The sequence below is a fragment of the Pholcus phalangioides genome, unplaced genomic scaffold (genome assembly GCF_987345545.1).
Source record: "Pholcus phalangioides strain wild (caught in Gottingen) unplaced genomic scaffold, Ppha-v1.0 ptg000040l_1, whole genome shotgun sequence".
Lineage (NCBI taxonomy): Eukaryota > Metazoa > Arthropoda > Arachnida > Araneae > Pholcidae > Pholcus > Pholcus phalangioides.
In genome coordinates, this window is record NW_028301626.1 from 7816604 (window position 1) to 7888692 (window position 72089).

Consider the following 72089-nt stretch of genomic DNA (forward strand, 5'->3'; position numbering starts at 1 on the left):
CCGGGTTCGAATCCCGTAATGAATAATCACGCTTCTTCTGTACAAATACGGAACTCAAACTAGTTTCCAATATTCCAAATACCTTTACAGTCTTCCTAAACCCAGTTTTGAGATGTGCTGTGTAGTCGAGTGGTAAAGATACCTGACTCTCATCCTGACGACCCGGGTTCGAATCCCGTAATGAATAATCACGCTTCTTCTGTACAAATACGGAACTCAAACTAGTTTCCAATATTCCACATAACTTTACTGTCTTCCTAAACCCAGTTATAAGACGTGCTGTGTAGTCGAGTGGTTAAGATATCTGACTCTCGTCCTGACGACCCGGGTTCGAATCCCGTAATGAATAATCACGCTTCTTCTGTACAAATACGGAACTCAAACTAGTTTCCAATATTCCACATACCTTTACAGTCTTCCTAAACCCAGTTTTGAGATGTGCTGTGTAGTCGAGTGGTAAATATACCTGACTCTCATCCTGACGACCCGGGTTCGAATCCCGCAATGACCAATCACGCTTCTTCTGTACAAATACGGAACTCAAACTAGTTTCCAATATTCCACATACCTTTACTGTCCTCCTAAACCCAGTTTTGAGATGTGCTGTGTAGTCGAGTGGTAAAGATACCTAACACTCATCCTGACGACACGGGTTCAAATCCCGCAATGAATAATCACGCTTCTTCTTCACAAATACGGAACTCAAACTAGTTTCCAATATTCCAGTTACCTTTACAGTCTTCCTAAACCCAGTTTTAGGACGTGCTGTGTAGTCGAGTGGTTAAGATATCTGACTCTCGTCCTGACGACTCAGGTTCGAATCCCGGAATGACCAATCGAGCTACTTCTGTACAAATACGGAACTCAAACTAGATTCCAAATACCTTTACAGTCTTCCTAAACCCAGTTTTGAGATGTGCTGTGTAGTCGAGTGGTAAAGATACCTGACTCTCATCCTGACGACCCGGGTTCGAATCCCTTAATGAATAATCACGCTTCTTCTGTACAAATACGGAACTCAAACTAGTTTCCAATATTCCACATAACTTTACTGTCTTCCTAAACCCAGTTATAAGACGTGCTGTGTAGTCGAGTGGTTAAGATATCTGAATCTCGTCCTGACGACCCGGGTTCGAATCCCGTAATGAATAATCACGCTTCTTCTGTACAAATACGGAACTCAAACTAGTTTCCAATATTCCAAATACTTTTACAGTCTTCCTAAACCCAGTTATAAGACGTGCTGTGTAGTCGAGTGGTTAAGATATCTGACTCTCGTCCTGACGACCCGGGTTCGAATCCCGTAATGAATAATCACGCTTCTTCTGTACAAATACGGAACTCAAACTAGTTTCCAATATTCCACATACCTTTACAGTCTTCCTAAACCCAGTTTTGAGATGTGCTGTGTAGTCGAGTGGTAAATATACCTGACTCTCATCCTGACGACCCGGGTTCAAATCCCGCAATGAATAATCACGCTTCTTCTTCACAAATACGGAACTCAAACTAGTTTCCAATATTCCAGTTACCTTTACAGTCTTCCTAAACCCAGTTTTAGGACGTGCTGTGTAGTCGAGTGGTTAAGATATCTGACTCTCGTCCTGACGACTCAGGTTCGAATCCCGGAATGACCAATCGAGCTACTTCTGTACAAATACGGAACTCAAACTAGATTCCAAATACCTTTACAGTCTTCCTAAACCCAGTTTTGAGATGTGCTGTGTAGTCGAGTGGTAAAGATACCTGACTCTCATCCTGACGACCCGGGTTCGAATCCCTTAATGAATAATCACGCTTCTTCTGTACAAATACGGAACTCAAACTAGTTTCCAATATTCCACATAACTTTACTGTCTTCCTAAACCCAGTTATAAGACGTGCTGTGTAGTCGAGTGGTTAAGATATCTGAATCTCGTCCTGACGACCCGGGTTCGAATCCCGTAATGAATAATCACGCTTCTTCTGTACAAATACGGAACTCAAACTAGTTTCCAATATTCCAAATACTTTTACAGTCTTCCTAAACCCAGTTATAAGACGTGCTGTGTAGTCGAGTGGTTAAGATATCTGACTCTCGTCCTGACGACCCGGGTTCGAATCCCGTAATGAATAATCACGCTTCTTCTGTACAAATACGGAACTCAAACTAGTTTCCAATATTCCACATACCTTTACAGTCTTCCTAAACCCAGTTTTGAGATGTGCTGTGTAGTCGAGTGGTAAATATACCTGACTCTCATCCTGACGACCCGGGTTCGAATCCCGCAATGAATAATCACGCTTCTTCTTCACAAATACGGAACTCAAACTAGTTTCCAATATTCCAGTTACCTTTACAGTCTTCCTAAACCCAGTTTTAGGACGTGCTGTGTAGTCGAGTGGTTAAGATATCTGACTCTCGTCCTGACGACTCAGGTTCGAATCCCGGAATGACCAATCGAGCTACTTCTGTACAAATACGGAACTCAAACTAGATTCCAAATACCTTTACAGTCTTCCTAAACCCAGTTTTGAGATGTGCTGTGTAGTCGAGTGGTAAAGATACCTGACTCTCATCCTGACGACCCGGGTTCGAATCCCTTAATGAATAATCACGCTTCTTCTGTACAAATACGGAACTCAAACTAGTTTCCAATATTCCACATAACTTTACTGTCTTCCTAAACCCAGTTATAAGACGGGCTGTGTAGTCGAGTGGTTAAGATATCTGAATCTCGTCCTGACGACCCGGGTTCGAATCCCGTAATGAATAATCACGCTTCTTCTGTACAAATACGGAACTCAAACTAGTTTCCAATATTCCAAATACTTTTACAGTCTTCCTAAACCCAGTTATAAGACGTGCTGTGTAGTCGAGTGGTTAAGATATCTGACTCTCGTCCTGACGACTCAGGTTCAAATCCCGCAATGAATAATCACGCTTCTTCTTTACAAATACGGAACTCAAACTAGTTTCCAATATTCCAAATACCTTTACAGTCTTCCTAAACCCAGGTATAAGACGTGCTGTGTAGTCGAGTGGTTAAGATATCTGACTCTCGTCCTGACGACCCGGATTCGAATCCCGCAATGACCAATCAAGCTACTTCTGTACAAATACGGAACGCAAACTAGTTTCCAATATTCCAAATACCTTTACAGTCTTCCTAAACCCAGGTATAAGACGTGCTGTGTAGTCGAGTGGTTAAGATATCTGACTCTCGTCCTGACGACTCAGGTTCAAATCCCGCAATGAATAATCACGCTTCTTCTTTACAAATACGGAACTCAAACTAGTTTCGAATATTCCACTTACCTTTACAGTCTTCCTAAACCCAGTTATAAGACGTTCTGTGTAGTCGAGTGGTTAAGATATCTGGCTCTCGTCCTGACGACCCGGGTTCGAATCCCGGAATGACCAATCAAGCTACTTCTGTACAAATACGGAACGCAAACTAGTTTCCAATATTCCAAATACCTTTACAGTCTTCCTAAACCCAGTTATAAAACGTGATGTGTAGTCGAGTGGTAAAGATACCTCACTCTCAGCCTGACGACCCGGATTCGAATCCCGCAATGACCAATCAAGCTACTTCTGTACAAATAAGGGAACGCAAACTAGTTTCCAATATTCCACATACCTTTACTGTCTTCCTAAACCCAGTTATAAGACGTTCTGTGTAGTCGAGTAGTTAAGATATCTGACTCTCGTCCTGACGACCCGGGTTCGAATCCCGGAATGACCAATCACGCTTTTTCTGTACAAATACGGAACTCAAACTAGTTTCCAATATTCCACATAGCTTTACAGTCTTCCTAAACCAGTTTTGAGATGTGCTGTGTAGTCGAGTGGTAAAGATACCTGACGACCCTGGTTCGAATCCCGCAATGAATAATCACGCTTCTTCTGTACAAATACGGAACTCAAACTAGTTTCAATTATTCCACATACCTTTACAGTCTTCCTAAACCCAGTTTTGAGGTGTGCTGTGTAGTCGAGTAGTTAAGATATCTGGCTCTCATCCTGACCACACGGGTACGAATCCCGGAATAACCAATCAAGCTACTTCTGTACAAATACGGAACTCAAACTAGTTTCCAATATTCCACATAGCTTCACAGTCTTCCTAAACCCAGTTATAAAGCGTGCTGTGTAGTCGAGTGGTTAAGATATCTGACTCTCGTCCTGACGACTCAGGTTCGAATCCCGGAATGACCAATCGAGCTACTTCTGTACAAATACGGAACCCAAACTAGTTTCCAATATTCCAAATACCTTTACAGTCTTCCTAAATCAGTTTTCAGATGTGCTGTGTAGTCGAGTGGTAAAGATACCTAACACTCATCCTGACGACCCGGATTCGAAACCCGCAATGACCAATCAAGCTACTTCCGTACAAATACGGAACTCAAACTAGTTTCCAATATTCCACATACCTTTACTGTCTTCCTAAACCCAGTTATAAGACGTTCTGTGTAGTCGAGTGGTTAAGATATCTGACTCTCGTCCTGACGACCCGGGTTCGAATCCCGCAATGACCAATCAAGCTACTTCTGTACAAATACGGAACGCAAACTAGTTTCCAATATTCCACATAACTTTACTGTCTTCCTAAACCCAGTTATAAGACGTTCTGTGTAGTCGAGTGGTTAAGATATCTGGCTCTCGTCCTGACGACCTGGGTTCGAATCCCGCAATGACCAATCAAGCTACTTCCGTACAAATACGGAACTCAAACTAGTTTCCAATATTCCACATACCTTTACTGTCTTCCTAAACCCAGTTATAAGACGTTCTGTGTAGTCGAGTGGTTAAGATATCTGACTCTCGTCCTGACGATCCGGGTTCGAATCCCGCAATGACCAATCACGCTGCTTCAGTACATATACGGAACTCAAACTCGTTTCCAATATTCCACATAGCTTTACAGTCTTCCTAAACCCAGTTTTGAGATGTGCTGTGTAGTCGAGTAGTTAAGATATCTGACTCTCGTCCTGACGACCCGGGTTCGAATCCCGTAATGAATAATCACGCTTCTTCTGTACAAATACGGAACTCAAACTAGTTTCCAATATTCCAAATACCTTTACAGTCTTCCTAAACCCAGTTTTGAGATGTGCTGTGTAGTCGAGTGGTAAAGATACCTGACTCTCATCCTGACGACCCGGGTTCGAATCCCGTAATGAATAATCACGCTTCTTCTGTACAAATACGGAACTCAAACTAGTTTCCAATATTCCACATAACTTTACTGTCTTCCTAAACCCAGTTTTGAGATGTGCTGTGTAGTCGAGTGGTAAATATACCTGACTCTCATCCTGACGACCCGGGTTCGAATCCCGCAATGACCAATCACGCTTCTTCTGTACAAATACGGAACTCAAACTAGTTTCCAATATTCCACATACCTTTACTGTCCTCCTAAACCCAGTTTTGAGATGTGCTGTGTAGTCGAGTGGTAAAGATACCTAACACTCATCCTGACGACACGGGTTCAAATCCCGCAATGAATAATCACGCTTCTTCTTCACAAATACGGAACTCAAACTAGTTTCCAATATTCCAGTTACCTTTACAGTCTTCCTAAACCCAGTTTTAGGACGTGCTGTGTAGTCGAGTGGTTAAGATATCTGACTCTCGTCCTGACGACTCAGGTTCGAATCCCGGAATGACCAATCGAGCTACTTCTGTACAAATACGGAACTCAAACTAGATTCCAAATACCTTTACAGTCTTCCTAAACCCAGTTTTGAGATGTGCTGTGTAGTCGAGTGGTAAAGATACCTGACTCTCATCCTGACGACCCGGGTTCGAATCCCTTAATGAATAATCACGCTTCTTCTGTACAAATACGGAACTCAAACTAGTTTCCAATATTCCACATAACTTTACTGTCTTCCTAAACCCAGTTATAAGACGTGCTGTGTAGTCGAGTGGTTAAGATATCTGAATCTCGTCCTGACGACCCGGGTTCGAATCCCGTAATGAATAATCACGCTTCTTCTGTACAAATACGGAACTCAAACTAGTTTCCAATATTCCAAATACTTTTACAGTCTTCCTAAACCCAGTTATAAGACGTGCTGTGTAGTCGAGTGGTTAAGATATCTGACTCTCGTCCTGACGACCCGGGTTCGAATCCCGTAATGAATAATCACGCTTCTTCTGTACAAATACGGAACTCAAACTAGTTTCCAATATTCCACATACCTTTACAGTCTTCCTAAACCCAGTTTTGAGATGTGCTGTGTAGTCGAGTGGTAAATATACCTGACTCTCATCCTGACGACCCGGGTTCAAATCCCGCAATGAATAATCACGCTTCTTCTTCACAAATACGGAACTCAAACTAGTTTCCAATATTCCAGTTACCTTTACAGTCTTCCTAAACCCAGTTTTAGGACGTGCTGTGTAGTCGAGTGGTTAAGATATCTGACTCTCGTCCTGACGACTCAGGTTCGAATCCCGGAATGACCAATCGAGCTACTTCTGTACAAATACGGAACTCAAACTAGATTCCAAATACCTTTACAGTCTTCCTAAACCCAGTTTTGAGATGTGCTGTGTAGTCGAGTGGTAAAGATACCTGACTCTCATCCTGACGACCCGGGTTCGAATCCCTTAATGAATAATCACGCTTCTTCTGTACAAATACGGAACTCAAACTAGTTTCCAATATTCCACATAACTTTACTGTCTTCCTAAACCCAGTTATAAGACGTGCTGTGTAGTCGAGTGGTTAAGATATCTGAATCTCGTCCTGACGACCCGGGTTCGAATCCCGTAATGAATAATCACGCTTCTTCTGTACAAATACGGAACTCAAACTAGTTTCCAATATTCCAAATACTTTTACAGTCTTCCTAAACCCAGTTATAAGACGTGCTGTGTAGTCGAGTGGTTAAGATATCTGACTCTCGTCCTGACGACCCGGGTTCGAATCCCGTAATGAATAATCACGCTTCTTCTGTACAAATACGGAACTCAAACTAGTTTCCAATATTCCACATACCTTTACAGTCTTCCTAAACCCAGTTTTGAGATGTGCTGTGTAGTCGAGTGGTAAATATACCTGACTCTCATCCTGACGACCCGGGTTCGAATCCCGCAATGAATAATCACGCTTCTTCTTCACAAATACGGAACTCAAACTAGTTTCCAATATTCCAGTTACCTTTACAGTCTTCCTAAACCCAGTTTTAGGACGTGCTGTGTAGTCGAGTGGTTAAGATATCTGACTCTCGTCCTGACGACTCAGGTTCGAATCCCGGAATGACCAATCGAGCTACTTCTGTACAAATACGGAACTCAAACTAGATTCCAAATACCTTTACAGTCTTCCTAAACCCAGTTTTGAGATGTGCTGTGTAGTCGAGTTTTAAAGATACCTGACTCTCATCCTGACGACCCGGGTTCGAATCCCTTAATGAATAATCACGCTTCTTCTGTACAAATACGGAACTCAAACTAGTTTCCAATATTCCACATAACTTTACTGTCTTCCTAAACCCAGTTATAAGACGTGCTGTGTAGTCGAGTGGTTAAGATATCTGAATCTCGTCCTGACGACCCGGGTTCGAATCCCGTAATGAATAATCACGCTTCTTCTGTACAAATACGGAACTCAAACTAGTTTCCAATATTCCAAATACTTTTACAGTCTTCCTAAACCCAGTTATAAGACGTGCTGTGTAGTCGAGTGGTTAAGATATCTGACTCTCGTCCTGACGACTCAGGTTCAAATCCCGCAATGAATAATCACGCTTCTTCTTTACAAATACGGAACTCAAACTAGTTTCCAATATTCCAAATACCTTTACAGTCTTCCTAAACCCAGGTATAAGACGTGCTGTGTAGTCGAGTGGTTAAGATATCTGACTCTCGTCCTGACGACCCGGATTCGAATCCCGCAATGACCAATCAAGCTACTTCTGTACAAATACGGAACGCAAACTAGTTTCCAATATTCCAAATACCTTTACAGTCTTCCTAAACCCAGGTATAAGACGTGCTGTGTAGTCGAGTGGTTAAGATATCTGACTCTCGTCCTGACGACTCAGGTTCAAATCCCGCAATGAATAATCACGCTTCTTCTTTACAAATACGGAAGTCAAACTAGTTTCGAATATTCCACTTACCTTTACAGTCTTCCTAAACCCAGTTATAAGACGTTCTGTGTAGTCGAGTGGTTAAGATATCTGGCTCTCGTCCTGACGACCCGGGTTCGAATCCCGGAATGACCAATCAAGCTACTTCTGTACAAATACGGAACGCAAACTAGTTTCCAATATTCCAAATACCTTTACAGTCTTCCTAAACCCAGTTATAAAACGTGATGTGTAGTCGAGTGGTAAAGATACCTCACTCTCAGCCTGACGACCCGGATTCGAATCCCGCAATGACCAATCAAGCTACTTCTGTACAAATAAGGGAACGCAAACTAGTTTCCAATATTCCACATACCTTTACTGTCTTCCTAAACCCAGTTATAAGACGTTCTGTGTAGTCGAGTAGTTAAGATATCTGACTCTCGTCCTGACGACCCGGGTTCGAATCCCGGAATGACCAATCACGCTGCTTCAGTACATATACGGAACTCAAACTCGTTTCCAATATTCCACATAGCTTTACAGTCTTCCTAAACCCAGTTTTGAGATGTGCTGTGTAGTCGAGTAGTTAAGATATCTGACTCTCGTCCTGACGACCCGGGTTCGAATCCCGTAATGAATAATCACGCTTCTTCTGTACAAATACGGAACTCAAACTAGTTTCCAATATTCCAAATACCTTTACAGTCTTCCTAAACCCAGTTTTGAGATGTGCTGTGTAGTCGAGTGGTAAAGATACCTGACTCTCATCCTGACGACCCGGGTTCGAATCCCGTAATGAATAATCACGCTTCTTCTGTACAAATACGGAACTCAAACTAGTTTCCAATATTCCACATAACTTTACTGTCTTCCTAAACCCAGTTATAAGACGTGCTGTGTAGTCGAGTGGTTAAGATATCTGACTCTCGTCCTGACGACCCGGGTTCGAATCCCGTAATGAATAATCACGCTTCTTCTGTACAAATACGGAACTCAAACTAGTTTCCAATATTCCACATACCTTTACAGTCTTCCTAAACCCAGTTTTGAGATGTGCTGTGTAGTCGAGTGGTAAATATACCTGACTCTCATCCTGACGACCCGGGTTCGAATCCCGCAATGACCAATCACGCTTCTTCTGTACAAATACGGAACTCAAACTAGTTTCCAATATTCCACATACCTTTACTGTCCTCCTAAACCCAGTTTTGAGATGTGCTGTGTAGTCGAGTGGTAAAGATACCTAACACTCATCCTGACGACACGGGTTCAAATCCCGCAATGAATAATCACGCTTCTTCTTCACAAATACGGAACTCAAACTAGTTTCCAATATTCCAGTTACCTTTACAGTCTTCCTAAACCCAGTTTTAGGACGTGCTGTGTAGTCGAGTGGTTAAGATATCTGACTCTCGCCCTGACGACTCAGGTTCGAATCCCGGAATGACCAATCGAGCTACTTCTGTACAAATACGGAACTCAAACTAGATTCCAAATACCTTTACAGTCTTCCTAAACCCAGTTTTGAGATGTGCTGTGTAGTCGAGTGGTAAAGATACCTGACTCTCATCCTGACGACCCGGGTTCGAATCCCTTAATGAATAATCACGCTTCTTCTGTACAAATACGGAACTCAAACTAGTTTCCAATATTCCACATAACTTTACTGTCTTCCTAAACCCAGTTATAAGACGTGCTGTGTAGTCGAGTGGTTAAGATATCTGAATCTCGTCCTGACGACCCGGGTTCGAATCCCGTAATGAATAATCACGCTTCTTCTGTACAAATACGGAACTCAAACTAGTTTCCAATATTCCAAATACTTTTACAGTCTTCCTAAACCCAGTTATAAGACGTGCTGTGTAGTCGAGTGGTTAAGATATCTGACTCTCGTCCTGACGACCCGGGTTCGAATCCCGTAATGAATAATCACGCTTCTTCTGTACAAATACGGAACTCAAACTAGTTTCCAATATTCCACATACCTTTACAGTCTTCCTAAACCCAGTTTTGAGATGTGCTGTGTAGTCGAGTGGTAAATATACCTGACTCTCATCCTGACGACCCGGGTTCGAATCCCGCAATGAATAATCACGCTTCTTCTTCACAAATACGGAACTCAAACTAGTTTCCAATATTCCAGTTACCTTTACAGTCTTCCTAAACCCAGTTTTAGGACGTGCTGTGTAGTCGAGTGGTTAAGATATCTGACTCTCGTCCTGACGACTCAGGTTCGAATCCCGGAATGACCAATCGAGCTACTTCTGTACAAATACGGAACTCAAACTAGATTCCAAATACCTTTACAGTCTTCCTAAACCCAGTTTTGAGATGTGCTGTGTAGTCGAGTGGTAAAGATACCTGACTCTCATCCTGACGACCCGGGTTCGAATCCCTTAATGAATAATCACGCTTCTTCTGTACAAATACGGAACTCAAACTAGTTTCCAATATTCCAAATACTTTTACAGTCTTCCTAAACCCAGTTATAAGACGTGCTGTGTAGTCGAGTGGTTAAGATATCTGACTCTCGTCCTGACGACTCAGGTTCAAATCCCGCAATGAATAATCACGCTTCTTCTTTACAAATACGGAACTCAAACTAGTTTCCAATATTCCAAATACCTTTACAGTCTTCCTAAACCCAGGTATAAGACGTGCTGTGTAGTCGAGTGGTTAAGATATCTGACTCTCGTCCTGACGACCCGGATTCGAATCCCGCAATGACCAATCAAGCTACTTCTGTACAAATACGGAACGCAAACTAGTTTCCAATATTCCAAATACCTTTACAGTCTTCCTAAACCCAGGTATAAGACGTGCTGTGTAGTCGAGTGGTTAAGATATCTGACTCTCGTCCTGACGACTCAGGTTCAAATCCCGCAATGAATAATCACGCTTCTTCTTTACAAATACGGAAGTCAAACTAGTTTCGAATATTCCACTTACCTTTACAGTCTTCCTAAACCCAGTTATAAGACGTTCTGTGTAGTCGAGTGGTTAAGATATCTGGCTCTCGTCCTGACGACCCGGGTTCGAATCCCGGAATGACCAATCAAGCTACTTCTGTACAAATACGGAACGCAAACTAGTTTCCAATATTCCAAATACCTTTACAGTCTTCCTAAACCCAGTTATAAGACGTGATGTGTAGTCGAGTGGTAAAGATACCTCACTCTCAGCCTGACGACCCGGATTCGAATCCCGCAATGACCAATCAAGCTACTTCTGTACAAATAAGGGAACGCAAACTAGTTTCCAATATTCCACATACCTTTACTGTCTTCCTAAACCCAGTTATAAGACGTTCTGTGTAGTCGAGTAGTTAAGATATCTGACTCTCGTCCTGACGACCCGGGTTCGAATCCCGGAATGACCAATCACGCTTTTTCTGTACAAATACGGAACTCAAACTAGTTTCCAATATTCCACATAGCTTTACAGTCTTCCTAAACCAGTTTTGAGATGTGCTGTGTAGTCGAGTGGTAAAGATACCTGACGACCCTGGTTCGAATCCCGCAATGAATAATCACGCTTCTTCTGTACAAATACGGAACTCAAACTAGTTTCAATTATTCCACATACCTTTACAGTCTTCCTAAACCCAGTTTTGAGGTGTGCTGTGTAGTCGAGTAGTTAAGATATCTGGCTCTCATCCTGACCACACGGGTACGAATCCCGGAATAACCAATCAAGCTACTTCTGTACAAATACGGAACTCAAACTAGTTTCCAATATTCCACATAGCTTCACAGTCTTCCTAAACCCAGTTATAAAGCGTGCTGTGTAGTCGAGTGGTTAAGATATCTGACTCTCGTCCTGACGACTCAGGTTCGAATCCCGGAATGACCAATCGAGCTACTTCTGTACAAATACGGAACCCAAACTAGTTTCCAATATTCCAAATACCTTTACAGTCTTCCTAAATCAGTTTTCAGATGTGCTGTGTAGTCGAGTGGTAAAGATACCTAACACTCATCCTGACGACCCGGATTCGAAACCCGCAATGACCAATCAAGCTACTTCCGTACAAATACGGAACTCAAACTAGTTTCCAATATTCCACATACCTTTACTGTCTTCCTAAACCCAGTTATAAGACGTTCTGTGTAGTCGAGTGGTTAAGATATCTGACTCTCGTCCTGACGACCCGGGTTCGAATCCCGCAATGACCAATCAAGCTACTTCTGTACAAATACGGAACGCAAACTAGTTTCCAATATTCCACATACCTTTACTGTCTTCCTAAACCCAGTTATAAGACGTTCTGTGTAGTCGAGTGGTTAAGATATCTGGCTCTCGTCCTGACGACCTGGGTTCGAAGCCCGCAATGACCAATCAAGCTACTTCCGTACAAATACGGAACTCAAACTAGTTTCCAATATTCCACATACCTTTACTGTCTTCCTAAACCCAGTTATAAGACGTGCTGTGTAGTCGAGTGGTTAAGATATCTGACTCTCGTCCTGACGACCCGGGTTCGAATCCCGTAATGAATAATCACGCTTCTTCTGTACAAATACGGAACTCAAACTAGTTTCCAATATTCCAAATACTTTTACAGTCTTCCTAAACCCAGTTATAAGACGTGCTGTGTAGTCGAGTGGTTAAGATATCTGACTCTCGTCCTGACGACTCAGGTTCAAATCCCGCAATGAATAATCACGCTTCTTCTTTACAAATACGGAACTCAAACTAGTTTCCAATATTCCAAATACCTTTACAGTCTTCCTAAACCCAGTTATAAGACGTGCTGTGTAGTCGAGTGGTTAAGATATCTGACTCTCGTCCTGACGACTCAGGTTCAAATCCCGCAATGAATAATCACGCTTCTTCTTTACAAATACGGAACTCAAACTAGTTTCCAATATTCCACTTACCTTTACAGTCTTCCTAAACCCAGTTATAAGACGTTCTGTGTAGTCGAGTGGTTAAGATATCTGGCTCTCGTCCTGACGACCCGGGTTCGAATCCCGGAATGACCAATCGAGCTACTTCTGTACAAATACGGAACGCAAACTAGTTTTCAATATTCCAAATACCTTTACAGTCTTCCTAAACCCAGTTATAAGACGTGATGTGTAGTCGAGTGGTAAAGATACCTCACTCTCATCCTGACGACCCGGATTCGAATCCCGCAATGACCAATCAAGCTACTTCTGTACAAATAAGGGAACGCAAACTAGTTTCCAATATTCCACATACCTTTACTGTCTTCCTAAACCCAGTTATAAGACGTTCTCTGTAGTCGAGTAGTTAAGATATCTGACTCTCGTCCTGACGACCCGGGTTCGAATCCCGGAATGACCAATCACGCTTTTTCTGTACAAATACGGAACTCAAACTAGTTTCCAATATTCCACATAGCTTTACAGTCTTCCTAAACCAGTTTTGAGATGTGCTGTGTAGTCGAGTGGTAAAGATACCTGACGATCCTGGTTCGAATCCCGCAATGAATAATCACACTTCTTCTGTACAAATACGGAACTCAAACTAGTTTCAATTATTCCACATAACTTTACAGTCTTCCTAAACCCAGTTTTGAGGTGTGCTGTGTAGTCGAGTAGTTAAGATATCTGGCTCTCATCCTGACCACACGGGTACGAATCCCGGAATGACCAATCAAGCTACTTCTGTACAAATACGGAACTCAAACTAGTTTCCAATATTCCACATAGCTTCACAGTCTTCCTAAACCCAGTTATAAAGCGTGCTGTGTAGTCGAGTGGTTAAGATATCTGACTCTCGTCCTGACGACTCAGGTTCGAATCCCGGAATGACCAATCGAGCTACTTCTGTACAAATACGGAACTCAAACTAGTTTCCAATATTCCAAATACCTTTACAGTCTTCCTAAATCAGTTTTCAGATGTGCTGTGTAGTCGAGTGGTAAATATACCTGACTCTCATCCTGACGACCCGGGTTCGAATCCCGCAATGACCAATCACGCTTCTTCTGTACAAATACGGAACTCAAACTAGTTTCCAATATTCCACATACTTTTACTCTCTTCCTAAACCCAGTTTTGAGATGTGCTGTGTAGTCGAGTGGTTAAGATATCTGACTCTCGTCCTGACGACAAGGGTTCGAATCCCACAATGACCAATCAAGCTACTTCCGTACAAATACGGAACTCAAACTAGTTTCCAATATTCCACATACCTTTACTGTCTTCCTAAACCCAGTTATAAGACGTTCTGTGTAGTCGAGTGGTTAAGATATCTGACTCTCGTCCTGACGACCCGGGTTCGAATCCCGGAATGACCAATCAAGCTACTTCTGTACAAATACGGAACGCAAACTAGTTTCCAATATTCCAAATACCTTTACAGTCTTCCTAAACCCAGTTATAAGACGTGATGTGTAGTCGAGTGGTAAAGATACCTCACTCTCAGCCTGACGACCCGGATTCGAATCCCGCAATGACCAATCAAGCTACTTCTGTACAAATAAGGGAACGCAAACTAGTTTCCAATATTCCACATACCTTTACTGTCTTCCTAAACCCAGTTATAAGACGTTCTGTGTAGTCGAGTAGTTAAGATATCTGACTCTCGTCCTGACGACCCGGGTTCGAATCCCGGAATGACCAATCACGCTTTTTCTGTACAAATACGGAACTCAAACTATTTTCCAATATTCCACATAGCTTTACAGTCTTCCTAAACCAGTTTTGAGATGTGCTGTGTAGTCGAGTGGTAAAGATACCTGACGACCCTGGTTCGAATCCCGCAATGAATAATCACGCTTCTTCTGTACAAATACGGAACTCAAACTAGTTTCAATTATTCCACATACCTTTACAGTCTTCCTAAACCCAGTTTTGAGGTGTGCTGTGTAGTCGAGTAGTTAAGATATCTGGCTCTCATCCTGACCACACGGGTACGAATCCCGGAATAACCAATCAAGCTACTTCTGTACAAATACGGAACTCAAACTAGTTTCCAATATTCCACATAGCTTCACAGTCTTCCTAAACCCAGTTATAAAGCGTGCTGTGTAGTCGAGTGGTTAAGATATCTGACTCTCGTCCTGACGACTCAGGTTCGAATCCCGGAATGACCAATCGAGCTACTTCTGTACAAATACGGAACCCAAACTAGTTTCCAATATTCCAAATACCTTTACAGTCTTCCTAAATCAGTTTTCAGATGTGCTGTGTAGTCGAGTGGTAAAGATACCTAACACTCATCCTGACGACCCGGATTCGAAACCCGCAATGACCAATCAAGCTACTTCCGTACAAATACGGAACTCAAACTAGTTTCCAATATTCCACATACCTTTACTGTCTTCCTAAACCCAGTTATAAGACGTTCTGTGTAGTCGAGTGGTTAAGATATCTGACTCTCGTCCTGACGACCCGGGTTCGAATCCCGCAATGACCAATCAAGCTACTTCTGTACAAATACGGAACGCAAACTAGTTTCCAATATTCCACATACCTTTACTGTCTTCCTAAACCCAGTTATAAGACGTTCTGTGTAGTCGAGTGGTTAAGATATCTGGCTCTCGTCCTGACGACCTGGGTTCGAAGCCCGCAATGACCAATCAAGCTACTTCCGTACAAATACGGAACTCAAACTAGTTTCCAATATTCCACATAACTTTACTGTCTTCCTAAACCCAGTTATAAGACGTGCTGTGTAGTCGAGTGGTTAAGATATCTGACTCTCGTCCTGACGACCCGGGTTCGAATCCCGTAATGAATAATCACGCTTCTTCTGTGCAAATACGGAACTCAAACTAGTTTCCAATATTCCAAATACTTTTACAGTCTTCCTAAACCCAGTTATAAGACGTGCTGTGTAGTCGAGTGGTTAAGATATCTGACTCTCGTCCTGACGACTCAGGTTCAAATCCCGCAATGAATAATCACGCTTCTTCTTTACAAATACGGAACTCAAACTAGTTTCCAATATTCCAAATACCTTTACAGTCTTCCTAAACCCAGTTATAAGACGTGCTGTGTAGTCGAGTAGTTAAGATATCTGACTCTCGTCCTGACGACTCAGGTTCAAATCCCGCAATGAATAATCACGCTTCTTCTTTACAAATACGGAACTCAAACTAGTTTCCAATATTCCACTTACCTTTACAGTCTTCCTAAACCCAGTTATAAGACGTTCTCTGTAGTCGAGTAGTTAAGATATCTGGCTCTCGTCCTGACGACCCGGGTTCGAATCCCGGATTGACCAATCGAGCTACTTCTGTACAAATACGGAACGCAAACTAGTTTTCAATATTCCAAATACCTTTACAGTCTTCCTAAACCCAGTTATAAGACGTGATGTGTAGTCGAGTGGTAAAGATACCTCACTCTCATCCTGACGACCCGGATTCGAATCCCGCAATGACCAATCAAGCTACTTCTGTACAAATAAGGGAACGCAAACTAGTTTCCAATATTCCACATACCTTTACTGTCTTCCTAAACCCAGTTTTGAGATGTGCTGTGTAGTCGAGTGGTAAAGATACTTAACACTCATCCTGACGACACGGGTTCAAATTCTGGAAATGACCAATCACGCTGCTTCAGTACATATACGGAACTCAAACTCGTTTCCAATATTCCACATAGCTTTACAGGCTTCCTAAACCAGTTTTGAGATGTGCTGTGTAGTCGAGTGGTAAAGATACCTGACGACCCTGGTTCGAATCCCGCAATGGATAATCACGCTTCTTCTGTACAAATACGGAACTCAAACTAGTTTCAATTATTCCACATACCTTTACAGTCTTCCTAAACCCAGTTTTGAGGTGTGCTGTGTAGTCGAGTGGTTAAGATATCTGACTCTCGTCCTGACGACCCGGGTTCGAATCCCGTAATGAATAATCACGCTTCTTCTGTACAAATACGGAACTCAAACTAGTTTCCAATATTCCAAATACCTTTACAGTCTTCCTAAACCCAGTTATAAGACGTGCTGTGTCGTCGAGTGGTTAAGATATCTGACTCTCGTCCTGACGACTCAGGTTCAAATCCCGCAATGAATAATCACGCTTCTTCTTTACAAATACGGAACTCAAACTAGTTTCCAATATTCCAAATACCTTTACAGTCTTCCTAAACCCAGTTATAAGACGTGCTGTGTAGTCCAGTGGTTAAGATATCTGGCTCTCATCCTGACCACAAGGGTACGAATCCCGGAATGACCAATCAAGCTACTTCTGTACAAATACGGAACTCAAACTAGTTTCCAATATTCCACATAGCTTCACAGTCTTCCTAAACCCAGTTATAAAGCGTGCTGTGTAGTCGAGTGGTTAAGATATCTGACTCTCGTCCTGACGACTCAGGTTCGAATTCTGGAAATGACCAATCACGCTGCTTCAGTACATATACGGAACTCAAACTAGTTTCCAATATTCCACATAGCTTTACTGTCTTCCTAAACCCAGTTATAAGACGTTCTGTGTAGTCGAGTGGTTAAGATATCTGGCTCTCGTCCTGACGACCTGGGTTCGAATCCCGCAATGACCAATCAAGCTACTTCCGTACAAATACGGAACTCAAACTAGTTTCCAATATTCCACATACCTTTACTGTCTTCCTAAACCCAGTTATAAGAAGTTCTGTGTAGTCGAGTGGTTAAGATATCTGACTCTCGTCCTGACGACCCGGGTTCGAATCCCGCAATGACCAATCACGCTGCTTCAGTACATATACGGAACTCAAACTCGTTTCCAATATTCCACATAGCTTTACAGTCTTCCTAAACCCAGTTTTGAGATGTGCTGTGTAGTCGAGTAGTTAAGATATCTGACTCTCGTCCTGACGACCCGGGTTCGAATCCCGGAATGACCAATTGAGCTACTTCTGTACAAATACGGAACTCAAACTAGTTTCCAATATTCCACATACCTTTACTGTCTTCCTAAACCCAGTTATAAGACGTTCTGTGTAGTCGAGTGGTTAAGATATCTGGCTCTCGTCCTGACGACCCGGGTTCGAATCCCGCAATGACCAATCACGCTGCTTCAGTACATATACGGAACTCAAACTCGTTTCCAATATTCCACATAGCTTTACAGTCTTCCTAAACCCAGTTATAAGACGTTCTGTGTAGTCGAGTAGTTAAGATATCTGACTCTCGTCCTGACGACCCGGGTTCGAATCCCGGAATGACCAATCACGCTTTTTCTGTACAAATACGGAACTCAAACTAGTTTCCAATATTCCACATAGCTTTACAGTCTTCCTAAACCAGTTTTGAGATGTGCTGTGTAGTCGAGTGGTAAAGATACCTGACGACCCTGGTTCGAATCCCGCAATGAATAATCACACTTCTTCTGTACAAATACGGAACTCAAACTAGTTTCAATTATTCCACATAACTTTACAGTCTTCCTAAACCCAGTTTTGAGGTGTGCTGTGTAGTCGAGTAGTTAAGATATCTGGCTCTCATCCTGACCACACGGGTACGAATCCCGGAATGACCAATCAAGCTACTTCTGTACAAATACGGAACTCAAACTAGTTTCCAATATTCCACATAGCTTCACAGTCTTCCTAAACCCAGTTATAAAGCGTGCTGTGTAGTCGAGTGGTTAAGATATCTGACTCTCGTCCTGACGACTCAGGTTCGAATCCCGGAATGACCAATCGAGCTACTTCTGTACAAATACGGAACTCAAACTAGTTTCCAATATTCCAAATACCTTTACAGTCTTCCTAAATCAGTTTTCAGATGTGCTGTGTAGTCGAGTGGTAAATATACCTGACTCTCATCCTGACGACCCGGGTTCGAATCCCGCAATGACCAATCACGCTTCTTCTGTACAAATACGGAACTCAAACTAGTTTCCAATATTCCACATACTTTTACTCTCTTCCTAAACCCAGTTTTGAGATGTGCTGTGTAGTCGAGTGGTTAAGATATCTGACTCTCGTCCTGACGACAAGGGTTCGAATCCCACAATGACCAATCAAGCTACTTCCGTACAAATACGGAACTCAAACTAGTTTCCAATATTCCACATACCTTTACTGTCTTCCTAAACCCAGTTATAAGACGTTCTGTGTAGTCGAGTGGTTAAGATATCTGACTCTCGTCCTGACGACCCGGGTTCGAATCCCGCAATGACCAATCAAGCTACTTCTGTACAAATACGGAACGCAAACTAGTTTCCAATATTCCACATAGCTTTACAGTCTTCCTAAACCCAGTTTTGAGATGTGCTGTGTAGTCGAGTGGTAAAGATACTTAACACTCATCCTGACGACACGGGTTCAAATTCTGGAAATGACCAATCACGCTGCTTCAGTACATATACGGAACTCAAACTCGTTTCCAATATTCCACATAGCTTTACAGGCTTCCTAAACCAGTTTTGAGATGTGCTGTGTTGTCGAGTGGTAAAGATACCTGACGACCCTGGTTCGAATCCCGCAATGGATAATCACGCTTCTTCTGTACAAATACGGAACTCAAACTAGTTTCAATTATTCCACATACCTTTACAGTCTTCCTAAACCCAGTTTTGAGGTGTGCTGTGTAGTCGAGTGGTTAAGATATCTGACTCTCGTCCTGACGACCCGGGTTCGAATCCCGTAATGAATAATCACGCTTCTTCTGTACAAATACGGAACTCAAACTAGTTTCCAATATTCCAAATACCTTTACAGTCTTCCTAAACCCAGTTATAAGACGTGCTGTGTCGTCGAGTGGTTAAGATATCTGACTCTCGTCCTGACGACTCAGGTTCAAATCCCGCAATGAATAATCACGCTTCTTCTTTACAAATACGGAACTCAAACTAGTTTCCAATATTCCAAATACCTTTACAGTCTTCCTAAACCCAGTTATAAGACGTGCTGTGTAGTCCAGTGGTTAAGATATCTGGCTCTCATCCTGACCACAAGGGTACGAATCCCGGAATGACCAATCAAGCTACTTCTGTACAAATACGGAACTCAAACTAGTTTCCAATATTCCACATAGCTTCACAGTCTTCCTAAACCCAGTTATAAAGCGTGCTGTGTAGTCGAGTGGTTAAGATATCTGACTCTCGTCCTGACGACTCAGGTTCGAATTCTGGAAATGACCAATCACGCTGCTTCAGTACATATACGGATTTCAAACTAGTTTCCAATATTCCACATACCTTTACTGTCTTCCTAAACCCAGTTATAAGACGTTCTGTGTAGTCGAGTGGTTAAGATATCTGGCTCTCGTCCTGACGACCTGGGTTCGAATCCCGCAATGACCAATCAAGCTACTTCCGTACAAATACGGAACTCAAACTAGTTTCCAATATTCCACATACCTTTACTGTCTTCCTAAACCCAGTTATAAGACGTTCTGTGTAGTCGAGTGGTTAAGATATCTGACTCTCGTCCTGACGACCCGGGTTCGAATCCCGCAATGACCAATCACGCTGCTTCAGTACATATACGGAACTCAAACTCGTTTCCAATATTCCACATAGCTTTACAGTCTTCCTAAACCCAGTTTTGAGATGTGCTGTGTAGTCGAGTAGTTAAGATATCTGACTCTCGTCCTGACGACCCGGGTTCGAATCCCGGAATGACCAATTGAGCTACTTCTGTACAAATACGGAACTCAAACTAGTTTCCAATATTCCAAATACCTTTACTGTCTTCCTAAACCCAGTTATAAAACGTGCTGTGTAGTCGAGTGGTTAAGATATCTGACTCTCGTCCTGACGACCCGGGTTCGAATCCCGCAATGACCAATCAAGCTACTTCTGTACAAATACGGAACGCAAACTAGTTTCCAATATTCCACATACCTTTACTGTCTTCCTAAACCCAGTTATAAGACGTTCTGTGTAGTCGAGTGGTTAAGATATCTGGCTCTCGTCCTGACGACCCGGGTTCGAATCCCGCAATGACCAATCACGCTGCTTCAGTACATATACGGAACTCAAACTCGTTTCCAATATTCCACATAGCTTTACAGTCTTCCTAAACCCAGTTTTGAGATGTGCTGTGTAGTCGAGTAGTTAAGATATCTGACTCTCGTCCTGACGACCCGGGTTCGAATCCCGTAATGAATAATCACGCTTCTTCTGTACAAATACGGAACTCAAACTAGTTTCCAATATTCCAAATACCTTTACAGTCTTCCTAAACCCAGTTTTGAGATGTGCTGTGTAGTCGAGTGGTAAAGATACCTGACTCTCATCCTGACGACCCGCGTTCGAATCCCGTAATGAATAATCACGCTTCTTCTGTACAAATACGGAACTCAAACTAGTTTCCAATATTCCACATAACTTTACTGTCTTCCTAAACCCAGTTATAAGACGTGCTGTGTAGTCGAGTGGTTAAGATATCTGACTCTCGTCCTGACGACCCGGGTTCGAATCCCGTAATGAATAATCACGCTTCTTCTGTACAAATACGGAACTCAAACTAGTTTCCAATATTCCACATACCTTTACAGTCTTCCTAAACCCAGTTTTGAGATGTGCTGTGTAGTCGAGTGGTAAATATACCTGACTCTCATCCTGACGACCCGGGTTCGAATCCCGCAATGACCAATCACGCTTCTTCTGTACAAATACGGAACTCAAACTAGTTTCCAATATTCCACATACCTTTACTGTCCTCCTAAACCCAGTTTTGAGATGTGCTGTGTAGTCGAGTGGTAAAGATACCTAACACTCATCCTGACGACACGGGTTCAAATCCCGCAATGAATAATCACGCTTCTTCTTCACAAATACGGAACTCAAACTAGTTTCCAATATTCCACTTACCTTTACAGTCTTCCTAAACCCAGTTTTAGGACGTGCTGTGTAGTCGAGTGGTTAAGATATCTGACTCTCGTCCTGACGACTCAGGTTCGAATCCCGGAATGACCAATCGAGCTACTTCTGTACAAATACGGAACTCAAACTAGATTCCAAATACCTTTACAGTCTTCCTAAACCCAGTTTTGAGATGTGCTGTGTAGTCGAGTGGTAAAGATACCTGACTCTCATCCTGACGACCCGGGTTCGAATCCCTTAATGAATAATCACGCTTCTTCTGTACAAATACGGAACTCAAACTAGTTTCCAATATTCCACATAACTTTACTGTCTTCCTAAACCCAGTTATAAGACGTGCTGTGTAGTCGAGTGGTTAAGATATCTGAATCTCGTCCTCACGACCCGGGTTCGAATCCCGTAATGAATAATCACGCTTCTTCTGTACAAATACGGAACTCAAACTAGTTTCCAATATTCCAAATACTTTTACAGTCTTCCTAAACCCAGTTATAAGACGTGCTGTGTAGTCGAGTGGTTAAGATATCTGACTCTCGTCCTGACGACTCAGGTTCAAATCCCGCAATGAATAATCACGCTTCTTCTTTACAAATACGGAACTCAAACTAGTTTCCAATATTCCAAATACCTTTACAGTCTTCCTAAACCCAGGTATAAGACGTGCTGTGTAGTCGAGTGGTTAAGATATCTGACTCTCGTCCTGACGACTCAGGTTCAAATCCCGCAATGAATAATCACGCTTCTTCTTCTTTACAAATACGGAAGTCAAACTAGTTTCCAATATTCCACTTACATTTACAGTCTTCCTAAACCCAGTTATAAGACGTTCTGTGTAGTCGAGTGGTTAAGATATCTGGCTCTCGTCCTGACGACCCGGGTTCGAATCCCGGAATGACCAATCAAGCTACTTCTGTACAAATACGGAACGCAAACTAGTTTCCAATATTCCAAATACCTTTACAGTCTTCCTAAACCCAGTTATAAGACGTGATGTGTAGTCGAGTGGTAAAGATACCTCACTCTCAGCCTGACGACCCGGATTCGAATCCCGCAATGACCAATCAAGCTACTTCTGTACAAATAAGGGAACGCAAACTAGTTTCCAATATTCCACATACCTTTACAGTCTTCCTAAACCCAGTTATAAGACGTGATGTGTAGTCGAGTGGTAAAGATACCTCACTCTCGTCCTGACGACCCGGGTTCGAATCCCGGAATGACCAATCACGCTTTTTCTGTACAAATACGGAACTCAAACTAGTTTCCAATATTCCACATAGCTTTACAGTCTTCCTAAACCAGTTTTGAGATGTGCTGTGTAGTCGAGTGGTAAAGATACCTGACGACCCTGGTTCGAATCCCGCAATGAATAATCACGCTTCTTCTGTACAAATACGGAACTCAAACTAGTTTCAATTATTCCACATACCTTTACAGTCTTCCTAAACCCAGTTTTGAGGTGTGCTGTGTAGTCGAGTAGTTAAGATATCTGGCTCTCATCCTGACCACACGGGTACGAATCCCGGAATAACCAATCAAGCTACTTCTGTACAAATACGGAACTCAAACTAGTTTCCAATATTCCACATAGCTTCACAGTCTTCCTAAACCCAGTTATAAAGCGTGCTGTGTAGTCGCGTGGTTAAGATATCTGACTCTCGTCCTGACGACTCAGGTTCGAATCCCGGAATGACCAATCGAGCTACTTCTGTACAAATACGGAACCCAAACTAGTTTCCAATATTCCAAATACCTTTACAGTCTTATTAAATCAGTTTTCATATGTGCTGTGTAGTCGAGTGGTAAAGATACCTAATACTCATCCTGACGACCCGGATTCGAAACCCGCAATGACCAATCAAGCTACTTCCGTACAAATACGGAACTCAAACTAGTTTCCAATATTCCACATACCTTTACTGTCTTCCTAAACCCAGTTATAAGACGTTCTGTGTAGTCGAGTGGTTAAGATATCTGACTCTCGTCCTGACGACCCGGGTTCGAATCCCGCAATGACCAATCAAGCTACTTCTGTACAAATACGGAACGCAAACTAGTTTCCAATATTCCACATACCTTTACTGTCTTCCTAAACCCAGTTATAAGACGTTCTGTGTAGTCGAGTGGTTAAGATATCTGGCTCTCGTCCTGACGACCCGGGTTCGAATCCCGTAATGAATAATCACGCTTCTTCTGTACAAATACGGAACTCAAACTAGTTTCCAATATTCCAAATACCTTTACAGTCTTCCTAAACCCAGTTATAAGACGTGCTGTGTAGTCGAGTGGTTAAGATATCTGACTCTCGTCCTGACAACTCAGGTTCAAATCCCGCAATGAATAATCACGCTTCTTCTTTACAAATACGGAACTCAAACTAGTTTCCAATATTCCACTTACCTTTACAGTCTTCCTAAACCCAGTTATAAGACTTTCTGTGTAGTCGAGTGGTTAAGATATCTGGCTCTCGTCCTGACGACCCGGGTTCGAATCCCGGAATGACCAATCAAGCTTCTTCTGTACAAATACGGAACGCAAACTAGTTTTCAATATTCCAAATACCTTTACAGTCTTCCTAAACCCAGTTATAAGACGTGATGTGTAGTCGAGTGGTAAAGATACCTCACTCTCATCCTGACGACCCGGATTCGAATCCCGCAATGACCAATCAAGCTACTTCTGTACAAATAAGGGAACGCAAACTAGTTTCCAATATTCCACATACCTTTACTGTCTTCCTAAACCCAGTTATAAGACGTTCTATGTAGTCGAGTAGTTAAGATATCTGACTCTCGTCCTGACGACCCGGGTTCGAATCCCGGAATGACCAATCACGCTTTTTCTGTACAAATACGGAACTCAAACTAGTTTCCAATATTCCACATAGCTTTACAGTCTTCCTAAACCAGTTTTGAGATGTGCTGTGTAGTCGAGTGGTAAAGATACCTGACGACCCTGGTTCGAATCCCGCAATGAATAATCACGCTTCTTCTGTACAAATACGGAACTCAAACTAGTTTCAATTATTCCACATACCTTTACAGTCTTCCTAAACCCAGTTTTGAGGTGTGCTGTGTAGTCGAGTGGTTAAGATATCTGACTCTCGTCCTGACGACCCGGGTTCGAATCCCGTAATGAATAATCACGCTTCTTCTGTACAAATACGGAACTCAAACTAGTTTCCAATATTCCAAATACCTTTACAGTCTTCCTAAATCAGTTTTCAGATGTGCTGTGTAGTCGAGTGGTAAATATACCTGACTCTCATCCTGACGACCCGGGTTCGAATCCCGCAATGACCAATCACGCTTCTTCTGTACAAATACGGAACTCAAACTAGTTTCCAATATTCCACATACTTTTACTCTCTTCCTAAACCCAGTTTTGAGATGTGCTGTGTAGTCGAGTGGTTAAGATATCTGACTCTCGTCCTGACGACAAGGGTTCGAATCCCGCAATGACCAATCAAGCTACTTCTGTACAAATACGGAACGCAAACTAGTTTCCAATATTCCACATACCTTTACTGTCTTCCTAAACCCAGTTATAAGACGTTCTGTGTAGTCGAGTGGTTAAGATATCTGGCTCTCGTCCTGACGACCTGGGTTCGAATCCCACAATGACCAATCAAGCTACTTCCGTACAAATACGGAACTCAAACTAGTTTCCAATATTCCACATACCTTTACTGTCTTCCTAAACCCAGTTATAAGACGTTCTGTGTAGTCGAGTGGTTAAGATATCTGACTCTCGTCCTGACGACCCGGGTTCGAATCCCGCAATGACCAATCAAGCTACTTCTGTACAAATACGGAACGCAAACTAGTTTCCAATATTCCACATAGCTTTACAGTCTTCCTAAACCCAGTTTTGAGATGTGCTGTGTAGTCGAGTGGTAAAGATACTTAACACTCATCCTGACGACACGGGTTCAAATTCTGGAAATGACCAATCACGCTGCTTCAGTACATATACGGAACTCAAACTCGTTTCCAATATTCCACATAGCTTTACAGTCTTCCTAAACCCAGTTATAAGACGTGCTGTGTAGTCCAGTGGTTAAGATATCTGACTCTCGTCCTGACGACTCAGGTTCGAATTCTGGAAATGACCAATCACGCTTTTTCTGTACAAATACGGAACTCAAAGTAGTTTCCAATATTCCACATAGCTTTACAGTCTTCCTAAACCAGTTTTGAGATGTGCTGTGTAGTCGAGTGGTAAAGATACCTGACGACCCTGGTTCGAATCCCGCAATGAATAATCACGCTTCTTCTGTACAAATACGGAACTCAAACTAGTTTCAATTATTCCACATACCTTTACAGTCTTCCTAAACCCAGTTTTGAGGTGTGCTGTGTAGTCGAGTGGTTAAGATATCTGACTCTCGTCCTGACGACCCGGGTTCGAATCCCGTAATGAATAATCACGCTTCTTCTGTACAAATACGGAACTCAAACTAGTTTCCAATATTCCAAATACCTTTACAGTCTTCCTAAACCCAGTTATAAGACGTGCTGTGTCGTCGAGTGGTTAAGATATCTGACTCTCGTCCTGACGACTCAGGTTCAAATCCCGCAATGAATAATCACGCTTCTTCTTTACAAATACGGAACTCAAACTAGTTTCCAATATTCCAAATACCTTTACAGTCTTCCTAAACCCAGTTATAAGACGTGCTGTGTAGTCCAGTGGTTAAGATATCTGGCTCTCATCCTGACCACAAGGGTACGAATCCCGGAATGACCAATCAAGCTACTTCTGTACAAATACGGAACTCAAACTAGTTTCCAATATTCCGCATAGCTTCACAGTCTTCCTAAACCCAGTTATAAAGCGTGCTGTGTAGTCGAGTGGTTAAGATATCTGACTCTCGTCCTGACGACTCAGGTTCGAATTCTGGAAATGACCAATCACGCTGCTTCAGTACATATACGGAACTCAAACTAGTTTCCAATATTCCACATACCTTTACTGTCTTCCTAAACCCAGTTATAAGACGTTCTGTGTAGTCGAGTGGTTAAGATATCTGGCTCTCGTCCTGACGACCTGGGTTCGAATCCCGCAATGACCAATCAAGCTACTTCCGTACAAATACGGAACTCAAACTAGTTTCCAATATTCCACATACCTTTACTGTCTTCCTAAACCCAGTTATAAGACGTTCTGTGTAGTCGAGTGGTTAAGATATCTGACTCTCGTCCTGACGACCCGGGTTCGAATCCCGCAATGACCAATCACGCTGCTTCAGTACATATACGGAACTCAAACTCGTTTCCAATATTCCACATAGCTTTACAGTCTTCCTAAACCCAGTTTTGAGATGTGCTGTGTAGTCGAGTAGTTAAGATATCTGACTCTCGTCCTGACGACCCGGGTTCGAATCCCGGAATGACCAATTGAGCTACTTCTGTACAAATACGGAACTCAAACTAGTTTCCAATATTCCAAATACCTTTACTGTCTTCCTAAACCCAGTTATAAAACGTGCTGTGTAGTCGAGTGGTTAAGATATCTGACTCTCGTCCTGACGACCCGGGTTCGAATCCCGCAATGACCAATCAAGCTACTTCTGTACAAATACGGAACGCAAACTAGTTTCCAATATTCCACATACCTTTACTGTCTTCCTAAACCCAGTTATAAGACGTTCTGTGTAGTCGAGTGGTTAAGATATCTGGCTCTCGTCCTGACGACCTGGGTTCGAATCCCGCAATGACCAATCAAGCTACTTCCGTACAAATACGGAACTCAAACTAGTTTCCAATATTCCACATACCTTTACTGTCTTCCTAAACCCAGTTATAAGACGTTCTGTGTAGTCGAGTGGTTAAGATATCTGACTCTCGTCCTGACGACCCGGGTTCGAATCCCGCAATGACCAATCACGCTGCTTCAGTACATATACGGAACTCAAACTCGTTTCCAATATTCCACATAGCTTTACAGTCTTCCTAAACCCAGTTTTGAGATGTGCTGTGTAGTCGAGTAGTTAAGATATCTGACTCTCGTCCTGACGACCCGGGTTCGAATCCCGTAATGAATAATCACGCTTCTTCTGTACAAATACGGAACTCAAACTAGTTTGCAATATTCCAAATACCTTTACAGTCTTCCTAAACCCAGTTATAAGACGTGCTGTGTAGTCGAGTGGTTAAGATATCTGACTCTCGTCCTGACGACTCAGGTTCAAATCCCGCAATGAATAATCACGCTTCTTCTTTACAAATACGGAACTCAAACTAGTTTCCAATATTCCAAATACCTTTACAGTCTTCCTAAACCCAGTTATAAGACGTGCTGTGTAGTCCAGTGGTTAAGATATCTGACTCTCGTCCTGACGACCTGGGTTCGAATCCCACAATGATCAATCACGCTGCTTCAGTACATATACGGAACTCAAACTCGTTTCCAATATTCCACATAGCTTTACAGTCTTCCTAAACCCAGTTATAAGACGTGCTGTGTAGTCCAGTGGTTAAGATATCTGACTCTCGTCCTGACGACTCAGGTTCGAATTCTGGAAATGACCAATCACGCTTTTTCTGTACAAATACGGAACTCAAAGTAGTTTCCAATATTCCACATAGCTTTACAGTCTTCCTAAACCAGTTTTGAGATGTGCTGTGTAGTCGAGTGGTAAAGATACCTGACGACCCTGGTTCGAATCCCGCAATGAATAATCACGCTTCTTCTGTACAAATACGGAACTCAAACTAGTTTCAATTATTCCACATACCTTTACAGTCTTCCTAAACCCAGTTTTGAGGTGTGCTGTGTAGTCGAGTGGTTAAGATATCTGACTCTCGTCCTGACGACCCGGGTTCGAATCCCGTAATGAATAATCACGCTTCTTCTGTACAAATACGGAACTCAAACTAGTTTCCAATATTCCAAATACCTTTACAGTCTTCCTAAACCCAGTTATAAGACGTGCTGTGTCGTCGAGTGGTTAAGATATCTGACTCTCGTCCTGACGACTCAGGTTCAAATCCCGCAATGAATAATCACGCTTCTTCTTTACAAATACGGAACTCAAACTAGTTTCCAATATTCCAAATACCTTTACAGTCTTCCTAAACCCAGTTATAAGACGTGCTGTGTAGTCCAGTGGTTAAGATATCTGGCTCTCATCCTGACCACAAGGGTACGAATCCCGGAATGACCAATCAAGCTACTTCTGTACAAATACGGAACTCAAACTAGTTTCCAATATTCCACATAGCTTCACAGTCTTCCTAAACCCAGTTATAAAGCGTGCTGTGTAGTCGAGTGGTTAAGATATCTGACTCTCGTCCTGACGACTCAGGTTCGAATTCTGGAAATGACCAATCACGCTGCTTCAGTACATAAACGGAACTCAAACTAGTTTCCAATATTCCACATAGCTTTACTGTCTTCCTAAACCCCGTTTTGAGATGTGCCGTGTAGTCGAGTAGTTAAGATATCTGACTCTCGTCCTGACGACCCGGGTTCGAATCCCGGAATGACCAATTGAGCTACTTCTGTACAAATACGGAACTCAAACTAGTTTCCAATATTCCAAATACCTTTACTGTCTTCCTAAACCCAGTTATAAAACGTGCTGTGTAGTCGAGTGGTTAAGATATCTGCCTCTCGTCCTGACGACCCGGGTTCGAATCCCGCAATGACCAATCAAGCTACTTCTGTACAAATACGGAACGCAAACTAGTTTCCAATATTCCACATACCTTTACTGTCTTCCTAAACCCAGTTATAAGACGTTCTGTGTAGTCGAGTGGTTAAGATATCTGGCTCTCGTCCTGACGACCTGGGTTCGAATCCCGCAATGACCAATCAAGCTACTTCCGTACAAATACGGAACTCAAACTAGTTTCCAATATTCCACATACCTTTACTGTCTTCCTAAACCCAGTTATAAGACGTTCTGTGTAGTCGAGTGGTTAAGATATCTGACTCTCGTCCTGACGACCCGGGTTCGAATCCCGCAATGACCAATCACGCTGCTTCAGTACATATACGGAACTCAAACTCGTTTCCAATATTCCACATAGCTTTACAGTCTTCCTAAACCCAGTTTTGAGATGTGCTGTGTAGTCGAGTAGTTAAGATATCTGACTCTCGTCCTGACGACCCGGGTTCGAATCCCGGAATGACCAATTGAGCTACTTCTGTACAAATACGGAACTCAAACTAGTTTCCAATATTCCAAATACCTTTACTGTCTTCCTAAACCCAGTTATAAAACGTGCTGTGTAGTCGAGTGGTTAAGATATCTGACTCTCGTCCTGACGACCCGGGTTCGAATCCCGCAATGACCAATCAAGCTACTTCTGTACAAATACGGAACGCAAACTAGTTTCCAATATTCCACATACCTTTACTGTCTTCCTAAACCCAGTTATAAGACGTGCTGTGTCGTCGAGTGGTTAAGATATCTGACTCTCGTCCTGACGACTCAGGTTCAAATCCCGCAATGAATAATCACGCTTCTTCTTTACAAATACGGAACTCAAACTAGTTTCCAATATTCCAAATACCTTTACAGTCTTCCTAAACCCAGTTATAAGACGTGCTGTGTAGTCCAGTGGTTAAGATATCTGGCTCTCATCCTGACCACAAGGGTACGAATCCCGGAATGACCAATCAAGCTACTTCTGTACAAATACGGAACTCAAACTAGTTTCCAATATTCCACATACCTTTACTGTCTTCCTAAACCCAGTTATAAGACGTGCTGTGTAGTCCAGTGGTTAAGATATCTGGCTCTCATCCTGACCACAAGGGTACGAATCCGGGAATGACCAATCAAGCTACTTCTGTACAAATACGGAACTCAAACTAGTTTCCAATATTCCGCATAGCTTCACAGTCTTCCTAAACCCAGTTATAAAGCGTGCTGTGTAGTCGAGTGGTTAAGATATCTGACTCTCGTCCTGACGACTCAGGTTCGAATTCTGGAAATGACCAATCACGCTGCTTCAGTACATATACGGAACTCAAACTAGTTTCCAATATTCCACATACCTTTACTGTCTTCCTAAACCCAGTTATAAGACGTTCTGTGTAGTCGAGTGGTTAAGATATCTGGCTCTCGTCCTGACGACCTGGGTTCGAATCCCGCAATGACCAATCAAGCTACTTCCGTACAAATACGGAACTCAAACTAGTTTCCAATATTCCACATACCTTTACTGTCTTCCTAAACCCAGTTATAAGACGTTCTGTGTAGTCGAGTGGTTAAGATATCTGACTCTCGTCCTGACGACCCGGGTTCGAATCCCGCAATGACCAATCACGCTGCTTCAGTACATATACGGAACTCAAACTCGTTTCCAATATTCCACATAGCTTTACAGTCTTCCTAAACCCAGTTTTGAGATGTGCTGTGTAGTCGAGTAGTTAAGATATCTGACTCTCGTCCTGACGACCCGGGTTCGAATCCCGGAATGACCAATTGAGCTACTTCTGTACAAATACGGAACTCAAACTAGTTTCCAATATTCCAAATACCTTTACTGTCTTCCTAAACCCAGTTATAAAACGTGCTGTGTAGTCGAGTGGTTAAGATATCTGACTCTCGTCCTGACGACCCGGGTTCGAATCCCGCAATGACCAATCAAGCTACTTCTGTACAAATACGGAACGCAAACTAGTTTCCAATATTCCACATACCTTTACTGTCTTCCTAAACCCAGTTATAAGACGTTCTGTGTAGTCGAGTGGTTAAGATATCTGGCTCTCGTCCTGACGACCTGGGTTCGAATCCCGCAATGACCAATCAAGCTACTTCCGTACAAATACGGAACTCAAACTAGTTTCCAATATTCCACATACCTTTACTGTCTTCCTAAACCCAGTTATAAGACGTTCTGTGTAGTCGAGTGGTTAAGATATCTGACTCTCGTCCTGACGACCCGGGTTCGAATCCCGCAATGACCAATCACGCTGCTTCAGTACATATACGGAACTCAAACTCGTTTCCAATATTCCACATAGCTTTACAGTCTTCCTAAACCCAGTTTTGAGATGTGCTGTGTAGTCGAGTAGTTAAGATATCTGACTCTCGTCCTGACGACCCGGGTTCGAATCCCGTAATGAATAATCACGCTTCTTCTTTACAAATACGGAACTCAAACTAGTTTCCAATATTCCAAATACCTTTACAGTCTTCCTAAACCCAGTTATAAGACGTGCTGTGTAGTCCAGTGGTTAAGATATCTGACTCTCGTCCTGACGACCTGGGTTCGAATCCCACAATGATCAATCACGCTGCTTCAGTACATATACGGAACTCAAACTCGTTTCCAATATTCCACATAGCTTTACAGTCTTCCTAAACCCAGTTATAAGACGTGCTGTGTAGTCCAGTGGTTAAGATATCTGACTCTCGTCCTGACGACTCAGGTTCGAATTCTGGAAATGACCAATCACGCTTTTTCTGTACAAATACGGAACTCAAAGTAGTTTCCAATATTCCACATAGCTTTACAGTCTTCCTAAACCAGTTTTGAGATGTGCTGTGTAGTCGAGTGGTAAAGATACCTGACGACCCTGGTTCGAATCCCGCAATGAATAATCACGCTTCTTCTGTACAAATACGGAACTCAAACTAGTTTCAATTATTCCACATACCTTTACAGTCTTCCTAAACCCAGTTTTGAGGTGTGCTGTGTAGTCGAGTGGTTAAGATATCTGACTCTCGTCCTGACGACCCGGGTTCGAATCCCGTAATGAATAATCACGCTTCTTCTGTACAAATACGGAACTCAAACTAGTTTCCAATATTCCAAATACCTTTACAGTCTTCCTAAACCCAGTTATAAGACGTGCTGTGTCGTCGAGTGGTTAAGATATCTGACTCTCGTCCTGACGACTCAGGTTCAAATCCCGCAATGAATAATCACGCTTCTTCTTTACAAATACGGAACTCAAACTAGTTTCCAATATTCCAAATACCTTTACAGTCTTCCTAAACCCAGTTATAAGACGTTCTGTGTAGTCGAGTGGTTAAGATATCTGGCTCTCGTCCTGACGACCTGGGTTCGAATCCCGCAATGACCAATCAAGCTACTTCCGTACAAATACGGAACTCAAACTAGTTTCCAATATTCCACATACCTTTACTGTCTTCCTAAACCCAGTTATAAGACGTTCTGTGTAGTCGAGTGGTTAAGATACCTGACTCTCGTCCTGACGACCCGGGTTCGAATCCCGCAATGACCAATCACGCTGCTTCAGTACATATACGGAACTCAAACTCGTTTCCAATATTCCACATAGCTTTACAGTCTTCCTAAACCCAGTTTTGAGATGTGCTGTGTAGTCGAGTAGTTAAGATATCTGACTCTCGTCCTGACGACCCGGGTTCGAATCCCGGAATGACCAATTGAGCTACTTCTGTACAAATACGGAACTCAAACTAGTTTCCAATATTCCAAATACCTTTACTGTCTTCCTAAACCCAGTTATAAAACGTGCTGTGTAGTCGAGTGGTTAAGATATCTGACTCTCGTCCTGACGACCCGGGTTCGAATCCCGCAATGACGAATCAAGCTACTTCTGTACAAATACGGAACGCAAACTAGTTTCCAATATTCCACATACCTTTACTGTCTTCCTAAACCCAGTTATAAGACGTGCTGTGTCGTCGAGTGGTTAAGATATCTGACTCTCGTCCTGACGACTCAGGTTCAAATCCCGCAATGAATAATCACGCTTCTTCTTTACAAATACGGAACTCAAACTAGTTTCCAATATTCCAAATACCTTTACAGTCTTCCTAAACCCAGTTATAAGACGTGCTGTGTAGTCCAGTGGTTAAGATATCTGGCTCTCATCCTGACCACAAGGGTACGAATCCCGGAATGACCAATCAAGCTACTTCTGTACAAATACGGAACTCAAACTAGTTTCCAATATTCCACATACCTTTACTGTCTTCCTAAACCCAGTTATAAGACGTTCTGTGTAGTCGAGTGGTTAAGATATCTGGCTCTCGTCCTGACGACCCGGGTTCGAATCCCGTAATGAATAATCACGCTTCTTCTGTACAAATACGGAACTCAAACTAGTTTCCAATATTCCAAATACCTTTACAGTCTTCCTAAACCCAGTTATAAGACGTGCTGTGTAGTCGAGTGGTTAAGATATCTGACTCTCGTCCTGACAACTCAGGTTCAAATCCCGCAATGAATAATCACGCTTCTTCTTTACAAATACGGAACTCAAACTAGTTTCCAATATTCCACTTACCTTTACAGTCTTCCTAAACCCAGTTATAAGACTTTCTGTGTAGTCGAGTGGTTAAGATATCTGGCTCTCGTCCTGACGACCCGGGTTCGAATCCCGGAATGACCAATCAAGCTTCTTCTGTACAAATACGGAACGCAAACTAGTTTTCAATATTCCAAATACCTTTACAGTCTTCCTAAACCCAGTTATAAGACGTGATGTGTAGTCGAGTGGTAAAGATACCTCACTCTCATCCTGACGACCCGGATTCGAATCCCGCAATGACCAATCAAGCTACTTCTGTACAAATAAGGGAACGCAAACTAGTTTCCAATATTCCACATACCTTTACTGTCTTCCTAAACCCAGTTATAAGACGTTCTATGTAGTCGAGTAGTTAAGATATCTGACTCTCGTCCTGACGACCCGGGTTCGAATCCCGGAATGACCAATCACGCTTTTTCTGTACAAATACGGAACTCAAACTAGTTTCCAATATTCCACATAGCTTTACAGTCTTCCTAAACCAGTTTTGAGATGTGCTGTGTAGTCGAGTGGTAAAGATACCTGACGACCCTGGTTCGAATCCCGCAATGAATAATCACGCTTCTTCTGTACAAATACGGAACTCAAACTAGTTTCAATTATTCCACATACCTTTACAGTCTTCCTAAACCCAGTTTTGAGGTGTGCTGTGTAGTCGAGTGGTAAATATACCTGACTCTCATCCTGACGACCCGGGTTCGAATCCCGCAATGACCAATCACGCTTCTTCTGTACAAATACGGAACTCAAACTAGTTTCCAATATTCCACATACTTTTACTCTCTTCCTAAACCCAGTTTTGAGATGTGCTGTGTAGTCGAGTGGTTAAGATATCTGACTCTCGTCCTGACGACAAGGGTTCGAATCCCGCAATGACCAATCAAGCTACTTCTGTACAAATACGGAACGCAAACTAGTTTCCAATATTCCACATACCTTTACTGTCTTCCTAAACCCAGTTATAAGACGTTCTGTGTAGTCGAGTGGTTAAGATATCTGGCTCTCGTCCTGACGACCTGGGTTCGAATCCCACAATGACCAATCAAGCTACTTCCGTACAAATACGGAACTCAAACTAGTTTCCAATATTCCACATACCTTTACTGTCTTCCTAAACCCAGTTATAAGACGTTCTGTGTAGTCGAGTGGTTAAGATATCTGACTCTCGTCCTGACGACCCGGGTTCGAATCCCGCAATGACCAATCAAGCTACTTCTGTACAAATACGGAACGCAAACTAGTTTCCAATATTCCACATAGCTTTACAGTCTTCCTAAACCCAGTTTTGAGATGTGCTGTGTAGTCGAGTGGTAAAGATACTTAACACTCATCCTGACGACACGGGTTCAAATTCTGGAAATGACCAATCACGCTGCTTCAGTACATATACGGAACTCAAACTCGTTTCCAATATTCCACATAGCTTTACAGTCTTCCTAAACCCAGTTATAAGACGTGCTGTGTAGTCCAGTGGTTAAGATATCTGACTCTCGTCCTGACGACTCAGGTTCGAATTCTGGAAATGACCAATCACGCTTTTTCTGTACAAATACGGAACTCAAAGTAGTTTCCAATATTCCACATAGCTTTACAGTCTTCCTAAACCAGTTTTGAGATGTGCTGTGTAGTCGAGTGGTAAAGATACCTGACGACCCTGGTTCGAATCCCGCAATGAATAATCACGCTTCTTCTGTACAAATACGGAACTCAAACTAGTTTCAATTATTCCACATACCTTTACAGTCTTCCTAAACCCAGTTTTGAGGTGTGCTGTGTAGTCGAGTGGTTAAGATATCTGACTCTCGTCCTGACGACCCGGGTTCGAATCCCGTAATGAATAATCACGCTTCTTCTGTACAAATACGGAACTCAAACTAGTTTCCAATATTCCAAATACCTTTACAGTCTTCCTAAACCCAGTTATAAGACGTGCTGTGTCGTCGAGTGGTTAAGATATCTGACTCTCGTCCTGACGACTCAGGTTCAAATCCCGCAATGAATAATCACGCTTCTTCTTTACAAATACGGAACTCAAACTAGTTTCCAATATTCCAAATACCTTTACAGTCTTCCTAAACCCAGTTATAAGACGTGCTGTGTAGTCCAGTGGTTAAGATATCTGGCTCTCATCCTGACCACAAGGGTACGAATCCCGGAATGACCAATCAAGCTACTTCTGTACAAATACGGAACTCAAACTAGTTTCCAATATTCCGCATAGCTTCACAGTCTTCCTAAACCCAGTTATAAAGCGTGCTGTGTAGTCGAGTGGTTAAGATATCTGACTCTCGTCCTGACGACTCAGGTTCGAATTCTGGAAATGACCAATCACGCTGCTTCAGTACATATACGGAACTCAAACTAGTTTCCAATATTCCACATACCTTTACTGTCTTCCTAAACCCAGTTATAAGACGTTCTGTGTAGTCGAGTGGTTAAGATATCTGGCTCTCGTCCTGACGACCTGGGTTCGAATCCCGCAATGACCAATCAAGCTACTTCCGTACAAATACGGAACTCAAACTAGTTTCCAATATTCCACATACCTTTACTGTCTTCCTAAACCCAGTTATAAGACGTTCTGTGTAGTCGAGTGGTTAAGATATCTGACTCTCGTCCTGACGACCCGGGTTCGAATCCCGCAATGACCAATCACGCTGCTTCAGTACATATACGGAACTCAAACTCGTTTCCAATATTCCACATAGCTTTACAGTCTTCCTAAACCCAGTTTTGAGATGTGCTGTGTAGTCGAGTAGTTAAGATATCTGACTCTCGTCCTGACGACCCGGGTTCGAATCCCGGAATGACCAATTGAGCTACTTCTGTACAAATACGGAACTCAAACTAGTTTCCAATATTCCAAATACCTTTACTGTCTTCCTAAACCCAGTTATAAAACGTGCTGTGTAGTCGAGTGGTTAAGATATCTGACTCTCGTCCTGACGACCCGGGTTCGAATCCCGCAATGACCAATCAAGCTACTTCTGTACAAATACGGAACGCAAACTAGTTTCCAATATTCCACATACCTTTACTGTCTTCCTAAACCCAGTTATAAGACGTTCTGTGTAGTCGAGTGGTTAAGATATCTGGCTCTCGTCCTGACGACCTGGGTTCGAATCCCGCAATGACCAATCAAGCTACTTCCGTACAAATACGGAACTCAAACTAGTTTCCAATATTCCACATACCTTTACTGTCTTCCTAAACCCAGTTATAAGACGTTCTGTGTAGTCGAGTGGTTAAGATATCTGACTCTCGTCCTGACGACCCGGGTTCGAATCCCGCAATGACCAATCACGCTGCTTCAGTACATATACGGAACTCAAACTCGTTTCCAATATTCCACATAGCTTTACAGTCTTCCTAAACCCAGTTTTGAGATGTGCTGTGTAGTCGAGTAGTTAAGATATCTGACTCTCGTCCTGACGACCCGGGTTCGAATCCCGTAATGAATAATCACGCTTCTTCTGTACAAATACGGAACTCAAACTAGTTTGCAATATTCCAAATACCTTTACAGTCTTCCTAAACCCAGTTATAAGACGTGCTGTGTAGTCGAGTGGTTAAGATATCTGACTCTCGTCCTGACGACTCAGGTTCAAATCCCGCAATGAATAATCACGCTTCTTCTTTACAAATACGGAACTCAAACTAGTTTCCAATATTCCAAATACCTTTACAGTCTTCCTAAACCCAGTTATAAGACGTGCTGTGTAGTCCAGTGGTTAAGATATCTGACTCTCGTCCTGACGACCTGGGTTCGAATCCCACAATGATCAATCACGCTGCTTCAGTACATATACGGAACTCAAACTCGTTTCCAATATTCCACATAGCTTTACAGTCTTCCTAAACCCAGTTATAAGACGTGCTGTGTAGTCCAGTGGTTAAGATATCTGACTCTCGTCCTGACGACTCAGGTTCGAATTCTGGAAATGACCAATCACGCTTTTTCTGTACAAATACGGAACTCAAAGTAGTTTCCAATATTCCACATAGCTTTACAGTCTTCCTAAACCAGTTTTGAGATGTGCTGTGTAGTCGAGTGGTAAAGATACCTGACGACCCTGGTTCGAATCCCGCAATGAATAATCACGCTTCTTCTGTACAAATACGGAACTCAAACTAGTTTCAATTATTCCACATACCTTTACAGTCTTCCTAAACCCAGTTTTGAGGTGTGCTGTGTAGTCGAGTGGTTAAGATATCTGACTCTCGTCCTGACGACCCGGGTTCGAATCCCGTAATGAATAATCACGCTTCTTCTGTACAAATACGGAACTCAAACTAGTTTCCAATATTCCAAATACCTTTACAGTCTTCCTAAACCCAGTTATAAGACGTGCTGTGTCGTCGAGTGGTTAAGATATCTGACTCTCGTCCTGACGACTCAGGTTCAAATCCCGCAATGAATAATCACGCTTCTTCTTTACAAATACGGAACTCAAACTAGTTTCCAATATTCCAAATACCTTTACAGTCTTCCTAAACCCAGTTATAAGACGTGCTGTGTAGTCCAGTGGTTAAGATATCTGGCTCTCATCCTGACCACAAGGGTACGAATCCCGGAATGACCAATCAAGCTACTTCTGTACAAATACGGAACTCAAACTAGTTTCCAATATTCCACATAGCTTCACAGTCTTCCTAAACCCAGTTATAAAGCGTGCTGTGTAGTCGAGTGGTTAAGATATCTGACTCTCGTCCTGACGACTCAGGTTCGAATTCTGGAAATGACCAATAACGCTGCTTCAGTACATAAACGGAACTCAAACTAGTTTCCAATATTCCACATAGCTTTACTGTCTTCCTAAACCCCGTTTTGAGATGTGCCGTGTAGTCGAGTAGTTAAGATATCTGACTCTCGTCCTGACGACCCGGGTTCGAATCCCGGAATGACCAATTGAGCTACTTCTGTACAAATACGGAACTCAAACTAGTTTCCAATATTCCAAATACCTTTACTGTCTTCCTAAACCCAGTTATAAAACGTGCTGTGTAGTCGAGTGGTTAAGATATCTGCCTCTCGTCCTGACGACCCGGGTTCGAATCCCGCAATGACCAATCAAGCTACTTCTGTACAAATACGGAACGCAAACTAGTTTCCAATATTCCACATACCTTTACTGTCTTCCTAAACCCAGTTATAAGACGTTCTGTGTAGTCGAGTGGTTAAGATATCTGGCTCTCGTCCTGACGACCTGGGTTCGAATCCCGCAATGACCAATCAAGCTACTTCCGTACAAATACGGAACTCAAACTAGTTTCCAATATTCCACATACCTTTACTGTCTTCCTAAACCCAGTTATAAGACGTTCTGTGTAGTCGAGTGGTTAAGATATCTGACTCTCGTCCTGACGACCCGGGTTCGAATCCCGCAATGACCAATCACGCTGCTTCAGTACATATACGGAACTCAAACTCGTTTCCAATATTCCACATAGCTTTACAGTCTTCCTAAACCCAGTTTTGAGATGTGCTGTGTAGTCGAGTAGTTAAGATATCTGACTCTCGTCCTGACGACCCGGGTTCGAATCCCGGAATGACCAATTGAGCTACTTCTGTACAAATACGGAACTCAAACTAGTTTCCAATATTCCAAATACCTTTACTGTCTTCCTAAACCCAGTTATAAAACGTGCTGTGTAGTCGAGTGGTTAAGATATCTGACTCTCGTCCTGACGACCCGGGTTCGAATCCCGCAATGACCAATCAAGCTACTTCTGTACAAATACGGAACGCAAACTAGTTTCCAATATTCCACATACCTTTACTGTCTTCCTAAACCCAGTTATAAGACGTTCTGTGTAGTCGAGTGGTTAAGATATCTGGCTCTCGTCCTGACGACCTGGGTTCGAATCCCGCAATGACCAATCAAGCTACTTCCGTACAAATACGGAACTCAAACTAGTTTCCAATATTCCACATACCTTTACTGTCTTCCTAAACCCAGTTATAAGACGTTCTGTGTAGTCGAGTGGTTAAGATATCTGACTCTCGCCCTGACGACCCGGGTTCGAATCCCGCAATGACCAATCACGCTGCTTCAGTACATATACGGAACTCAAACTCGTTTCCAATATTCCACATAGCTTTAGTCTTCCTAAACCCAGTTTTGAGATGTGCTGTGTAGTCGAGTAGTTAAGATATCTGACTCTCGTCCTGACGACCCGGGTTCGAATCCCGTAATGAATAATCACGCTTCTTCTGTACAAATACGGAACTCAAACTAGTTTCCAATATTCCAAATACCTTTACAGTCTTCCTAAACCCAGTTATAAGACGTGCTGTGTAGTCGAGTGGTTAAGATATCTGACTCTCGTCCTGACGACTCAGGTTCAAATCCCGCAATGAATAATCACGCTTCTTCTTTACAAATACGGAACTCAAACTAGTTTCCAATATTCCAAATACCTTTACAGTCTTCCTAAACCCAGTTATAAGACGTGCTGTGTAGTCCAGTGGTTAAGATATCTGACTCTCGTCCTGACGACCTGGGTTCGAATCCCACAATGACCAATCAAGCTACTTCCGTACAAATACGGAACTCAAACTAGTTTCCAATATTCCACATACCTTTACTGTCTTCCTAAACCCAGTTATAAGACGTTCTGTGTAGTCGAGTGGTTAAGATATCTGACTCTCGTCCTGACGACCCGGGTTCGAATCCCGCAATGACCAATCAAGCTACTTCTGTACAAATACGGAACGCAAACTAGTTTCCAATATTCCACATAGCTTTACAGTCTTCCTAAACCCAGTTTTGAGATGTGCTGTGTAGTCGAGTGGTAAAGATACTTAACACTCATCCTGACGACACGGGTTCAAATTCTGGAAATGACCAATCACGCTGCTTCAGTACATATACGGAACTCAAACTCGTTTCCAATATTCCACATAGCTTTACAGTCTTCCTAAACCCAGTTATAAGACGTGCTGTGTAGTCCAGTGGTTAAGATATCTGACTCTCGTCCTGACGACTCAGGTTCGAATTCTGGAAATGACCAATCACGCTTTTTCTGTACAAATACGGAACTCAAAGTAGTTTCCAATATTCCACATAGCTTTACAGTCTTCCTAAACCAGTTTTGAGATGTGCTGTGTAGTCGAGTGGTAAAGATACCTGACGACCCTGGTTCGAATCTTGCAATGAATAATCACGCTTCTTCTGTACAAATACGGAACTCAAACTAGTTTCAATTATTCCACATACCTTTACAGTCTTCCTAAACCCAGTTTTGAGGTGTGCTGTGTAGTCGAGTGGTTAAGATATCTGACTCTCGTCCTGACGACCCGGGTTCGAATCCCGTAATGAATAATCACGCTTCTTCTGTACAAATACGGAACTCAAACTAGTTTCCAATATTCCAAATACCTTTACAGTCTTCCTAAACCCAGTTATAAGACGTGCTGTGTCGTCGAGTGGTTAAGATATCTGACTCTCGTCCTGACGACTCAGGTTCAAATCCCGCAATGAATAATCACGCTTCTTCTTTACAAATACGGAACTCAAACTAGTTTCCAATATTCCAAATACCTTTACAGTCTTCCTAAACCCAGTTATAAGACGTGCTGTGTAGTCCAGTGGTTAAGATATCTGGCTCTCATCCTGACCACAAGGGTACGAATCCCGGAATGACCAATCAAGCTACTTCTGTACAAATACGGAACTCAAACTAGTTTCCAATATTCCACATAGCTTTACAGTCTTCCTAAACCCCGTTTTGAGATGTGCCGTGTAGTCGAGTAGTTAAGATATCTGACTCTCGTCCTGACGACCCGGGTTCGAATCCCGGAATGACCAATTGAGCTACTTCTGTACAAATACGGAACTCAAACTAGTTTCCAATATTCCACATACCTTTACTGTCTTCCTAAACCCAGTTATAAGACGTTCTGTGTAGTCGAGTGGTTAAGATATCTGGCTCTCGTCCTGACGACCTGGGTTCGAATCCCGCAATGACCAATCAAGCTACTTCCGTACAAATACGGAACTCAAACTAGTTTCCAATATTCCACATACCTTTACTGTCTTCCTAAACCCAGTTATAAGACGTTCTGTGTAGTCGAGTGGTTAAGATATCTGGCTCTCGTCCTGACGACCTGGGTTCGAATCCCGCAATGACCAATCAAGCTACTTCCGTACAAATACGGAACTCAAACTAGTTTCCAATATTCCACATAGCTTTACAGTCTTCCTAAACCCAGTTATAAAACGTGCTGTGTAGTCGAGTGGTTAAGATATCTGACTCTCGTCCTGACGACCCGGGTTCGAATCCCGCAATGACCAATCAAGCTACTTCTGTACAAATACGGAACGCAAACTAGTTTCCAATATTCCACATACCTTTACTGTCTTCCTAAACCCAGTTATAAGACGTTCTGTGTAGTCGAGTGGTTAAGATATCTGGCTCTCGTCCTGACGACCTGGGTTCGAATCCCGCAATGACCAATCAAGCTACTTCCGTACAAATACGGAACTCAAACTAGTTTCCAATATTCCACATACCTTTACTGTCTTCCTAAACCCAGTTATAAGACGTTCTGTGTAGTCGAGTGGTTAAGATATCTGACTCTCGTCCTGACGACCCGGGTTCGAATCCCGCAATGACCAATCACGCTGCTTCAGTACATATACGGAACTCAAACTCGTTTCCAATATTCCACATAGCTTTACAGTCTTCCTAAACCCAGTTTTGAGATGTGCTGTGTAGTCGAGTAGTTAAGATATCTGACTCTCGTCCTGACGACCCGGGTTCGAATCCCGGAATGACCAATTGAGCTACTTCTGTACAAATACGGAACTCAAACTAGTTTCCAATATTCCAAATACCTTTACTGTCTTCCTAAACCAAGTTATAAAACGTGCTGTGTAGTCGAGTGGTTAAGATATCTGACTCTCGTCCTGACGACCCGGGTTCGAATCCCGCAATGACCAATCAAGCTACTTCTGTACAAATACGGAACGCAAACTAGTTTCCAATATTCCACATACCTTTACTGTCTTCCTAAACCCAGTTATAAGACGTTCTGTGTAGTCGAGTGGTTAAGATATCTGACTCTCGTCCTGACGACCCGGGTTCGAATCCCGGAATGACCAATTGAGCTACTTCTGTACAAATACGGAACTCAAACTAGTTTCCAATATTCCAAATACCTTTACTGTCTTCCTAAACCAAGTTATAAAACGTGCTGTGTAGTCGAGTGGTTAAGATATCTGACTCTCGTCCTGACGACCCGGGTTCGAATCCCGTAATGAATAATCACGCTTCTTCTGTACAAATACGGAACTCAAACTAGTTTCCAATATTCCAAATACCTTTACAGTCTTCCTAAACCCAGTTATAAGACGTTCTGTGTAGTCGAGTGGTTAAGATATCTGACTCTCGTCCTGACGACCCGGGTTCGAATCCCGCAATGACCAATCAAGCTACTTCTGTACAAATACGGAACGCAAACTAGTTTCCAATATTCCACATAGCTTTACAGTCTTCCTAAACCCAGTTTTGAGATGTGCTGTGTAGTCGAGTGGTAAAGATACTTAACACTCATCTTGACGACACGGGTTCAAATTCTGGAAATGACCAATCACGCTGCTTCAGTACATATACGGAACTCAAACTCGTTTCCAATATTCCACATAGCTTTACAGTCTTCCTAAACCCAGTTATAAGACGTGCTGTGTAGTCCAGTGGTTAAGATATCTGACTCTCGTCCTGACGACTCAGGTTCGAATTCTGGAAATGACCAATCACGCTTTTTCTGTACAAATACGGAACTCAAAGTAGTTTCCAATATTCCACATAGCTTTACAGTCTTCCTAAACCAGTTTTGAGATGTGCTGTGTAGTCGAGTGGTAAAGATACCTGACGACCCTGGTTCGAATCCCGCAATGAATAATCACGCTTCTTCTGTACAAATACGGAACTCAAACTAGTTTCAATTATTCCACATACCTTTACAGTCTTCCTAAACCCAGTTTTGAGGTGTGCTGTGTAGTCGAGTGGTTAAGATATCTGACTCTCGTCCTGACGACCCGGGTTCGAATCCCGTAATGAATAATCACGCTTCTTCTGTACAAATACGGAACTCAAACTAGTTTCCAATATTCCAAATACCTTTACAGTCTTCCTAAACCCAGTTATAAGACGTGCTGTGTAGTCCAGTGGTTAAGATATCTGACTCTCGTCCTGACGACTCAGGTTCGAATTCTGGAAATGACCAATCACGCTTTTTCTGTACAAATACGGAACTCAAAGTAGTTTCCAATATTCCACATAGCTTTACAGTCTTCCTAAACCAGTTTTGAGATGTGCTGTGTAGTCGAGTGGTAAAGATACCTGACGACCCTGGTTCGAATCCCGCAATGAATAATCACGCTTCTTCTGTACAAATACGGAACTCAAACTAGTTTCCAATATTCCAAATACCTTTACAGTCTTCCTAAACCCAGTTATAAGACGTGCTGTGTAGTCGAGTGGTTAACATATCTGACTCTCGTCCTGACGACTCAGGTTCGAATCCCGTAATGAATAATCACGCTTCTTCTGTACAAGTACGGAACTCAAACTATTTTCCAATATTCCAAATACCTTTACAGTCTTCCTAAACCCAGTTATAAGACGTGCTGTGTAGTCGAGTTTTTAAGATATCTGACTCTCGTCCTGACGACTCAGGTTCAAATCCCGCAATGAATAATCACGCTTCTTCTTTACAAATACGGAACTCAAACTAGTTTCCAATATTCCAAATACCTTTACAGTCTTCCTAAACCCAGTTATAAGATGTGCTGTGTAGTCGAGTGGTTAAGATATCTGACTCTCGTCCTGACGACCCGGGTTCGAATCCCGCAATGACCAATCAAGCTACTTCTGTACAAATACGGAACGCAAACTAGTTTCCAATATTCCACATACCTTTACTGTCTTCCTAAACCCAGTTATAAGACGTTCTGTGTAGTCGAGTGGTTAAGATATCTGGCTCTCGTCCTGACGACCTGGGTTCGAATCCCGCAATGACCAATCAAGCTACTTCCGTACAAATACGGAACTCAAACTAGTTTCCAATATTCCACATACCTTTACTGTCTTCCTAAACCCAGTTATAAGACGTTCTGTGTAGTCGAGTGGTTAAGATATCTGACTCTCGTCCTGACGACCCGGGTTCGAATCCCGCAATGACCAATCACGCTGCTTCAGTACATATACGGAACTCAAACTCGTTTCCAATATTCCACATAGCTTTACAGTCTTCCTAAACCCAGTTTTGAGATGTGCTGTGTAGTCGAGTAGTTAAGATATCTGACTCTCGTCCTGACGACTCAGGTTCAAATCCCGCAATGAATAATCACGCTTCTTCTTTACAAATACGGAACTCAAACTAGTTTCCAATATTCCAAATACCTTTACAGTCTTCCTAAACCCAGTTATAAGACGTGCTGTGTAGTCGAGTTTTTAAGATATCTGACTCTCGTCCTGACGACTCAGGTTCAAATCCCGCAATGAATAATCACGCTTCTTCTTTACAAATACGGAACTCAAACTAGTTTCCAATATTCCAAATACCTTTACAGTCTTCCTAAACCCAGTTATAAGACGTGCTGTGTAGTCCAGTGGTTAAGATATCTGACTCTCGTCCTGACGACCTGGGTTCGAATCCCACAATGACCAATCAAGCTACTTCCGTACAAATACGGAACTCAAACTAGTTTCCAATATTCCACATACCTTTACTGTCTTCCTAAACCCAGTTATAAGACGTTCTGTGTAGTCGAGTGGTTAAGATATCTGACTCTCGTCCTGACGACCCGGGTTCGAATCCCGCAATGACCAATCAAGCTACTTCTGTACAAATACGGAACGCAAACTAGTTTCCAATATTCCACATAGCTTTACAGTCTTCCTAAACCCAGTTTTGAGATGTGCTGTGTAGTCGAGTGGTAAAGATACTTAACACTCATCTTGACGACACGGGTTCAAATTCTGGAAATGACCAATCACGCTGCTTCAGTACATATACGGAACTCAAACTCGTTTCCAATATTCCACATAGCTTTACAGTCTTCCTAAACCCAGTTATAAGACGTGCTGTGTAGTCCAGTGGTTAAGATATCTGACTCTCGTCCTGACGACTCAGGTTCGAATTCTGGAAATGACCAATCACGCTTTTTCTGTACAAATACGGAACTCAAAGTAGTTTCCAATATTCCACATAGCTTTACAGTCTTCCTAAACCAGTTTTGAGATGTGCTGTGTAGTCGAGTGGTAAAGATACCTGACGACCCTGGTTCGAATCCCGCAATGAATAATCACGCTTCTTCTGTACAAATACGGAACTCAAACTAGTTTCAATTATTCCACATACCTTTACAGTCTTCCTAAACCCAGTTTTGAGGTGTGCTGTGTAGTCGAGTGGTTAAGATATCTGACTCTCGTCCTGACGACCCGGGTTCGAATCCCGTAATGAATAATCACGCTTCTTCTGTACAAATACGGAACTCAAACTAGTTTCCAATATTCCACATAGCTTTACAGTCTTCCTAAACCCAGTTATAAAACGTGCTGTGTAGTCGAGTGGTTAAGATATCTGACTCTCGTCCTGACGACTCAGGTTCGAATCCCGGAATGACCAATCGAGCTACTTCTGTACAAATACGGAACTCAAACTAGTTTCCAATATTCCAAATACCTTTACTGTCATCCTAAACCGAGTTATAAAACGTGCTGTGTAGTCGAGTGGTTAAGATATCTGGCACTCATCCTGACGACCCGGGTTCGAATCCCGGAATGACCAATCACGCTTTTTCTGTACAAATACGGAACTCAAAGTAGTTTCCAATATTCCACATAGCTTTACAGTCTTCCTAAACCAGTTTTGAGATGTGCTGTGTAGTCGAGTGGTAAAGATACCTGACGACCCTGGTTCGAATCCCGCAATGAATAATCACGCTTCTTCTGTACAAATACGGAACTCAAACTAGTTTCCAATATTCCAAATACCTTTACAGTCTTCCTAAACCCAGTTATAAGACGTGCTGTGTAGTCGAGTGGTTAACATATCTGACTCTCGTCCTGACGACTCAGGTTCGAATCCCGTAATGAATAATCACGCTTCTTCTGTACAAGTACGGAACTCAAACTATTTTCCAATATTCCAAATACCTTTACAGTCTTCCTAAACCCAGTTATAAGACGTGCTGTGTAGTCGAGTTTTTAAGATATCTGACTCTCGTCCTGACGACTCAGGTTCAAATCCCGCAATGAATAATCACGCTTCTTCTTTACAAATACGGAACTCAAACTAGTTTCCAATATTCCAAATACCTTTACAGTCTTCCTAAACCCAGTTATAAGATGTGCTGTGTAGTCGAGTGGTTAAGATATCTGACTCTCGTCCTGACGACCCGGGTTCGAATCCCGCAATGACCAATCACGCTTCTTCTTTACAAATACGGAACTCAAACTAGTTTCCAATATTCCAAATACCTTTACAGTCTTCCTAAACCCAGTTATAAGACGTGCTGTGTAGTCCAGTGGTTAAGATATCTGACTCTCGTCCTGACGACCTGGGTTCGAATCCCACAATGACCAATCAAGCTACTTCCGTACAAATACGGAACTCAAACTAGTTTCCAATATTCCACATACCTTTACTGTCTTCCTAAACCCAGTTATAAGACGTTCTGTGTAGTCGAGTGGTTAAGATATCTGACTCTCGTCCTGACGACCCGGGTTCGAATCCCGCAATGACCAATCAAGCTACTTCTGTACAAATACGGAACGCAAACTAGTTTCCAATATTCCACATAGCTTTACAGTCTTCCTAAACCCAGTTTTGAGATGTGCTGTGTAGTCGAGTGGTAAAGATACTTAACACTCATCTTGACGACACGGGTTCAAATTCTGGAAATGACCAATCACGCTGCTTCAGTACATATACGGAACTCAAACTCGTTTCCAATATTCCACATAGCTTTACAGTCTTCCTAAACCCAGTTATAAGACGTGCTGTGTAGTCCAGTGGTTAAGATATCTGACTCTCGTCCTGACGACTCAGGTTCGAATTCTGGAAATGACCAATCACGCTTTTTCTGTACAAATACGGAACTCAAAGTAGTTTCCAATATTCCACATAGCTTTACAGTCTTCCTAAACCAGTTTTGAGATGTGCTGTGTAGTCGAGTGGTAAAGATACCTGACGACCCTGGTTCGAATCCCGCAATGAATAATCACGCTTCTTCTGTACAAATACGGAACTCAAACTAGTTTCAATTATTCCACATACCTTTACAGTCTTCCTAAACCCAGTTTTGAGGTGTGCTGTGTAGTCGAGTGGTTAAGATATCTGACTCTCGTCCTGACGACCCGGGTTCGAATCCCGTAATGAATAATCACGCTTCTTCTGTACAAATACGGAACTCAAACTAGTTTCCAATATTCCACATAGCTTTACAGTCTTCCTAAACCCAGTTATAAAACGTGCTGTGTAGTCGAGTGGTTAAGATATCTGACTCTCGTCCTGACGACTCAGGTTCGAATCCCGGAATGACCAATCGAGCTACTTCTGTACAAATACGGAACTCAAACTAGTTTCCAATATTCCAAATACCTTTACTGTCATCCTAAACCGAGTTATAAAACGTGCTGTGTAGTCGAGTGGTTAAGATATCTGGCACTCATCCTGACGACCCGGGTTCGAATCCCGGAATGACCAATCACGCTTTTTCTGTACAAATACGGAACTCAAAGTAGTTTCCAATATTCCACATAGCTTTACAGTCTTCCTAAACCAGTTTTGAGATGTGCTGTGTAGTCGAGTGGTAAAGATACCTGACGACCCTGGTTCGAATCCCGCAATGAATAATCACGCTTCTTCTGTACAAATACGGAACTCAAACTAGTTTCCAATATTCCAAATACCTTTACAGTCTTCCTAAACCCAGTTATAAGACGTGCTGTGTAGTCGAGTGGTTAACATATCTGACTCTCGTCCTGACGACTCAGGTTCGAATCCCGTAATGAATAATCACGCTTCTTCTGTACAAGTACGGAACTCAAACTATTTTCCAATATTCCAAATACCTTTACAGTCTTCCTAAACCCAGTTATAAGACGTGCTGTGTAGTCGAGTTTTTAAGATATCTGACTCTCGTCCTGACGACTCAGGTTCAAATCCCGCAATGAATAATCACGCTTCTTCTTTACAAATACGGAACTCAAACTAGTTTCCAATATTCCAAATACCTTTACAGTCTTCCTAAACCCAGTTATAAGATGTGCTGTGTAGTCGAGTGGTTAAGATATCTGACTCTCGTCCTGACGACCCGGGTTCGAATCCCGCAATGACCAATCAAGCTACTTCTGTACAAATACGGAACGCAAACTAGTTTCCAATATTCCACATACCTTTACTGTCTTCCTAAACCCAGTTATAAGACGTTCTGTGTAGTCGAGTGGTTAAGATATCTGGCTCTCGTCCTGACGACCTGGGTTCGAATCCCGCAATGACCAATCAAGCTACTTCCGTACAAATACGGAACTCAAACTAGTTTCCAATATTCCACATACCTTTACTGTCTTCCTAAACCCAGTTATAAGACGTTCTGTGTAGTCGAGTGGTTAAGATATCTGACTCTCGTCCTGACGACCCGGGTTCGAATCCCGCAATGACCAATCACGCTGCTTCAGTACATATACGGAACTCAAACTCGTTTCCAATATTCCACATAGCTTTACAGTCTTCCTAAACCCAGTTTTGAGATGTGCTGTGTAGTCGAGTAGTTAAGATATCTGACTCTCGTCCTGACGACCCGGGTTCGAATCCCGTAATGAATAATCACGCTTCTTCTGTACAAATACGGAACTCAAACTAGTTTCCAATATTCCAAATACCTTTACAGTCTTCCTAAACCCAGTTATAAGACGTGCTGTGTAGTCGAGTGGTTAAGATATCTGACTCTCGTCCTGACGACCTGGGTTCGAATCCCACAATGACCAATCAAGCTACTTCCGTACAAATACGGAACTCAAACTAGTTTCCAATATTCCACATACCTTTACTGTCTTCCTAAACCCAGTTATAAGACGTTCTGTGTAGTCGAGTGGTTAAGATATCTGACTCTCGTCCTGACGACCCGGGTTCGAATCCCGCAATGACCAATCAAGCTACTTCTGTACAAATACGGAACGCAAACTAGTTTCCAATATTCCACATAGCTTTACAGTCTTCCTAAACCCAGTTTTGAGATGTGCTGTGTAGTCGAGTGGTAAAGATACTTAACACTCATCTTGACGACACGGGTTCAAATTCTGGAAATGACCAATCACGCTGCTTCAGTACATATACGGAACTCAAACTCGTTTCCAATATTCCACATAGCTTTACAGTCTTCCTAAACCCAGTTATAAGACGTGATGTGTAGTCCAGTGGTTAAGATATCTGACTCTCGTCCTGACGACTCAGGTTCGAATTCTGGAAATGACCAATCACGCTTTTTCTGTACAAATACGGAACTCAAAGTAGTTTCCAATATTCCACATAGCTTTACAGTCATCCTAAACCAGTTTTGAGATGTGCTGTGTAGTCGAGTGGTAAAGATACCTGACGACCCTGGTTCGAATCCCGCAATGAATAATCACGCTTCTTCTGTACAAATACGGAACTCAAACTAGTTTCAATTATTCCACATACCTTTACAGTCTTCCTAAACCCAGTTTTGAGGTGTGCTGTGTAGTCGAGTGGTTAAGATATCTGACTCTCGTCCTGACGACCCGGGTTCGAATCCCGTAATGAATAATCACGCTTCTTCTGTACAAATACGGAACTCAAACTAGTTTCCAATATTCCAAATACCTTTACAGTCTTCCTAAACCCAGTTATAAGACGTGCTGTGTCGTCGAGTGGTTAAGATATCTGACTCTCGTCCTGACGACTCAGGTTCAAATCCCGCAATGAATAATCACGCTTCTTCTTTACAAATACGGAACTCAAACTAGTTTCCAATATTCCAAATACCTTTACAGTCTTCCTAAACCCAGTTATAAGACGTGCTGTGTAGTCCAGTGGTTAAGATATCTGACTCTCGTCCTGACGACCCGGGTTCGAATCCCGGAATGACCAATTGAGCTACTTCTGTACAAATACGGAACTCAAACTAGTTTCCAATATTCCAAATACCTTTACTGTCTTCCTAAACCCAGTTATAAAACGTGCTGTGTAGTCGAGTGGTTAAGATATCTGACTCTCGTCCTGACGACCCGGGTTCGAATCCCGCAATGACCAATCAAGCTACTTCTGTACAAATACGGAACGCAAACTAGTTTCCAATATTCCACATACCTTTACTGTCTTCCTAAACCCAGTTATAAGACGTTCTGTGTAGTCGAGTGGTTAAGATATCTGGCTCTCGTCCTGACGACCTGGGTTCGAATCCCGCAATGACCAATCAAGCTACTTCCGTACAAATACGGAACTCAAACTAGTTTCCAATATTCCACATACCTTTACTGTCTTCCTAAACCCAGTTATAAGACGTTCTGTGTAGTCGAGTGGTTAAGATATCTGACTCTCGTCCTGACGACCCGGGTTCGAATCCCGCAATGGCCAATCACGCTGCTTCAGTACATATACGGAACTCAAACTCGTTTCCAATATTCCACATAGCTTTACAGTCTTCCTAAACCCAGTTTTGAGATGTGCTGTGTAGTCGAGTAGTTAAGATATCTGACTCTCGTCCTGACGACCCGGGTTCGAATCCCGTAATGAATAATCACGCTTCTTCTGTACAAATACGGAACTCAAACTAGTTTCCAATATTCGAAATACCTTTACAGTCTTCCTAAACCCAGTTATAAGACCTGCTGTGTAGTCGAGTGGTTAAGATATCTGACTCTCGTCCTGACGACTCAGGTTCAAATCCCGCAATGAATAATCACGCTTCTTCTTTACAAATACGGAACTCAAACTAGTTTCCAATATTCCAAATACCTTTACAGTCTTCCTAAACCCAGTTATAAGACGTGCTGTGTAGTCCAGTGGTTAAGATATCTGACTCTCGTCCTGACGACTCAGGTTCGAATTCTGGAAATGACCAATCACGCAGCTTCTGTACAAATACGGAACTCAAACTAGTTTCCAATATTCCACATAGCTTTACAGTCTTCCTAAACCCAGTTATAAAACGTGCTGTGTAGTCGAGTGGTTAAGATATCTGGCACTCATCCTGACGACCCGGGTTCGAATCCCGGAATGACCAATCACGCTTTTTCTGTACAAATACGGAACTCAAAGTAGTTTCCAATATTCCACATAGCTTTACAGTCTTCCTCAACCTGTTTTGAGATGTGCTGTGTAGTCGAGTGGTAAAGATACCTGACGACCCTGGTTCGAATCCCGCAATGAATAATCACGCTTCTTCTGTACAAATACGGAACTCAAACTAGTTTCCAATATTCCAAATACCTTTACAGTCTTCCTAAACCCAGTTATAAGACGTGCTGTGTAGTCGAGTGGTTAAGATATCTGACTCTCGTCCTGACGACTCAGGTTCAAATCCCGCAATGAATAATCACGCTTCTTCTTTACAAATACGGAACTCAAACTAGTTTCCAATATTCCAAATACCTTTACAGTCTTCCTAAACCCAGTTATAAGATGTGCTGTGTAGTCGAGTGGTTAAGATATCTGACTCTCGTCCTGACGACCCGGGTTCGAATCCCGCAATGACCAATCAAGCTACTTCTGTACAAATACGGAACGCAAACTAGTTTCCAATATTCCACATACCTTTACTGTCTTCCTAAACCCAGTTATAAGACGTTCTGTGTAGTCGAGTGGTTAAGATATCTGGCTCTCGTCCTGACGACCTGGGTTCGAATCCCGCAATGACCAATCAAGCTACTTCCGTACAAATACGGAACTCAAACTAGTTTCCAATATTCCACATACCTTTACTGTCTTCCTAAACCCAGTTATAAGACGTTCTGTGTAGTCGAGTGGTTAAGATATCTGACTCTCGTCCTGACGACCCGGGTTCGAATCCCGCAATGACCAATCACGCTGCTTCAGTACATATACGGAACTCAAACTCGTTTCCAATATTCCACATAGCTTTACAGTCTTCCTAAACCCAGTTTTGAGATGTGCTGTGTAGTCGAGTAGTTAAGATATCTGACTCTCGTCCTGACGACTCAGGTTCAAATCCCGCAATGAATAATCACGCTTCTTCTTTACAAATACGGAACTCAAACTAGTTTCCAATATTCCAAATACCTTTACAGTCTTCCTAAACCCAGTTATAAGACGTGCTGTGTAGTCCAGTGGTTAAGATATCTGACTCTCGTCCTGACGACCTGGGTTCGAATCCCGCAATGACCAATCAAGCTACTTCTGTACAAATACGGAACGCAAACTAGTTTCCAATATTCCACATAGCTTTACAGTCTTCCTAAACCCAGTTTTGAGATGTGCTGTGTAGTCGAGTGGTAAAGATACTTAACACTCATCCTGACGACACGGGTTCAAATTCTGGAAATGACCAATCACGCTGCTTCAGTACATATACGGAACTCAAACTCGTTTCCAATATTCCACATAGCTTTACAGTCTTCCTAAACCCAGTTATAAGACGTGCTGTGTAGTCCAGTGGTTAAGATATCTGACTCTCGTCCTGACGACTCAGGTTCGAATTCTGGAAATGACCAATCACGCTTTTTCTGTACAAATACGGAACTCAAAGTAGTTTCCAATATTCCACATAGCTTTACAGTCTTCCTAAACCAGTTTTGAGATGTGCTGTGTAGTCGAGTGGTAAAGATACCTGACGACCCTGGTTCGAATCCCGCAATGAATAATCACGCTTCTTCTGTACAAATACGGAACTCAAACTAGTTTCAATTATTCCACATACCTTTACAGTCTTCCTAAACCCAGTTTTAAGGTGTGCTGTGTAGTCGAGTGGTTAAGATATCTGACTCTCGTCCTGACGACCCGGGTTCGAATCCCGTAATGAATAATCAGGCTTCTTCTGTACAAATACGGAACTCAAACTAGTTTCCAATATTCCAAATACCTTTACAGTCTTCCTAAACCCAGTTATAAGACGTGCTGTGTCGTCGAGTGGTTAAGATATCTGACTCTCGTCCTGACGACTCAGGTTCAAATCCCGCAATGAATAATCACGCTTCTTCTTTACAAATACGGAACTCAAACTAGTTTCCAATATTCCAAATACCTTTACAGTCTTCCTAAACCCAGTTATAAGACGTGCTGTGTAGTCCAGTGGTTAAGATATCTGGCTGTCATCCTGACCACAAGGGTACGAATCCCGGAATGACCAATCAAGCTACTTCTGTACAAATACGGAACTCAAACTAGTTTCCAATATTCCACATAGCTTCACAGTCTTCCTAAACCCAGTTATAAAGCGTGCTGTGTAGTCGAGTGGTTAAGATATCTGACTCTCGTCCTGACGACTCAGGTTCGAATTCTGGAAATGACCAATCACGCTGCTTCAGTACATATACGGAACTCAAACTAGTTTCCAATATTCCACATAGCTTTACAGTCTTTCTAAACCCCGTTTTGAGATGTGCCGTGTAGTCGAGTAGTTAAGATATCTGACTCTCGTCCTGACGACCCGGGTTCGAATCCCGGAAAGACCAATTGAGCTACTTCTGTACAAATACGGAACTCAAACTAGTTTCCAATATTCCAAATACCTTTACGGTCTTCCTAAACCCAGTTATAAAACGTGCTGTGTAGTCGAGTGGTTAAGATATCTGACTCTCGTCCTGACGACCCGGGTTCGAATCCCGCAATGACCAATCAAGCTACTTCTGTACAAATACGGAACGCAAACTAGTTTCCAATATTCCACATACCTTTACTGTCTTCCTAAACCCAGTTATAAGACGTTCTGTGTAGTCGAGTGGTTAAGATATCTGGCTCTCGTCCTGACGACCTGGGTTCGAATCCCGCAATGACCAATCAAGCTACTTCCGTACAAATACGGAACTCAAACTAGTTTCCAATATTCCACATACCTTTACTGTCTTCCTAAACCCAGTTATAAGACGTTCTGTGTAGTCGAGTGGTTAAGATATCTGACTCTCGTCCTGACGACCCGGGTTCGAATCCCGCAATGACCAATCACGCTGCTTCAGTACATATACGGAACTCAAACTCGTTTCCAATATTCCACATAGCTTTACAGTCTTCCTAAACCCAGTTTTGAGATGTGCTGTGTAGTCGAGTAGTTAAGATATCTGACTCTCGTCCTGACGACCCGGGTTCGAATCCCGTAATGAATAATCACGCTTCTTCTGTACAAATACGGAACTCAAACTAGTTTCCAATATTCCAAATACCTTTACAGTCTTCCTAAACCCAGTTATAAGACGTGCTGTGTAGTCGAGTGGTTAAGATATCTGACTCTCGTCCTGACGACTCAGGTTCAAATCCCGCAATGAATAATCACGCTTCTTCTTTACAAATACGGAACTCAAACTAGTTTCCAATATTCCAAATACCATTACAGTCTTCCTAAACCCAGTTATAAGACGTGCTGTGTAGTCCTGTGGTTAAGATATCTGACTCTCGTCCTGACGACTCAGGTTCGAATTCTGGAAATGACCAATCACGCAGCTTCTGTACAAATACGGAACTCAAACTAGTTTCCAATATTCCAAATACCTTTACTGTCATCCTAAACCCAGTTATAAAACGTGCTGTGTAGTCGAGTGGTTAAGATATCTGGCACTCATCCTGACGACCCGGGTTCGAATCCCGGAATGACCAATCACGCTTTTTCTGTACAAATACGGAACTCAAAGTAGTTTCCAATATTCCACATAGCTTTACAGTCTTCCTAAACCAGTTTTGAGATGTGCTGTGTAGTCGAGTAGTAAAGATACCTGACGACCCTGGTTCGAATCCCGCAATGAATAATCACGCTTCTTCTATACAAATACGGAACTCAAACTAGTTTCCAATATTCCAAATACCTTTACAGTCTTCCTAAACCCAGTTATAAGACGTTCTGTGTAGTCGAGTGGTTAAGATATCTGACTCTCGTCCTGACGACCCGGGTTCGAATCCCGTAATGAATAATCACGCTTCTTCTGTACAAATACGGAACTCAAACTAGTTTCCAATATTCCACATAACTTTACTGTCTTCCTAAACCCAGTTATAAGACGTGCTGTGTAGTCGAGTGGTTAAGATATCTGACTCTCGTCCTGACGACCCGGGTTCGAATCCCAGAATCACCAATCACGCTTCTTCTGTACAAATACGGAACTCAAACTAGTTTCCAATATTCCACATACCTTTACTGTCTTCCTAAACCCAGTTTTGAGATGTGCTGTGTAGTCGAGTGGTAAAGATACCTAACACTCATCCTGACGACACGGGTTCAAATCCCGCAATGAATAATCACGCTTCTTCTTCACAAATACGGAACTCAAACTAGTTTCCAATATTCCACTTACCTTTACAGTCTTCCTAAACCCAGTTTTAGGACGTGCAGTAAAGTCCAGTGGTTAAGATATCTGACTCTCGTCCTGACGACTCAGGTTCGAATTCTGGAAATGACCAATCACGCTGCTTCAGTACAAATACGGAACTCAAACTAGTTTCCAATATTCCACATACCTTTACTTTCTTCCTAAACCCAGTTTTGAGATGTGCTGTGTAGTCAAGTGGTTAAGATATCTGACTCTCGTCCTGACGACCCGGATTCGAATCCCGCAATGACCAATCAAGCTACTTCTGTACAAATACGGAACGCAAACTAGTTTCCAATATTCCACATACCTTTACTGTCTTATTAAACCCAGTTATAAGACGTTCTGTGTAGTCGAGTGGTTAAGATATCTGGCTCTCGTCCTGACGACCCGGGTTCGAATCCCGCAATGACCAATCAAGCTACTTCTGTACAAAAACGGAACTCAAACTACTTTCCAATATTCCAAATACCTTTACTGTCTTCCTAAACCCAGTTATAAGACGTTCTGTGTAATCGAGTGGTTAAGATATCTGACTCTCGTCCTGACGACCCGGGTTCCAATCCCGCAATGACCAATCAAGCTACTTCTGTACAAATACGGAACGCAAACTAGTTTCCAATATTCCACATACCTTTACTGTCTTCCTAAACCCAGTTATAAGAAGTTCTGTGTAGTCGTGTGGTTAAGATATCTGACTCTCGTCCTGACGACCCGGGTTCGAATCCCGCAATGACCAATCAAGCTACTTCTGTACAAATACGGAACGCAAACTAGTTTCCAATATTCCACATAGCTTTACAGTCTTCCTAAACCCAGTTATAAGACGTGCTGTGTAGTCGAGTGGTAAAGATACCTCACTCTCATCCTGACGACCCGGATTCGAATCCCGCAATGACCAATCAAGCTACTTCTGTACAAATACGGAACTCAAACTAGTTTCCAATATTCCACATAACTTTACTGTCTTCCTAAACCCAGTTATAAGACGTGCTGTGTAGTCGAGTGGTTAAGATATCTGACTCTCGTCCTGACGACTCAGGTTCGAATCCCGGAATGACCAATCGAGCTACTTCTGTTCAAATACGGAACTCAAACTAGATTCCAAATACCTTTACAGTCTTCCTAAACCCAGTTTTGAGATGTGCTGTGTAGTCGAGTGGTAAAGATACCTGACTCTCATCCTGACGACCCGGGTTCGATTCCCGCAATGAATAATCACGCTTCTTCTTAACAAATATGGAACTCAAACTATTTTCCAATATTCCAAATACCTTTACAGTCTTCCTAAACCCAGTTATAAGACGTGCTGTGTAGTGGAGTGGTTAAGATATCTGACTCTCGTCCTGACGACTCAGGTTCAGATCCCGCAATGAATAATCACGCTTCTTCTTTACAAATACGGAACTCAAACTAGTTTCCAATATTCCAAATACCTTTACAGTCTTCCTAAACCCAGTTATAAGATGTGCTGTGTAGTCGAGGGGTTAAGATATCTGACTCTCGTCCTGACGACCCGGATTCGAATCCCGCAATGACCAATCAAGCTACTTCTGTACAAATACGGAACGCAAACTAGTTTCCAATATTCCACATAGCTTTACAGTCTTCCTAAACCCAGTTATAAGACGTGCTGTGTAGTCGAGTGGTAAAGATACCTCACTCTCATCCTGACGACCCGGATTCGAATCCCGCAATGACCAATCGAGCTACTTCTGTTCAAATACGGAACTCAAACTAGATTCCAAATACCTTTACAGTCTTCCTAAACCCAGTTTTGAGATGTGCTGTGTAGTCGAGTGGTAAAGATACCTGACTCTCATCCTGACGACCCGGGTTCGATTCCCGCAATGAATAATCACGCTTCTTCTTAACAAATATGGAACTCAAACTATTTTCCAATATTCCAAATACCTTTACAGTCTTCCTAAACCCAGTTATAAGACGTGCTGTGTAGTCGAGTGGTTAAGATATCTGACTCTCGTCCTGACGACTCAGGTTCAGATCCCGCAATGAATAATCACGCTTCTTCTTTACAAATACGGAACTCAAACTAGTTTCCAATATTCCAAATACCTTTACTGTCTTCCTAAACCCAGTTATAAGACGTTCTGTGTAATCGAGTGGTTAAGATATCTGACTCTCGTCCTGACGACCCGGGTTCCAATCCCGCAATGACCAATCAAGCTACTTCTGTACAAATACGGAACGCAAACTAGTTTCCAATATTCCACATACCTTTACTGTCTTCCTAAACCCAGTTATAAGAAGTTCTGTGTAGTCGTGTGGTTAAGATATCTGACTCTCGTCCTGACGACCCGGGTTCGAATCCCGCAATGACCAATCAAGCTACTTCTGTACAAATACGGAACGCAAACTAGTTTCCAATATTCCACATAGCTTTACAGTCTTCCTAAACCCAGTTATAAGACGTGCTGTGTAGTCGAGTGGTAAAGATACCTCACTCTCATCCTGACGACCCGGATTCGAATCCCGCAATGACCAATCAAGCTACTTCTGTACAAATACGGAACGCAAACTAGTTTCCAATATTCCACATAACTTTACTGTCTTCCTAAACCCAGTTATAAGACGTCCTGTGTAGTCGAGTGGTTAAGATATCTGGCTCTCGTCCTGACGACTCAGGTTCGAATTCTGGAAACGACCAATCACGCTGCTTCAGTACAAATACGGAACTCAAACTAGTTTCCAATATTCCACATAGCTTTACAGTCTTCCTAAACCCAGTTTTGAGATGTGCTGTGTAGTCGAGTAGTTAAGATATCTGACTCTCGTCCTGACGACCCGGGTTCGAATCCCGGAATGACCAATTGAGCTACTTCTGTACAAATACGGAACTCAAACTAGTTTCCAATAATCCACATAGCTTTACAGTCTTCCTAAACCCAGGTTTGAGATGTGCTGTGTAGTCGAGTGGTATAGATACCTGACTCTCGTCCTGACGACCCGGGTTCCAATCCCGCAATGAATAATCACGCTTGTTCTGTACAAATACGGAACTCTAAGTAGATTCCAATATTCCACTTACCTTTACAGTCTTCCTAAACCGAGTTTTAGGACGTGCTGTGTAGTCGAGTGGTTAAAATATCTGATTCTCGTCCTGACGACTCAGGTTCGAATCCCGGAATGACCAATCGAGCTACTTCTGTTCAAATACGGAACTCAAACTAGATTCCAATATTCCACATACCTTTACTGTCTTCCTAAACCCAGTTATAAGACGTTCTGTGTAATCGAGTGGTTAAGATATCTGACTCTCGTCCTGACGACCCGGGTTCCAATCCCGCAATGACCAATCAAGCTACTTCTGTACAAATACGGAACGCAAACTAGTTTCCAATATTCCACATACCTTTACTGTCTTCCTAAACCCAGTTATAAGAAGTTCTGTGTAGTCGTGTGGTTAAGATATCTGACTCTCGTCCTGACGACCCGGGTTCGAATCCCGCAATGACCAATCAAGCTACTCCTGTACAAATACGGAACGCAAACTAGTTTCCAATATTCCACATAGCTTTACAGTCTTCCTAAACCCAGTTATAAGACGTGCTGTGTAGTCGAGTGGTAAAGATATCTGGCTCTCGTCCTGACGACTCAGGTTCGAATTCTGGAAATGACCAATCACGCTGCTTCAGTACAAATACGGAACTCAAACTAGTTTCCAATATTCCACATAGCTTTACAGTCTTCCTAAACCCAGTTTTGAGATGTGCTGTGTAGTCGAGTAGTTAAGATATCTGACTCTCGTCCTGACGACCCGGGTTCGAATCCCGGAATGACCAATTGAGCTACTTCTGTACAAATACGGAACTCAAACTAGTTTCCAATAATCCACATAGCTTTACAGTCTTCCTAAACCCAGGTTTGAGATGTGCTGTGTAGTCGAGTGGTATAGATACCTGACTCTCATCCTGACGACAAGGGTTCGAATCCCGCAATGAATAATCACGCTTGTTCTGTACAAATACGGAACTCTAAGTAGATTCCAATATTCCACTTACCTTTACAGTCTTCCTAAACCGAGTTTTAGGACGTGCTGTGTAGTCGAGTGGTTAAGATATCTGACTCTCGTCCTGACGACTCAGGTTCGAATCCCGGAATGACCAATCGAGCTACTTCTGTTCAAATACGGAACTCAAACTAGATTCCAAATACCTTTACAGTCTTCCTAAACCCAGTTTTGAGATGTGCTGTGTAGTCGAGTGGTAAAGATACCTGACTCTCATCCTGACGACCCGGGTTCGATTCCCGCAATGAATAATCACGCTTCTTCTTAACAAATATGGAACTCAAACTATTTTCCAATATTCCAAATACCTTTACAGTCTTCCTAAACCCAGTTATAAGACGTGCTGTGTAGTCGAGTGGTTAAGATATCTGACTCTCGTCCTGACGACTCAGGTTCAGATCCCGCAATGAATAATCACGCTTCTTCTTTACAAATACGGAACTCAAACTAGTTTCCAATATTCCAAATACCTTTACAGTCTTCCTAAACCCAGTTATAAGATGTGCTGTGTAGTCGAGGGGTTAAGATATCTGACTCTCGTCCTGACGACCCGGATTCGAATCCCGCAATGACCAATCAAGCTACTTCTGTACAAATACGGAACGCAAACTAGTTTCCAATATTCCACATACCTTTACTGTCTTATTAAACCCAGTTATAAGACGTTCTGTGTAGTCGAGTGGTTAAGATATCTGACTCTCGTCCTGACGACCCGGGTTCGAATCCCGCAATGACCAATCAAGCTACTTCTGTACAAATACGGAACGAAAACTAGTTTCCAATATACCACATACCTTTACTGTCTTCCTAAACCCAGTTATAAGACGTTCTGTGTAGTCGAGTGGTTAAGATATCTGGCTCTCGTCCTGACGACCCGGGTTCGAATCCCGCAATGACCAATCAAGCTACTTCTGTACAAATACGGAACGCAAACTAGTTTCCAATATTCCACATACCTTTACTGTCTTCCTAAACCCAGTTATAAGAAGTTCTGTGTAGTCGTGTGGTTAAGATATCTGACTCTCGTCCTGACGACCCGGGTTCGAATCCCGCAATGACCAATCAAGCTACTTCTGTACAAATACGGAACGCAAACTAGTTTCCAATATTCCACATAGCTTTACAGTCTTCCTAAACCCAGTTATAAGACGTGCTGTGTAGTCGAGTGGTAAAGATACCTCACTCTCATCCTGACGACCCGGATTCGAATCCCGCAATGGCCAATCAAGCTACTTCTGTACAAATACGGAACGCAAACTAGTTTCCAATATTCCACGTAACTTTACTGTCTTCCTAAACCCAGTTATAAGACGTCCTGTGTAGTCGAGTGGTAAATATACCTGACTCTCATCCTGACGACCCGGGTTCGAATCCCGCAATGACCAATCACGCTTCTTCTGTACAAATACGGAACTCAAACTAGTTTCCAATATTCCACATACCTTTACTGTCTTCCTAAACCCAGTTTTGAGATGTGCTGTGTAGTCGAGTGGTAAAGATACCTAACACTCATCCTGACGACACGGGTTCAAATCCCGCAATGAATAATCACGCTTCTTCTTCACAAATACGGAACTCAAACTAGTTTCCAATATTCCACTTACCTTTACAGTCTTCCTAAACCCAGTTTTAGGACGTGCTGTAAAGTCCAGTGGTTAAGATATCTGACTCTCGTCCTGACGACTCAGGTTCGAATTCTGGAAATGACCAATCACGCTGCTTCAGTACAAATACGGAACTCAAACTAGTTTCCAATATTCCACATAGCTTTACAGTCTTCCTAAACCCAGTTTTGAGATGTGCTGTGTAGTCGAGTAGTTAAGATATCTGACTCTCGTCCTGACGGAACTCAAACTAGATTCCAATATTCCACATACCTTTACTGTCTTCCTAAACCCAGTTATAAGACGTTCTGTGTAATCGAGTGGTTAAGATATCTGACTCTCGTCCTGACGACCCGGGTTCCAATCCCGCAATGACCAATCAACCTACTTCTGTACAAATACGGAACGCAAACTAGTTTCCAATATTCCACATACCTTTACTGTCTTCCTAAACCCAGTTATAAGACGTGCTGTGTAGTCGAGTGGTTAACATATCTGACTCTCGTCCTGACGACTCAGGTTCGAATCCCGTAATGAATAATCACGCTTCTTCTGTACAAGTACGGAACTCAAACTATTTTCCAATATTCCAAATACCTTTACAGTCTTCCTAAACCCAGTTATAAGACGTGCTGTGTAGTCGAGTTTTTAAGATATCTGACTCTCGTCCTGACGACTCAGGTTCAAATCCCGCAATGAATAATCACGCTTCTTCTTTACAAATACGGAACTCAAACTAGTTTCCAATATTCCAAATACCTTTACAGTCTTCCTAAACCCAGTTATAAGATGTGCTGTGTAGTCGAGTGGTTAAGATATCTGACTCTCGTCCTGACGACCCGGGTTCGAATCCCGCAATGACCAATCAAGCTACTTCTGTACAAATACGGAACGCAAACTAGTTTCCAATATTCCACATACCTTTACAGTCTTCCTAAACCCAGTTATAAGACGTGCTGTGTAGTCGAGTGGTTAACATATCTGACTCTCGTCCTGACGACTCAGGTTCGAATCCCGTAATGAATAATCACGCTTCTTCTGTACAAGTACGGAACTCAAACTATTTTCCAATATTCCAAATACCTTTACAGTCTTCCTAAACCCAGTTATAAGACGTGCTGTGTAGTCGAGTTTTTAAGATATCTGACTCTCGTCCTGACGACTCAGGTTCAAATCCCGCAATGAATAATCACGCTTCTTCTTTACAAATACGGAACTCAAACTAGTTTCCAATATTCCAAATACCTTTACAGTCTTCCTAAACCCAGTTATAAGATGTGCTGTGTAGTCGAGTGGTTAAGATATCTGACTCTCGTCCTGACGACCCGGGTTCGAATCCCGCAATGACCAATCAAGCTACTTCTGTACAAATACGGAACGCAAACTAGTTTCCAATATTCCACATACCTTTACTGTCTTCCTAAACCCAGTTATAAGACGTTCTGTGTAGTCGAGTGGTTAAGATATCTGGCTCTCGTCCTGACGACCTGGGTTCGAATCCCGCAATGACCAATCAAGCTACTTCCGTACAAATACGGAACTCAAACTAGTTTCCAATATTCCACATACCTTTACTGTCTTCCTAAACCCAGTTATAAGACGTTCTGTGTAGTCGAGTGGTTAAGATATCTGACTCTCGTCCTGACGACCCGGGTTCGAATCCCGCAATGACCAATCACGCTGCTTCAGTACATATACGGAACTCAAACTCGTTTCCAATATTCCACATAGCTTTACAGTCTTCCTAAACCCAGTTTTGAGATGTGCTGTGTAGTCGAGTAGTTAAGATATCTGACTCTCGTCCTGACGACTCAGGTTCAAATCCCGCAATGAATAATCACGCTTCTTCTTTACAAATACGGAACTCAAACTAGTTTCCAATATTCCAAATACCTTTACAGTCTTCCTAAACCCAGTTATAAGACGTGCTGTGTAGTCGAGTTTTTAAGATATCTGACTCTCGTCCTGACGACTCAGGTTCAAATCCCGCAATGAATAATCACGCTTCTTCTTTACAAATACGGAACTCAAACTAGTTTCCAATATTCCAAATACCTTTACAGTCTTCCTAAACCCAGTTATAAGACGTGCTGTGTAGTCCAGTGGTTAAGATATCTGACTCTCGTCCTGACGACCTGGGTTCGAATCCCACAATGACCAATCAAGCTACTTCCGTACAAATACGGAACTCAAACTAGTTTCCAATATTCCACATACCTTTACTGTCTTCCTAAACCCAGTTATAAGACGTTCTGTGTAGTCGAGTGGTTAAGATATCTGACTCTCGTCCTGACGACCCGGGTTCGAATCCCGCAATGACCAATCAAGCTACTTCTGTACAAATACGGAACGCAAACTAGTTTCCAATATTCCACATAGCTTTACAGTCTTCCTAAACCCAGTTTTGAGATGTGCTGTGTAGTCGAGTGGTTAAGATACTTAACACTCATCTTGACGACACGGGTTCAAATTCTGGAAATGACCAATCACGCTGCTTCAGTACATATACGGAACTCAAACTCGTTTCCAATATTCCACATAGCTTTACAGTCTTCCTAAACCCAGTTATAAGACGTGCTGTGTAGTCCAGTGGTTAAGATATCTGACTCTCGTCCTGACGACTCAGGTTCGAATTCTGGAAATGACCAATCACGCTTTTTCTGTACAAATACGGAACTCAAAGTAGTTTCCAATATTCCACATAGCTTTACAGTCTTCCTAAACCAGTTTTGAGATGTGCTGTGTAGTCGAGTGGTAAAGATACCTGACGACCCTGGTTCGAATCCCGCAATGAATAATCACGCTTCTTCTGTACAAATACGGAACTCAAACTAGTTTCAATTATTCCACATACCTTTACAGTCTTCCTAAACCCAGTTTTGAGGTGTGCTGTGTAGTCGAGTGGTTAAGATATCTGACTCTCGTCCTGACGACCCGGGTTCGAATCCCGTAATGAATAATCACGCTTCTTCTGTACAAATACGGAACTCAAACTAGTTTCCAATATTCCACATAGCTTTACAGTCTTCCTAAACCGAGTTATAAAACGTGCTGTGTAGTCGAGTGGTTAAGATATCTGACTCTCGTCCTGACGACTCAGGTTCGAATCCCAGAATGACCAATCGAGCTACTTCTGTACAAATACGGAACTCAAACTAGTTTCCAATATTCCAAATACCTTTACTGTCATCCTAAACCGAGTTATAAAACGTGCTGTGTAGTCGAGTGGTTAAGATATCTGGCACTCATCCTGACGACCCGGGTTCGAATCCCGGAATGACCAATCACGCTTTTTCTGTACAAATACGGAACTCAAAGTAGTTTCCAATATTCCACATAGCTTTACAGTCTTCCTAAACCAGTTTTGAGATGTGCTGTGTAGTCGAGTGGTAAAGATACCTGACGACCCTGGTTCGAATCCCGCAATGAATAATCACGCTTCTTCTGTACAAATACGGAACTCAAACTAGTTTCCAATATTCCAAATACCTTTACAGTCTTCCTAAACCCAGTTATAAGACGTGCTGTGTAGTCGAGTGGTTAACATATCTGACTCTCGTCCTGACGACTCAGGTTCGAATCCCGTAATGAATAATCACGCTTCTTCTTTACAAATACGGAACTCAAACTAGTTTCCAATATTCCAAATACCTTTACAGTCTTCCTAAACCCAGTTATAAGATGTGCTGTGTAGTCGAGTGGTTAAGATATCTGACTCTCGTCCTGACGACCCGGGTTCGAATCCCGCAATGACCAATCAAGCTACTTCTGTACAAATACGGAACGCAAACTAGTTTCCAATATTCCACATACCTTTACTGTCTTCCTAAACCCAGTTATAAGACGTTCTGTGTAGTCGAGTGGTTAAGATATCTGGCTCTCGTCCTGACGACCTGGGTTCGAATCCCGCAATGACCAATCAAGCTACTTCCGTACAAATACGGAACTCAAACTAGTTTCCAATATTCCACATACCTTTACTGTCTTCCTAAACCCAGTTATAAGACGTTCTGTGTAGTCGAGTGGTTAAGATATCTGACTCTCGTCCTGACGACCCGGGTTCGAATCCCGCAATGACCAATCACGCTGCTTCAGTACATATACGGAACTCAAACTCGTTTCCAATATTCCACATAGCTTTACAGTCTTCCTAAACCCAGTTTTGAGATGTGCTGTGTAGTCGAGTAGTTAAGATATCTGACTCTCGTCCTGACGACCCGGGTTCGAATCCCGTAATGAATAATCACGCTTCTTCTGTACAAATACGGAACTCAAACTAGTTTCCAATATTCCAAATACCTTTACAGTCTTCCTAAACCCAGTTATAAGACGTGCTGTGTAGTCGAGTGGTTAAGATATCTGACTCTCGTCCTGACGACCTGGGTTCGAATCCCACAATGACCAATCAAGCTACTTCCGTACAAATACGGAACTCAAACTAGTTTCCAATATTCCACATACCTTTACTGTCTTCCTAAACCCAGTTATAAGACGTTCTGTGTAGTCGAGTGGTTAAGATATCTGACTCTCGTCCTGACGACCCGGGTTCGAATCCCGCAATGACCAATCAAGCTACTTCTGTACAAATACGGAACGCAAACTAGTTTCCAATATTCCACATAGCTTTACAGTCTTCCTAAACCCAGTTTTGAGATGTGCTGTGTAGTCGAGTGGTAAAGATACTTAACACTCATCTTGACGACACGGGTTCAAATTCTGGAAATGACCAATCACGCTGCTTCAGTACATATACGGAACTCAAACTCGTTTCCAATATTCCACATAGCTTTACAGTCTTCCTAAACCCAGTTATAAGACGTGATGTGTAGTCCAGTGGTTAAGATATCTGACTCTCGTCCTGACGACTCAGGTTCGAATTCTGGAAATGACCAATCACGCTTTTTCTGTACAAATACGGAACTCAAAGTAGTTTCCAATATTCCACATAGCTTTACAGTCATCCTAAACCAGTTTTGAGATGTGCTGTGTAGTCGAGTGGTAAAGATACCTGACGACCCTGGTTCGAATCCCGCAATGAATAATCACGCTTCTTCTGTACAAATACGGAACTCAAACTAGTTTCAATTATTCCACATACCTTTACAGTCTTCCTAAACCCAGTTTTGAGGTGTGCTGTGTAGTCGAGTGGTTAAGATATCTGACTCTCGTCCTGACGACCCGGGTTCGAATCCCGTAATGAATAATCACGCTTCTTCTGTACAAATACGGAACTCAAACTAGTTTCCAATATTCCAAATACCTTTACAGTCTTCCTAAACCCAGTTATAAGACGTGCTGTGTCGTCGAGTGGTTAAGATATCTGACTCTCGTCCTGACGACTCAGGTTCAAATCCCGCAATGAATAATCACGCTTCTTCTTTACAAATACGGAACTCAAACTAGTTTCCAATATTCCAAATACCTTTACAGTCTTCCTAAACCCAGTTATAAGACGTGCTGTGTAGTCCAGTGGTTAAGATATCTGACTCTCGTCCTGACGACCCGGGTTCGAATCCCGGAATGACCAATTGAGCTACTTCTGTACAAATACGGAACTCAAACTAGTTTCCAATATTCCAAATACCTTTACTGTCTTCCTAAACCCAGTTATAAAACGTGCTGTGTAGTCGAGTGGTTAAGATATCTGACTCTCGTCCTGACGACCCGGGTTCGAATCCCGCAATGACCAATCAAGCTACTTCTGTACAAATACGGAACGCAAACTAGTTTCCAATATTCCACATACCTTTACTGTCTTCCTAAACCCAGTTATAAGACGTTCTGTGTAGTCGAGTGGTTAAGATATCTGGCTCTCGTCCTGACGACCTGGGTTCGAATCCCGCAATGACCAATCAAGCTACTTCCGTACAAATACGGAACTCAAACTAGTTTCCAATATTCCACATACCTTTACTGTCTTCCTAAACCCAGTTATAAGACGTTCTGTGTAGTCGAGTGGTTAAGATATCTGACTCTCGTCCTGACGACCCGGGTTCGAATCCCGCAATGGCCAATCACGCTGCTTCAGTACATATACGGAACTCAAACTCGTTTCCAATATTCCACATAGCTTTACAGTCTTCCTAAACCCAGTTTTGAGATGTGCTGTGTAGTCGAGTAGTTAAGATATCTGACTCTCGTCCTGACGACCCGGGTTCGAATCCCGTAATGAATAATCACGCTTCTTCTGTACAAATACGGAACTCAAACTAGTTTCCAATATTCGAAATACCTTTACAGTCTTCCTAAACCCAGTTATAAGACCTGCTGTGTAGTCGAGTGGTTAAGATATCTGACTCTCGTCCTGACGACTCAGGTTCAAATCCCGCAATGAATAATCACGCTTCTTCTTTACAAATACGGAACTCAAACTAGTTTCCAATATTCCAAATACCTTTACAGTCTTCCTAAACCCAGTTATAAGACGTGCTGTGTAGTCCAGTGGTTAAGATATCTGACTCTCGTCCTGACGACTCAGGTTCGAATTCTGGAAATGACCAATCACGCAGCTTCTGTACAAATACGGAACTCAAACTAGTTTCCAATATTCCACATAGCTTTACAGTCTTCCTAAACCCAGTTATAAAACGTGCTGTGTAGTCGAGTGGTTAAGATATCTGGCACTCATCCTGACGACCCGGGTTCGAATCCCGGAATGACCAATCACGCTTTTTCTGTACAAATACGGAACTCAAAGTAGTTTCCAATATTCCACATAGCTTTACAGTCTTCCTCAACCTGTTTTGAGATGTGCTGTGTAGTCGAGTGGTAAAGATACCTGACGACCCTGGTTCGAATCCCGCAATGAATAATCACGCTTCTTCTGTACAAATACGGAACTCAAACTAGTTTCCAATATTCCAAATACCTTTACAGTCTTCCTAAACCCAGTTATAAGACGTGCTGTGTAGTCGAGTGGTTAAGATATCTGACTCTCGTCCTGACGACTCAGGTTCAAATCCCGCAATGAATAATCACGCTTCTTCTTTACAAATACGGAACTCAAACTAGTTTCCAATATTCCAAATACCTTTACAGTCTTCCTAAACCCAGTTATAAGATGTGCTGTGTAGTCGAGTGGTTAAGATATCTGACTCTCGTCCTGACGACCCGGGTTCGAATCCCGCAATGACCAATCAAGCTACTTCTGTACAAATACGGAACGCAAACTAGTTTCCAATATTCCACATACCTTTACTGTCTTCCTAAACCCAGTTATAAGACGTTCTGTGTAGTCGAGTGGTTAAGATATCTGGCTCTCGTCCTGACGACCTGGGTTCGAATCCCGCAATGACCAATCAAGCTACTTCCGTACAAATACGGAACTCAAACTAGTTTCCAATATTCCACATACCTTTACTGTCTTCCTAAACCCAGTTATAAGACGTTCTGTGTAGTCGAGTGGTTAAGATATCTGACTCTCGTCCTGACGACCCGGGTTCGAATCCCGCAATGACCAATCACGCTGCTTCAGTACATATACGGAACTCAAACTCGTTTCCAATATTCCACATAGCTTTACAGTCTTCCTAAACCCAGTTTTGAGATGTGCTGTGTAGTCGAGTAGTTAAGATATCTGACTCTCGTCCTGACGACTCAGGTTCAAATCCCGCAATGAATAATCACGCTTCTTCTTTACAAATACGGAACTCAAACTAGTTTCCAATATTCCAAATACCTTTACAGTCTTCCTAAACCCAGTTATAAGACGTTCTGTGTAGTCGAGTGGTTAAGATATCTGACTCTCGTCCTGACGACCCGGGTTCGAATCCCGCAATGACCAATCAAGCTACTTCTGTACAAATACGGAACGCAAACTAGTTTCCAATATTCCACATAGCTTTACAGTCTTCCTAAACCCAGTTATAAGACGTTCTGTGTAGTCGAGTGGTAAAGATACTTAACACTCATCCTGACGACACGGGTTCAAATTCTGGAAATGACCAATCACGCTGCTTCAGTACATATACGGAACTCAAACTCGTTTCCAATATTCCACATAGCTTTACAGTCTTCCTAAACCCAGTTATAAGACGTGCTGTGTAGTCCAGTGGTTAAGATATCTGACTCTCGTCCTGACGACTCAGGTTCGAATTCTGGAAATGACCAATCACGCTTTTTCTGTACAAATACGGAACTCAAAGTAGTTTCCAATATTCCACATAGCTTTACAGTCTTCCTAAACCAGTTTTGAGATGTGCTGTGTAGTCGAGTGGTAAAGATACCTGACGACCCTGGTTCGAATCCCGCAATGAATAATCACGCTTCTTCTGTACAAATACGGAACTCAAACTAGTTTCAATTATTCCACATACCTTTACAGTCTTCCTAAACCCAGTTTTAAGGTGTGCTGTGTAGTCGAGTGGTTAAGATATCTGACTCTCGTCCTGACGACCCGGGTTCGAATCCCGTAATGAATAATCAGGCTTCTTCTGTACAAATACGGAACTCAAACTAGTTTCCAATATTCCAAATACCTTTACAGTCTTCCTAAACCCAGTTATAAGACGTGCTGTGTCGTCGAGTGGTTAAGATATCTGACTCTCGTCCTGACGACTCAGGTTCGAATTCTGGAAATGACCAATCACGCTGCTTCAGTACATATACGGAACTCAAACTAGTTTCCAATATTCCACATAGCTTTACAGTCTTTCTAAACCCCGTTTTGAGATGTGCCGTGTAGTCGAGTAGTTAAGATATCTGACTCTCGTCCTGACGACCCGGGTTCGAATCCCGGAAAGACCAATTGAGCTACTTCTGTACAAATACGGAACTCAAACTAGTTTCCAATATTCCAAATACCTTTACTGTCTTCCTAAACCCAGTTATAAAACGTGCTGTGTAGTCGAGTGGTTAAGATATCTGACTCTCGTCCTGACGACCCGGGTTCGAATCCCGCAATGACCAATCAAGCTACTTCTGTACAAATACGGAACGCAAACTAGTTTCCAATATTCCACATACCTTTACTGTCTTCCTAAACCCAGTTATAAGACGTTCTGTGTAGTCGAGTGGTTAAGATATCTGGCTCTCGTCCTGACGACCTGGGTTCGAATCCCGCAATGACCAATCAAGCTACTTCCGTACAAATACGGAACTCAAACTAGTTTCCAATATTCCACATACCTTTACTGTCTTCCTAAACCCAGTTATAAGACGTTCTGTGTAGTCGAGTGGTTAAGATATCTGACTCTCGTCCTGACGACCCGGGTTCGAATCCCGCAATGACCAATCACGCTGCTTCAGTACATATACGGAACTCAAACTCGTTTCCAATATTCCACATAGCTTTACAGTCTTCCTAAACCCAGTTTTGAGATGTGCTGTGTAGTCGAGTAGTTAAGATATCTGACTCTCGTCCTGACGACCCGGGTTCGAATCCCGTAATGAATAATCACGCTTCTTCTGTACAAATACGGAACTCAAACTAGTTTCCAATATTCCAAATACCTTTACAGTCTTCCTAAACCCAGTTATAAGACGTGCTGTGTAGTCGAGTGGTTAAGATATCTGACTCTCGTCCTGACGACTCAGGTTCAAATCCCGCAATGAATAATCACGCTTCTTCTTTACAAATACGGAACTCAAACTAGTTTCCAATATTCCAAATACCATTACAGTCTTCCTAAACCCAGTTATAAGACGTGCTGTGTAGTCCTGTGGTTAAGATATCTGACTCTCGTCCTGACGACTCAGGTTCGAATTCTGGAAATGACCAATCACGCAGCTTCTGTACAAATACGGAACTCAAACTAGTTTCCAATATTCCAAATACCTTTACTGTCATCCTAAACCCAGTTATAAAACGTGCTGTGTAGTCGAGTGGTTAAGATATCTGACACTCATCCTGACGACCCGGGTTCGAATCCCG